Source organism: Solea senegalensis, linkage group LG20, assembly GCF_019176455.1.
Source record: "Solea senegalensis isolate Sse05_10M linkage group LG20, IFAPA_SoseM_1, whole genome shotgun sequence".
Lineage (NCBI taxonomy): Eukaryota > Metazoa > Chordata > Actinopteri > Pleuronectiformes > Soleidae > Solea > Solea senegalensis.
In genome coordinates this window covers 6,569,875-6,640,700 of record NC_058039.1, presented here as the reverse complement: position 1 = coordinate 6,640,700, position 70,826 = coordinate 6,569,875, and the positions used below count along the sequence as shown (strand labels likewise).

The 70,826-nt window shown below is 40.7% G+C and overlaps 5 protein-coding genes across 8 annotated transcripts in view; all 5 read left to right on the top strand.

Moving 5' to 3' along the window:
- The first annotated feature begins 21,944 nt into the window (after nt 1-21,944).
- pard6gb (par-6 family cell polarity regulator gamma b) lies at nt 21,945-51,682 on the top strand. The gene is made up of 3 exons (XM_044051968.1): nt 21,945-22,316; nt 26,294-26,516; nt 50,021-51,682. Exons 1-3 carry the CDS (start codon nt 22,245-22,247, stop codon nt 51,121-51,123), a joined length of 1,398 nt encoding a protein of 465 aa, XP_043907903.1. The 5' UTR covers nt 21,945-22,244; the 3' UTR covers nt 51,124-51,682.
- Nucleotides 51,683-53,672: 1,990 nt separating this feature from the next.
- Nucleotides 53,673-57,687, top strand: bloc1s4 (biogenesis of lysosomal organelles complex-1, subunit 4, cappuccino). The gene is made up of 5 exons (XM_044052047.1): nt 53,673-54,056; nt 55,029-55,100; nt 55,220-55,321; nt 56,325-56,450; nt 56,685-57,687. The coding sequence occupies exons 1-5, from the start codon at nt 53,730-53,732 to the stop codon at nt 56,781-56,783; spliced, it is 726 nt and encodes a 241-aa protein (XP_043907982.1). The 5' UTR covers nt 53,673-53,729; the 3' UTR covers nt 56,784-57,687.
- A 226-nt stretch (nt 57,688-57,913) lies between these two features.
- Nucleotides 57,914-61,624, top strand: LOC122786052 (nuclear transport factor 2-like). The gene is made up of 5 exons (XM_044052065.1): nt 57,914-58,000; nt 59,931-60,050; nt 60,221-60,292; nt 60,393-60,491; nt 61,401-61,624. The coding sequence occupies exons 2-5, from the start codon at nt 59,946-59,948 to the stop codon at nt 61,515-61,517; spliced, it is 393 nt and encodes a 130-aa protein (XP_043908000.1). The 5' UTR covers nt 57,914-58,000; nt 59,931-59,945; the 3' UTR covers nt 61,518-61,624.
- Nucleotides 61,625-61,841: 217 nt separating this feature from the next.
- Nucleotides 61,842-66,164, top strand: rrm2b (ribonucleotide reductase M2 b). The gene is made up of 9 exons (XM_044052757.1): nt 61,842-62,010; nt 62,766-62,930; nt 63,108-63,224; nt 63,414-63,547; nt 64,106-64,200; nt 64,310-64,443; nt 64,756-64,860; nt 65,055-65,168; nt 65,393-66,164. The coding sequence occupies exons 1-9, from the start codon at nt 61,933-61,935 to the stop codon at nt 65,546-65,548; spliced, it is 1,098 nt and encodes a 365-aa protein (XP_043908692.1). The 5' UTR covers nt 61,842-61,932; the 3' UTR covers nt 65,549-66,164.
- A 163-nt stretch (nt 66,165-66,327) lies between these two features.
- mtdha (metadherin a) overlaps nt 66,328-70,826 on the top strand; it is a 6,746-nt gene continuing 2,247 nt past the window's right edge. Inside the window, exons 1-12 of one of the 4 annotated variants that reach the window (XM_044052756.1) lie at nt 66,328-66,780; nt 67,464-67,562; nt 67,790-67,901; nt 68,152-68,322; nt 68,591-68,647; nt 68,782-68,955; nt 69,422-69,493; nt 69,598-69,669; nt 69,753-69,880; nt 70,113-70,223; nt 70,315-70,411; nt 70,554-70,826. The exon at nt 70,554-70,826 is cut by the window's right edge and continues 2,247 nt beyond it. In XM_044052756.1, coding sequence (XP_043908691.1) covers nt 66,397-66,780; nt 67,464-67,562; nt 67,790-67,901; nt 68,152-68,322; nt 68,591-68,647; nt 68,782-68,955; nt 69,422-69,493; nt 69,598-69,669; nt 69,753-69,880; nt 70,113-70,223; nt 70,315-70,411; nt 70,554-70,621 — 1,545 coding nt within the window. In that variant the 5' untranslated portion in view covers nt 66,328-66,396 and the 3' untranslated portion in view covers nt 70,622-70,826. Of the gene's footprint in view, nt 66,781-67,463; nt 67,584-67,789; nt 67,902-68,151; nt 68,323-68,590; nt 68,648-68,781; nt 68,956-69,421; nt 69,494-69,597; nt 69,670-69,752; nt 69,881-70,109; nt 70,224-70,314; nt 70,412-70,553 lie in introns of all 4 variants that reach the window. The other 3 variants (XM_044052755.1, XM_044052753.1, XM_044052752.1) reach the window with 3 other exon arrangements.

Sequence of the window (70,826 nt, the reverse complement as noted above, 5' to 3'; positions counted from 1 at the left end):
AAAAGGGAGAGTGAGACAGAGGAAGGTGTGCATGTGCGCATACTTGTGTTTATATCTTTGTGAGGTCCAAACAACATGAAAACCTATCTTTACGGGGACATTTTGACCTTGCGGGGCCCCCACACATTTAAAGGGCCTTTTCAGGGTTAAAACCCATGGTTTTAAAGTTTGGGTTAGAATTTGGTTTAGTGGTTTATGCTTTTTTAATTGTTTGATTTAAAGTCATTTTATTTTATTGTTATGATTTTTGTATTATTATCATTACTGTGGATGTTTTGTGGTACAGGTTTCGCCCCTGTGTTTGCACACTCTCACACGTTGTTCTTTTCTATTTATTTGGGGGTGGAGTGGCTCAGTGGTTAAGACCCTACCTTGTGTACCAAAGACATCATGGTCGCAAGTTCGATTCCACCCCTGGCTAATTGTACTTGATTCCATTGTAAGTCGCTTTGGATAAAAGCGTCTGCTAAATGACATGTAATGTAATGTAATTTGTCCAGTGGTGCACGTGGAGGTTCATATAAATCAATAAATAAATAAAATTAATATATATATATATACATATATAAAGAATTGGGTTTAGATGAGGGTTAGGGTTAAGGATAGGCACTTAGTTGTGATAGTTGAAGTAAAGATAAGGGGCTAGGGAATGCATTTTGTCAATGATGTGTCCTCACTAAGACATAAAAACAATTGTGTGTGTGTGTGTGTGAGGGTGAAAGTGCTGAGGATGAGTGGGGAGGCATAGCTGCCGGGGTCTCCATGGCAATAATGCTAGTTAGCTAGCTTGTGCTCCGGGGCCCTGGAGAAAAGTGACAATACAAGGGACTTAGCAGCAGCAGCCGCGGCTCAGCAGCCGCACTGCATTAATGAGATTTTTCACACTTATTATACACACACACACACACACACTCCCAGCTATAGTGCCATTGCCGGAGTGGCCCGAGTGGGAGTGCTCATTGTGCGCACACGCAGCCTCTCCTCCGTTTTTCCACAAGCATGTGTGACAACGAAATTAAGAGCGGCCCGTGATTGTTTACGCACGGGCAAACAAATAAACAGATACAAACACATGCACAATATTTACCCTCACAGTCAATTTATCTTTACAAATCCGCCGCTTGTGAACAGCGCACACGTAAACTGCACAATGGAAGTAAATAAACAAACAAAGCCTAAATTATGGGGGATCGACTCCAGGCTGTTATTACACACCATTATGCTGCTGTATGTATTATACGATTGCTTCAAACCCATTGTCTTTTTATTCCTGTAATTCAGAGTTTTCGTTTCCAAATGCGAGAAATGTGTATTAACAAAGCGGTAGTAGCTGTTATGATGGAATAATGTGGACTGTGATATGTATTTTAAAAAAGAGATAACAGAGGAAGATAAATAATCTTTATTTTTTCATAATGGGATGATTTTATTTTCTATAATCTAATAATCCTAATGTTTGAGCTGCTAACAGACACCCGGCAAAACCTGAAATTCAGTGATGATTGGGGTCAGCTAAATACTGAACATTTTATTGTGTGTTATTTTGTGTGTTTTCAATCTCATCTGTTTCCTGATGACCGCCCACATTTTCTTGTGTATTTTTTGCAAGCTGCGTCTTTGTTTTTCGTTGTTACATAAGAGTAATGGTTGTTTAAAGGGGGACGCCCCATTTTGGTGAAATTAGTGCATTATGCCTGTTAACAGAAATACAGTATAGAGCAGTGAAAAAGATGAAAATACAATTGAATAAATATAATGATTATAAACATACAGCTGGAGTCATTCTGGATGACACTATCTTTATCAACAATGACGGCATTAGCGATTTATGTTATGTTATTTATGTTATTTATGTTAGAATGAGCTGCTGTGCGAGCTGCAAGTCTAGAGCAATAGAGTCTATAAGTGACATGTGGCTCTGCCTGACGGAGGGAAAACAATTGTGTGCAAAGGAAATGAGAATCTGCTTGTACAAAGGAAGTGTTCCTCTGCTGCTGCTGCCTGGCTGCTGCCTGGCTGCTGGCTCACAGATTAAAGCAGCTGTCAATTGATCAAATATTTGCATTTTTCTTCCCCTTTCTTAGTATGTGCACACACACACACACACACACACACATCATGCGTATAACTCTATGTTAAAAAATGAGTGCAAGAGCGCAGACATACACTAACACACACACACTCTATAAGCACCATCTATTTTCATCAGTGGATCTCGCCTGACAATGTGAGTGAAGGGTCCTTTTTTTTTGCAATGCTGGCGGCACATGCCCCCTCAAGGGCAGCAAAGTGCAGGGGCCAAAGTGCAAAGGGCACGGCCGTATCACCGTAGTAACATCACTCTCGGGGGTCGGGGGGGATTCCCACCAGCGTGAGGTTACTAAATCCAAGTAGTGACGCATACATTTATTTTAATTTGTGTACTTGCTTTGCCCTCTTATGAGATGAAGACTCAGTGGACCAGAAAGATCCAAATTATCATTTTGTCTGAAGGTCTTGAGAAAGACAGTACATTTCAGGTTCAAAGTAAACCGCTTCCCTCAGTGGATATATTATTTGATTGTCTATTTAAAGTAGTGAAAAATCACCTTGGTTAATGTTTGTGTCAGTGTTGTGCAGAAAGCCACCGTTTAATACTCAGCACTGTCTTTTGCTTTGTCTTTCGCAGAACTTTAACCTTTTGCACATTCTGCACCTGCAACATGGAAGAAGTTAATCTTATTAAATACTAATTCAATTTGTTAAATGTTTGCTTTATTTAATTTTTTATTTGTCTTCCCTTGTCTTTTACTGCGTGACTGCAACGTGATGTTTTATTTGCCCGTCTACCTTGAAAAACTGGTTGAATAAAGGATCATGAAAATCCTCACTGTAGTCTTTAAAACCCACAAAACCTGGTCCTAATAAGGCAGACGCTCATTTCTGAGGAGCTAGTTAAGTTTGGGGTTAATATTACGTTAGGGATTTGGGTGATGAGCTGAGGTTGGGGATAATACTTTGTTTAAGGCTGCGCTACGTGAATGGAAGTCAACGCAGTGTCCTAAGAAGAATAGCTGCACAAACAAGTGTGTGTGTGTTCTTGTATGGGTAAGACCTGGTTTTAGGGTTAAAGTTAGAATTAGGATTAGTGGTTTGTGCATGTGTGCATTTGCCCGTGTGTGTGTGTTCGTGTGAGCGAGTGTACATACATTTTTGTGAGGACCAAAATCCTTTAAAACTTTTAAGGACATCTTGTGAAAGTGAGGACATTTTGACGAGTCCTCACAGTATAAATAAATAAATGTATGGGTTAAGACTAGGTTTTAGGATTATGGTTTGAATTAGGTTTAGGTTATGGTTAGGCTAAGGGTTAGGGTTAGACATTTGGTTGTGATGGTTAAGGTAATTGCATGGAACTAGGGAGTACATTATGTCTATGAGTGTCCTTGCCAAGAATATTGTACAAGTATGTGTGTGTGCGCGTGTGTGTATGTGTGTATGCCAGGAGCGTGGACGTGTTTACAGCCTAAGTATTTGTGTGCTTGCGTATGCATGTCTCACCTCCTCCTCACCCTGCTCCACTGAGAGATGAACAGATGGACACAGTGGGAGGGGGGGAGGTTGGAGGACAGAGTCTAGAGAGGGCCAGAGTAACAAAAGGAAGATGGAAGATGGAAGGACGTCTCTGTCTCTTATGCATGGTAACATGAGACACGAAGCTGTGCCACGGATGTGTCAGACTAACAGGTGAGACAAAGGTGTCTTCGGGGGAGCATTTGGGTGACAGTGGGACAAAGCAGACAGCAACCTGGTTGACAAAGGTGACATTGTGTAGGAAAGCTGACACTGGAAAGGCAAACAGGTGGCACAAATGTGATTTGCTAAAGCACAGTGACGCGACGAGGAGGACGCAAGATGCAAGAAGAAGCAGAACTGACATATTTTTTACTTGCATTTCATTTATGCAGTCATGTGGTTTCCTCCGTGCACAATACAGCAGAACTAAAAATAAAACCAATGATTCTGTTTCCCACAGGGTCAATGCAGTCCTGATCCATATTCAGATTATCGACAAAATCTAATTATTTCTTCCTTGGGCTGCAACCCACATCCCCAGAACGTTTCACCCAAATCCATCTATTTGGTCACAACCAGACAGACAAAACACAAGCCAAAAACAATGGCATGGAGGTAATACAATGTCACATTAGGTGACGTGTACCAAACACCTGTTCAATAAGCTATGACACGGCTAAAGGAAATCAATTCATTTATGTGTTTTTCATGGAAACTTTAGGGGAAAAAACTCAACAGAAGAATTAAAAAAAAGTTGGATTTCACTCTTTTAAATTAAAAATATTCTATAAAGTGATTGCTTGGAGTGAGGCCATTGCCCTCATGAAAAGAATTACATTCACATGTGATTGAGAACCATTTTGACATTTTCTCATATAATTCATGATCCCGGGTTGATTTGAAATGATTAAGTGTGGCTGTATGTGTCTTTGATTAGATTGTGTTTACATCTGGCTCCCCTCCCTCTCTCTGTCTCTCTGCCTGAAAGTGGATCTGATGGGTTTTTTCCCCCTGTAACTGTGTCAGCTCCACTTTGCTCTGCAGTCTCCTCAGTTTAAGCAGAAATTAGATTTACTTCCCTCTGCCAGCATTGGTCTTTCATCAACAAATACAGGGAGCGCGGGATCAGATTTGACAAGTGCGGCATAGGTAATACACCACCTTATCCATCATTCTCACCTTTTTTATGTCTTGCAATGACAAGGCATAAATCGTGGGGAAAGGAGAGTGTGTGTCAGTGAGCTGAAAGACGAGCACAGTGAGCAGAAACATTGACCTGTTCCTTTTGCACTTGCCAGATTTTACAGGTTTGTTTTTTGTGGATCCGTAAATGTTATGACAGTGACACAAGGCTTTTTGCTCTCTGTGTTGAGGGGGAAGTGAAGGAGTGAATCATTTGCGCAATAAACCGTGGAAGAAACAAACATGACTTTAGTTATTTTTTTTAATATCTTATGACATACAAACAGCTCAGAGCAGAATGGGTGTCCTGTGACAGTAAAGACATTGTCAGGAGTGGAAAACTGCTCCTCGGGGTCCTCGCAGGTGTGACGCACACTTCTTTCAGTTTGGTAAATTCATGACATGATAGGAACCTGAGATGAGAAAAGATAAGACAGGATAATCCTTTATTTGTCTCTCCTTATGTACATCCACTCTGGTGTCCCGTACACCAAAATCAAACACAGTCTGCACCATTTGGCCTCCACTCGCTGCATCAGCCTGCATCTTATCTGTTTGTGTCCACGGGGGTACTGTATGAGTGCGGCATTGTTTAGCTCAGTCTCAGATAGCTATCATGTCTGATGCCATTTGCTTGCAGCGCTGCACAGGAGCCAAGATGGATGCATTAGCAGTTCCTTTTCATTGATGAGCGAAATAAAATGTTATGCTTGACAGTCTGTCCCAGAATGGATTCCTTCGCTACCTGCGGGTCTGTCTGAGGGACGCTCATAATCCATCTCATGCCATTCAAGCATGGGACAGCATGGTAGGTTTGCCTCTAGCATTGACTTCCTTTTGTGCCCGTATATGTATGTGCCTGTGCCCATGTGTGTGTGTGTGTGTGTGTGTGCTACAACTGTCTTTGTCTGTGTGGGTAACGTATAATAAAAGACAACAAGATCCTCAGATTAGGCACATCTGTCCTGCTTTACTTCAAAACATGGCACACCACAGAAATTCAAGTTTGTGTTTTTCGTTTGCGATCATTTGCACACTGTCAGAGTGTCTTTGTCTCAGGGTGGATTTGATTTGCCCTTTTGAAGAAAAGTGCACCGCATGGTTTATTTTATGCGACATATGTGACGCCAGAACCCGAACATCATCAAGTGCTGCAACGTCTTTATTCTACTGTCTAAAACAAACGCCGTCCAAAGCTGTAGGACACACTAATAACAACATGATTATGTGGGAGGGGTTTGAGTGACACAACATATTGATTACACTGTAAAATTGTCTCATAATAGAAACAAGATGTGTGGGGAAATGTCTAATTTGGGCCAAAGTGTTGTCGGAAAAAGACTGTGATTAAAGTGTGAGACGGTCAAATTATCAGGCTACTTTTATCCCACTGTGGTGAGTGTGTGTGTTCTTTTATTTGTGTCTCATGTCACCATACGAGTGAGGACATTTTGGCAAAGTGAGGACATTTTGGCTGGTTGGTTAGATTTGGGTTTAGGTTAGGGTTAGGGTTAAGGTTAAGCATTTAGTTGTGATGGTTAAGGTTAGGGTAAGGTGCTTGGGAATGTTTTATGTCTATGAGGGTCAAATATATGCATATGTGTGTGTGTATGTCTTTCATAGGCTGTGTGGACCAAGTGTCAAGCAAGGCTATCTTTGTGAGGACATTTTGACCTTGTGAGGACATTTTGGCCGGTCTACGCAACTTTAACTGGCTTTTTGAAGATTAGACCTGGTTTTAAGGGTGAAGGCCCTGGTAAACTCCCCCCGTCAGGGTCCTGTAGTATCTCATTTTACCATCGGGTGGCGGTACAAGTCTGAATGAAGGGAATAGGACGCATTCCTACCAAGGAAGAAAAGAACATGTTACAGCAGCCTCAGGACACATCTGGTTCGAGCGCTCACAGCTGAAAGGCCTGTCGGGCAGGGGAGTTGGAGGGTCAGCCTGTTCGAGGCTCGGATGACTATTCTTGGCGATTACTTCTTCTGTTGTCGAAAGGTTTTTTCTGCTTGGTGGGCAGGGCTTAATACTCCACCTACCAGTGGGTCGGAAATTCAGTTTGTGCAAGCACTGTCGACACACACCCAAAGCACTCTTTGCGGGAGTTGCGCGTTGATGACGCAAAGTAAATGAGTACAAAGTATGCCAGTGCCTTTAGGGGTTAGAAGCAGGTTTGGTTAAGGGTTAGACATTTAGTTGTGATGGTTAAGGTTAGGGTAAGGAGCTAGGAAATGTCAATGCATTATGAGTTGCCACACAAAGAATGCAAAACCAGCAATCATCAACTCATATATATATATATATATATATACATATATATATAGTTGAATGAAAACCCACCAGCAGAGACATGCCCTAATGTGAAATCAGCATCAACACACAAACCCACTACACGCACAGTGGGGATGATAAATTGTGCTCCACGCTGCTTCTCGAGCAGATATGCATGCAGATTTACACTGATCATCATTTAGCAGTGCCTACTTTCTCATTTTTCTCATTTGTTTGGCTTCTTCCCTGTTTTGGCAGAAGCTCTTTTTCTTTCTGTCTGTCTTTTTTTTTAGTAGCTGCTTATTTTCTTGCTTGGCGTTTGAACCTTGTTGAGCATCGAGGCCTCATCACGGCTGGTGGCTGAGCTTGTTTTGTACGCTGCTTACATGGCTGCACTGAGTTTGTGCATCTGCAAAAAAAAAAAGAAAGAAAGAAAGAAAGCATGTGTTTTTAAAGTGTGGGTGAGACACCACAGTGGTTTGACATATATTCGTCTGTATGAGCGCACACACACATATATATATACACACAGGATGTAAGGTGCAGTCTGAATGAGATGGAGGTGTTCACATGCATTTTACAGGTTGTCTAGAGAAAAAAAAAACTTGTCTAAAGGTGCAGAAGGTTTCTGTAGCTCATTTATAATAACTCACTTCCACAGGCAGGTTTGTTAGACAAATGCAGGTTTTTCACATGATTTGTTTTCACTCATTAAAATCCTTTTTAAACAGATTGACAGGATGTGATTGACAGCTGAATGATGCTGTGTCAAATTCTGAGCAACTTCAAGTCATTTGCTGAAAATAGTAAAATGATTATTGGCACTGGCTTCTCAAATATCAAACAGGATACATTTTTAGGACAGTGTGATGATTTTTAATGACAGAAAATCGGGACACAAAACCACAACTTTCTCTCTAGCCATACACCTTAGCAATGCACTAAAACCATAATATGTAATATACTTAATAAACTCAATGCATGGAGAGAAAGGCCTGAAATCTAAATGCAAAATTGCAAAATGTCTGAATTCTTCCATTTTGTTTTCCTTTTTTGTTCACCATTCCCTTTCTCAGTAGTTTAAACAAATAGCGTTTTACAGCATACATGCTCAGCAATGCTTTATCTGCTCGGGGCAAACTTGTGACTGCTCATCACATGGCTTCCTCTCAAAGCCACACCACTGCAGCTCAGCTTCACCACATCCAGACCAGCCGCCCCAGCTCCTGTTATCGTATAGATTTACCGAGTATGGCCCATAAAAAATCCTATATGACTTTTCAAACTGTTATCATACACCGGTTGAAATAGGAGTCATTTAATGGGACGTATTAAACGGCTAATTGAAGTGTAATGTGCTCAGATTTTATATCCATTGTAAGTGATGGTGACACGTGAGAGCATAAAGCCCACAGACCATTAAATGAGCTCGGCGAATTAATTTTATGCAAGCACATGCATGCGTGTGTGTATGTGTGTGTCCTTGTATTAGTTACTTCTTTAGGACCTTTTTTCTGGCATAAACACTGAGACCAAAACCTGGTCCTAGTGTGGCCGAGCCTGATTTCTGAGGAAATGGTTAAATTTAGTATATTACTTTGTTTCGACTGTCCAAATGAATGAAAGTCAATTCAGAATAATGGCTGCACAAACCTTTCTTTCTGTGCTTGTGTGTGTCTGTATGCACTGCAGAGGGGGGCAGAAGTTCTTGTGTGTTTCTTCTGCGTGCTTTTGTTCATGTGCGTGAGCTTGTGTTTGAAAGCTGAGCCACTCACTCCCCCTCATCAACCTGCTAATCACGGTGATTAGCGACTAATTTCATCATTACAGGTTTCACACCACACGCATTGCTTACCTACTGCACACACACACACACAACCATTCCGAAAGAGAACTTCACACAAACAAACACGCACGCACACAGACACACAAACATGCAGAGGCCTGGCTGTTGCTCACATACACTCCTCAACCTTCACCCCTGCAGTCTGCCATCCATCACTGTGCCACGGGGGAGAGGGATGGAGAAGTGGAGAACAGAGGAGAGAGACAAAGAAAAGAAGTGACCGCGCCTGTCTTTTTACCTTGAGCTGGGCCTCTATAAGCCTCTGCCAGGCACACACACACACACACACACACACACAGGCTCACACAGCTCTCTAACCAAAGTCTTATCCCGCACCTATACCATAACCAGTTAACACCTAACCCTAACCCTTTTAGTCTCCACGAGGACGACCGGTCCTGACAAGGTCTGTGTTTATGCCAGAAGAAAGGTCCTAAAGAAGCAACAAATACAAGTTTACACACACACACAAACACACACGCAGACACAGTGAGCAAGATATGTGAAACCAGAAAGCCACTTCCTTAAGGGGTACCTCAAGTGTGTATGCATGTGACATTATATGAATGCTGTATCAGGTACACGAGTTAAGGTGAAGCTGAGTATGGTGTTTTTTACAATTATTTTCATTACAATAGATAGTTTATAGTTTTATTTTAATTCATGCCTCAACACATGTCCCATCCCGTTTTAAGACGGCATGTCCTTATAGTATTTCACATACAAAACGTGTGGAAGAAAACAATTTGCAAAAAGAACTGTTTTTCCTTTTTTCTCCCTACAGATAACTGGTTAATGTATATGTTGTGTGAACCACCAACTCAGAAAACAAAATAGAACATTGAGTAAACAAAGTTTAGATTAAATATAATAAAAAGAGACATTTTTGTATAACACAGACCCAAAGAAGTTACTGTATCAAAGGAAGGAGCAAGGACGATTGTTCAAAAATATGTCTCTCAGGGGATGTGTTGTAGCTATAGATATAGTTATATATAAATATAGATAACACTATCACTGGTGGTAGTGATGTGGCGTTATTATGTTTATGTTTATTTCGGTCATGTCAGTTAGATCAATCATCATCACACATCATCTTAATGTAGTTCACACAACCGAAAGGGAAAGCGGGAGAAGCATGAGCTTCTCTAGTCCCGCCCCCATTACCACTTTACTTATGACAGTTTGACACTCATCAAGGTTGCGCTGCTGTTAACTGTGGAGCAGAAGATTTCTGTTTTGGTGCGACAGAGTCCATACAGGAAGGCAGCGCAACCTTGATGAGTGTTTCCTTTCATTTACTTGAGCATTTTTTAATAAACTGGCTGAATAATTTGTTTACCTGCACATGAAAGAGTAACTTGGCACAAACAGCCACCACTGTCAAGTCACAGATGAATGGTTTCAAGCACATCCCTGACATTCTTTTACAAATCACTCTCACTCTCAGCGGAAACCTAAATTCCTTCACCTTTTTGTATTCACACATTCAATAAATTGAACTTGATATAAAGCTGAGAGATGCTGAAGATTTCATGCATGTGGGGTTTTTTTTTCTCCTCTTTTATTTTACCAGATTTTCCCATTATGCCTCGGTGCATTGAACAGAAACCCCGCAAACATGTGCTGTGTGTGCACAGGCGACACCGAGCCTTTCCTCTGCTCCGAACGTCAGAAGAACTTCCTCTAGTAAACACGTTCATAAAAGTGGAGTCAGTTACAACAGACGTGAGTAAACTGATCGTCTGCGTGACGCGGAGCATGCTGTTGCATTCTCTTGCTATTTACTTGTCTTTGCAGTACATTTGTCTTCCCTTGGTTTCCTTATGTTCCCATGCAAAGCTGAGCCAACGCACCTAGTTACATTTATTTGAGTGCCGATCGCACATGTGCTTTTCTGTGGCACTTCGTCCAAACCTTCTCTGAAGAAGGATCCAACCAGGCAGGCTGTACCCGGAGCTGAATCCTCCCCATGTGCCAAGAGACTGTCGAAATAATAATCCCACCCCAGGTCAGAGTACATTAACAGACTCTTTTATGAGGTAGCGTACCCCCAGAGCCTTTAAGAAGTAAAACCTTCAGAACAATAGAGATTGTTTCCTGGAGGCTCTGAAGCAAATAAATTCCGCCTGTAGGGACCTTTGAAGGGCACATGGCGTCCGCACACGGCTCCTGTAACTTCTCAGCGGCAGATAAGTGTTAAAGCTCCGAATCCCTGCTGAGTTTCTGCAGCCATGAAATATCCACACATGGAATAAAAATGTGGGTTCAAAGGGAATGTAATAGCTAAATAGTGAGAACGCTACTGTACAAATCAGTGTTGGAACAGGTGTGGAACAAAGACAGAGAGACAAGGGAGCCAAGCTCAGACTACTGAGACGAGGGCTATAGGGCTGTGGTGAACTAATCCTAACCAGACCTGCCTTGTCTGTCTTCAACCAGCGACACCTCATAACACGGAGGAGGGTGTGTGTTTTCAGGAGGAGGAGGAGAAGGAGGAGGTGGGGTCTGGTCTGCATCATGTCCCTTTTTTTCTTTTTTAAAACGAGAAGACATTTTCTGCAGAGTCTGCAGCTGCAGCCTCTCTCCGACACTGGCGGTGTGTGCATGTGTGTGTGTGTGTGTGTGTCTCCTCCCACCATTATGGGCTGTTTTACCAGGTAATCCAGGGGACAGCATTAATGGGTGACAGAGATAGAGTGGAGTGAAGTGTCAACCATCTCTGGAACTCGTGCACGCAGCAGTGTTTCGTAGATAAGCCGCAGCTCCACATGTGGCACTTGATCAAAATGTGAATAGTGTTTTTAATAATGAATGTACTTTTGTTGTACCGCTGGTGTTTCTTTGCTGTAGCAGTGTACAGCTCAATTAACATTTTTCTTTCTTACTTCATTTCTTCTGCTTCGTGCTATGAGCATTAATTGCCCTTGGGGGGGGGAAGAAAACAACACATAACACTCGCGCGTACACAAACACAGCCCCGACAGCAGTTCTCCTTCCTCTTCGCTTGTCTCTCCCACGCTTACTCCTCACTCCTACACAGTCTCCACTCCACAACACGGCATGAACATAGAGTAAACATGTCAGACTTGGCATTTTCACTGTCTCAGGTGAAGAAAAAATTACAGGAAGTTACAGTTCCAATCCAGCTTTAAGAGTTTGGTGGGTTTTTTTTTTTGATATCATTTGTGATATCATTAATGTTTTATGTGCATTTTCCTTTGTGCCTGAAAACGAGGAGGCCACCAGCGTGACAACATTGATCTTCATCATCGCTTTGCCTTGTTTCTGCAGCATCTTCAAAGTGTGCCCCTGAGTGTGAGGGCCGGTAAAACCAAAGACAAAGTCCAGAAATCAACCCCATAGGCTAACAAAGAGGGGAGAAGGAGTGAGGTATAAGTGCTGTTAGAGCTGAGTGAATTGAAGGCAAAAGCAGCTGCTGGTTTATCCGAGTTCTCTGGGGATGCTGCTTTAAGGCTGGGAGGGGTTACTGATCGGTAAGACTTGTTGGAGTGTTGGTGGGTAAAATTTGATATTTAGGGAGAAAAAAAAGCCTCCGAGTGTTTTTCTCCATTGCCCTTTTCAACAAGGCTTGGTTCTTTTTTTTTTATGTCAGAGTTCAATGAAACATGAAGAAAAAATGCTTCCAAAAACCCAGCCTGCAGTGTTGATCACATCCTCTACAATAATCACTCATCTCGCTGCCTTTGTGTGAACTCCCACAACAGCTGCATCATATGTGCAACGGAGTAAAATGTACAGCAAACCAACAGAAATGACAGAGCAATGAAAATGTCAGCCTCACATGTGTCCTCGCCTCGTCTGCTTCTTCTCTTTGAAACAAGAGTGAAGTGACACAGAACCATTCATTTATTTGAAGAGGGAAGCATTCTCTCTTAGTCTGGCTCATCAGCACTTCATTGTAATCCACCAAGGTGCAAGTGCCTGACTTTTAACGGTGAACAGGAGTCAACCCTCTGACTCCACTCTACCTTTTACACCACAAACACAAATATGATTAATTAAGAGACGACAACACTCAACACTTTCAACCCATGTGCCCCGCGGAGTAACTTTGCAAAAAATAGATTTGGACAAGTTCCAATTGCACTGGTGCCATGTACTTTGCTGAGATTGTTACTGTAAAATGCCTCTAAAAAAAGAAAGGAGGAGAAAAAAAAATGAACTCACAAACAAGTCAGGAAATGAGATGATTGTTCAGGGAGTAGTTCGGTTTATTCCCTTCAGATCATGTGGGCTCATAATCGTCAGTGTAAAATACGAGCACTAAATTAAGTTAAACCCCAGCCCATATTCTCTCTCTCTCTCTCACACACACACACACACACAGGCAGCAGAGAGGGAGGGGTAAGACTACGTACCCTGACTTATTCAAGTGTGCACATTCATTCTTCTCCCCTTTTTTTTCCCTCTCTCTCCTCTGCTGCCCCTCTCTTTGTTAGCAGGTGTGTGTGTGTGTGTGTGAGAGAGAGAGAGAGCTGGCACACTCTAACCTTGACACTTGAGCATGATGGGGTGATGAATGAAAATGACCACAATACAGTCGGGTGGACGTGCGGAGGAGCGACTGGAGGAGACAGTGATATGCGGGGCAATTGTGGGGTGGTGTATGTATGTGTGGGCACGCACACAAAAATGTAAACACACATATTATTAGTTTTAAATATTAATTTATTTTTTTTTAATATAAAAGGCAATAGACAAATACGCATGTTTGTGTACCGTGTTGTTTGTGTGTGTGTGTGTGTGTCCAAAGTCAGTGGCAGCATGAAGGGGAATGGGATCTTTGATTTAAATATCCTGCCAGTTAATTTCATGGCCTCAGGGTCTGTGCCCTGTTGGTATTGTTTTCTTTCAATCAAGCCGTCGTGTGGGACGCGCTCACACACTGCAGACTGCTCACATAAACACTCTTTAGTGAAGGGAGGACAGGCCCAGACACTGTGTCGGCTCCTGACTGTCTCTGTGTCTGTGTCTGTGTTGGGAAGTGACAGCAATTTCCATGGGGGCAAACCGTGCGGCACAGGTATGTTTTCAATTAAAAGGCACCTATGCGTGATGAATTTCATTTATGCTGTACGGTTGTTGTTTTTTTACACCATGACTGCCGTTCTTATTCTTGCAATTGCTTGTATTTTCCAGTGAAGCATTTTGAAATGGGGCTTGGATTTAAGAGGGATTATAAAACAAACCTCCTCCTACATAGGACAGGAAATAAAGCTCGAATGTCTGTTTAAACTAAACATTGCAACATATGGTTTCATGTCGGTGTCAGATTTGTCAAATGTAAGGTTAAATTAGGCCACAAATGTTGAAACGATAACTTTCAAAGGGGGACACAGTGTCACTACAGCCAAAAACAAAATAGAAAAGAATGGAGCCCATCAGCCAGCTCTGGCCACAGATGTGAAGTAACATGGTATGGAACCAGTTTCCCTGAATATGGTTTGAATACATGAAAGCGTCAGCTACACTTCAGAGGCTTTTTGTTACGGGGTTAAAACCCGGCTTTCTCGTGACATTCAGCGCCCCCTTGAGTCTGCTCAGCAGTAACAGTCCGATGATGTGGAGGATGGAGAGCGTTGACGTTGTGTGACAATGTCGTTCCTCCTCCGGAATCTAAAGGCCACAAAAAAGTGAGATTAGAAAAGACTGCAGGGGGTAAAAAAAAAAAACACTGAGATACAGAGATAATGTGGAATAGACAAACAGTAAATGTGATGAATGTAAAATAAAATGTATGTCATTTCGTAACAAGGCATAAAACAACTTCACACACGCAGATTTTATATTTGTTGATTTGAAATGTGTTGCGGACATGAACACAATCTTAATGCGTGCACATTTGAATTTAGGATTTTGCTCCAAATGCCTAAAAATATCACATGCACTTGCTTCACCAACACTGACACTTCTATTGTAGGATATTTAAGGTCCAAGAACAATGTGTATTCAGAACACTGGCCCAGTTGCACCCTTGTATGCTGTATATGCAATTAAATGTATTCTATAGTCCCCATACATACTGTATTTCCAGTGATTTACATTGCATCTTTTAAACTGATTCGTGCTACCGATTGTTTTCCGACCATGTCAGTGATGAACAGGATTTTTGTCCCCACTGCCACCCAAGCATTTCCCACAAGCGCTTCTGTCCTCAAACCACATGAATCTCTATTTGCAGTAACCCATGTGATATAGGTAGGGAGCCTCTGCGGTACATACATTATGATTAGACCGCTCCGTGGTCAGGGACAGAGACTAAAGCATCACACCCAAAGGTTACTGGTAGAATGGGTTTACTGCTGAAGACGCGAGTATTCCATTATTCCCACCATCTTTTATATCTCCATGGCAACTACACACATAAACACACACACACACACACACACACACACACGCATGCAGGAGTAGACTCTCAGGAGCATGAAGAGACGTAGGTATAACTCAGCTTTCCTGTGTGCTCACTGTACTTGACGACATAGTGCTGACTTTCACTTCTGGACCATTGTTATTTCCAACCAATTAGGCAGCTGTGGTGCAGAGGCCAGAGGAGACCACTTACTATTATCTTAACCGTTTACCTTGTTATAAACCTGCATGTTATTACAAGCAGTGGAAATGCAGCGGACATTATTGCAGCCGCGGTGGAAAATAACTGGAACAAATGATGGGATGTGTTGGATGAAATAGCCTGGGTGGAAGAAAAAGGTTGTTGTGTACACGGACAGGAAAATGCACACACCCACCGAGTACCTCATCGCAGCAGCCTCTGTGCCTGTTTCTCTCTCATCGACCCGCGCTATTGATAAACCGAATGTTGGAAGGCTGAGTCAATAAACAAGAGGAAAAGCTTTTTGAGGAGAGGGCGACTGAGAGGAAGAGTGTCTCCACATGGAGTCAATCTCTCTGTGCTCTCAAGTGTCGTGTGTGTGATGTACATGCATCCATGTTTATACTGGCACATTTTTGTCTCCTAAGTAAGTTTGCCCATGCAGTGTCTCTTTTCCCTCACAACTCCTGTCCTCCTGTTCTCTGTCTGTGTGTGTGTGTCTCTCCAGACACACAGAGCTGACTCGTTAATGTTTAATGCTCACTCAGGAAGCAGACATGCTCAGCAAGCCTTGCACATACACACACAGGAACACACACACACCTCCTACATCCCCCTCGCGACGCCATCCTCATTACCAGCCTGAGATTTAACCTTTCACCCCTGGACCAGATGGTTGATGTTTTCATACTGGAGTGAGAAGAAATGAAGCGCCGTGCACGGCGTCACAGGAAGAGAAGGTGGACGAGCGCGTTGCAGGATGATGGAGGTGTTTGTCTGTCAACAGAGGATCAGACAGAGCTGTTGCTGAATCAGGTCGTCTGCCGTGCAACGTTCAGTCTTTGCGAAGAGGCCTGAGCTCCCTGGAGGTTTGTGGAATGAATCTTATGGATCAATACTAATTAGGAAATGCCGCTTGATGACGGTGTAATCGTGAAAGTTTTGCCCCAGCCAAAAACCTGTGGCGAGACCCAGACCGAGCTGCAGATCTCTGCCACTTTGCACATCAAAAGAGTCCACAAATCACAGGGCGCAGACAAGAGGCGATGTCCATATGGGATTGAAACTAAAGCGGGCAGCGAAGTGTGAGAGGTGGCATTGTGTGAAAATATGTGTGTCTTTGTGGAAAAAGACGGAGAGAATGAGTGAAAGCAGCAGAGGGTTCACAGGCCTGTATACGTGCCTGAGCACATGTCTGTGTGTGTGTGTGGCTAATGACATGACAATGGCACACTTAGGTGGAGGGTCCATCACGGGTGTGAGCATGGAAAGCCCCCTCCCACGGGAAAAAACAACAAAAACGTTTTCACATTGCAGAGACATTACCCCAAAATCTCAGACGTTCATTTGTTTAATTGTAGTCTGTTGTTTGGCTGTAGCAAGTTTGAAATGTATCATAAAACTAACCGGTAACAAGTGAAGACGGAAATAACTGAAGTGTGATTTGATCATGCTCATGCGAATCAGTTAAGATCCTCATTGCAGCTCAGACGTGAGAGAAAAATCAGTGAGCATTTCTGGGTTACAAGCTACACACTTTACATTCACTTACAGGCATAATTATTACAGATCGGATCAATGGACTTGAATGAATGACATTATAAAATTGTGTTTGACATTCCATTACATAATATGCAAATATTTAGTTGCATGTGCCATACATTCATTAATTTATGTACCCAAATGAGGGAAATAATAGTTCTTGGCATTCTTGACATTAACTATTTATATAATTTAACTGTCTGCCAGCTTCAATAACTGGTATAAGTACTTATTGTATAGCTGGATGTCATCAGCTTAAAATAAAATGATGATGATATATATGTATATATATATATATACATACATTATAACCATATATTTGGTTTAAAAAAGGGGGGCCCAAAATGGAGCCTTGAGGCACACCACATCTTTAAAAAAGTAGCAAAAAAAAAGGGGTTTCTGGGTAGAAATATTCATAGAAAATGATCTAACAAAAGCATAGTGCTGCAGTCTAACTTCACTCTGCTACCGACCAAAAATGAAGCTGTCACTGGCATCAGCTGTAAAGATTATTCATTTTCTCTTTAATCCAATGGCAGCAGATGTGTGGCCAGCACCACTTATCAAGTCGCCCCCGTAACAGAGGTGACAGCCTTCGAGAAAGCTTCTGCCAACAACACTCCATGTGTTCACTTGACTGCATCTCTTCCTGCCTCCTCCACAGACTCTCACCATCCTCTCCTGCCTCTTTTCTTCCTCCTCCTCCTCCTCCTCCTCCCCCCGACTCTCTGTCTAACACGCAGACATGTATACTGTGAGGGCTACACAGCAGGAGAGAGAAAACCAGAGTGATGGAAACAGAAAGAGATTACTTTTCAAGTTTGCAACCAGGTTTACTGCCGCATTTAATTTTGTCTGGTGAGTAGACAAGTCAGAGGGCACGGCTGGAGAGTCTGACGGTGAGTCATGACTCAGTGTGGTCCGGAGGAAAGGCTGCAGCATTGCTTATTTTATAGCACAACCACAGAATGAACGTGAAGGCAATATTTCTGTGTGTGTGTGTGTATTCTCTTTAATCAGGGAGCGAGTGGAGCAGAACAGAGAAGAGGGTTGAATCAGGGGACTTTCTGTTGGTCTGGCTGACTCTAGGCTGGCACTGCTGCCATCTAAATACCCGCCTGTAATCAACTCCTGATGTTTCTCTGTCTCTGCACCGAGAATAAATTGCAACGAGTATCTCTTCATCTCATTGTAATCTGCTCTCACATTACCAAGTAGAGGCCCACCTGAATTCAGACATATGGATCTGGATTCAAACCACACACGGTTCATTGTGAGTATAAAGTGACTGTGCTGTACCCACATCCTCTGAGAGAAAGTGCACGCGTGAATACAATGACTCAGTTACATTCCCTTGTTTTTTTACGTACTCCATCAGTTCTGTCTTTTCCCACTTCTCTGCTCTTTCCTTGTCGTTCACCTTGTCCTTCATTATAACAACGAGGATATTTTTGGCTCTCATTCACCCACTGAACAGGGACATTCATAAAACACGTTAAATCATTTAATCTTTTAAACACCTTCACAAAGTTTCTGCACACTTTTGATGGTGAGATTGTGTTTAATCTTGATGATTTAATTCCTAAGTCTTGTTTTTCCACATCTATTCTCTATCACAGTGCACTGTGAGCTTTATATATATATATATATATATATATATATATATATATATATATATACATATGTGTACTTGTGTTGTCTTCACAGATACATCAGACAAAAATGTGGGTTGCAAGTGAATGTACATGTTTTTTAATTGTCAAGTCAGCACGCACTGTGCCTGACAAAGCCTTCTTCTTAAAACGAATATCCACTACTTTTGTAGGCATGTGCTGACACCTGCTGGTCAAAAGAGGGACTACTCCATTAGGTAAACGACACCCTGCAAAATAACCTCTTACACGTAAACGACTTTGTCATGTTCTCTGTTTGAAAAGCACATGTACAACATGTCTGTGTGTCGATTGAACACATGTTAAGTGTAATGTTTTGGTTGTGGTTTTTTTTAAATGATAAAGATTTACAGTCCTACTGAGTGAATGTTTGCCAACGCTGGGTTCAAACAAGATGTAATTAGGCTCCTGGCCAATTCTGATTATGCTGATTATGCACCACTGAAGTTCCATTTTCTCCTGTATGGAGTTTCATATTTGCAGACGTCTATGATGTGACTTGAAACCACAGCTGATACAGATCTGGGGGGTTTTTTCTCTCCCTCAGTGGCATCTTTGTCCAGATTTCCCTTGGCTCAAAGACAGAAGATTATAAAAGATTTAAATATTAATTAAACCAGGAGTGACAGCCACGTTAAGATCTACATGCTATGTTTTGATCAAATATTTCTAATACAGTGGATGTTTTATTATCTCATTGAGAATCTTCAATACACCCAAAATGAAATTAGGTTTCTTTCTTTCTTTTTTTGCTGATTGGAAAAACCTGCCAACAACTGTGAATTTTATCAAACAGAGTAGCAAGTAAAATATTATACTGATTGAACCTTTTCCTGCGTTTGTACTGGTGCTTTAAAGTGACGTCATATGATATCGAAGATCACTTTACAGCACATAAAATTGTGCAAATATCCAGGCTTTTTAGCAGCACTTCCACAAATAGGTGCAGTACTACAGGAAAGCCTAGGTGGGCGCTATCAGTCTGCAGTTAAAAACAGCATTAATATTTTCAGCATTTTCTTCCCACTATTTCATTAATTAATGACATAATCAATGACATCATATGTTACAGAAAGCCTTTTTTTGATCGATAAAGACTTGAAAAAATTTTTAAAAGAACAACAACTTAGCTTTGGGGAGGCTAAAAAAACACATTTTACATGATTACTCACATTTAAACACGTGTAAAATTGTGTAAAGATAAATAATATAATCACATCCACCCAATACATTATGTCACAAGTAGATGAGATAAACATATAATTAAGGATTAGATGTAATCACTAATTAAATAAAATGATAAATCGTTTAGCTGCCATGACTGTAGCCAAAAATATAAAACCCCAAAACTACTATTATACCAAACCACCAGACGAGTGCACGCATAGCCACAATGGCTGTTTGTGTACCTTGAGAGGTTGTACCTCGTCAACAAATTTCTGTAGCAAGTAAACAAGCAATATTTGCAGCATGTGTGGGGGGGGGAAACACTGCAGACTGCAGCTGTTGTGCGGGCAACTTTAGTGGCCATGGAATGTTGTAAAGCAAGACAGCAGTCGGGGAAATGCATCACACTCTTTCACCAAGCTTCTTACACTAGGTGTTGGTTAAACTTTGAGGTAGTGAGAGAGCCAGCAGAAGAGATGTTGCAACATTAACATCATGTTGTTTTAATGACAACTGGACAGGTGCAATAAGGAATAAGGTATAAGCAGTGTTATAATGTAACAAAATATAAATACTTTGTTGCCATAATTAAGCACACAATTCACATACTTTACTTTGTTATTTATATTTCTTGCAACATTTACTTTTACTCCACTACTCCTCTAACTATCTTTGTTGGTTGTTATGACCACAGAAGAAGAAGAGTTGGTAATGGTCTGTATTTATATAGAGCTTTTCTAGTCTTGATGAGCTGAAGTCATTTTCTGTATTCTGATACTTACTCAAATATCCCTTTAACATACTTTATATAAGACTGCGTATAAGATACATTATACCATGTCTGCTCCATGTCACTGGAGATCCAAAAACGTATTTAATATGACATAATACAAGGCTAGGCTTAATAATTCCCATATATATTGTTGTTTCCATGTGGGGATACAAAAATTTAGTGCATATTAATAATCTGTTGACCTCACTTTATTTCTGCACTTGTATATGGTTATTACAGCTGGGCTCCATTTAATATTTGAAATGTTTAGCTTCACAACCAAGTGTGTAATTACCCATCAGCAAGAATTATAATTTACAAATTAAAATTGACAAATGAAATGTTAGGCCTGTATGCTGTCCGGCTGACACTGGATACATATAAAATGTAAAGTATTAAACCCAACATCAACATGAAGATTAAAATATCATTTGAAAAACCACATATAATTTAAACGTACACATTTTGCAGCAACCCTAACCCCTAACCCTTTAACCTTAATACAAAAATCATAATATTTATAACAGCCCACCTGCAGTACCGTCACGGCCCACTAGGGGTCAGGGCCCACACTTTGGGAATTGTTGTTTTAAATGAATGATTATATAAATCCTATTTTCAAAGCAAACATTGGACAAGATAAGATTTTTATAATCTTAATAGTCGAATTCTTCTATATTGTACGTTCATAAATGTGATGTGAATAAATGTAAATAATTGTAAGACTAATAAAGGATTATCTTATCTTCGTGATTTGAAATTATTTAAATAATTAAATACCGGGACAAATACACCAACTCAATCAAAAATAGAAAAGACAACAATGAACGAAAGTCATGTAAACGTAATATAAGTAATGTATTGTCAATTGGCAACCATGTGATTCACTTCATGTCTGTGGTTCTTGTACTTTGGTAAAGTTTTGCGCCCTCTGGCGCCACCTGGCGCACCGGAGGAGCAGAGAACGTGGTGCTGCCTTCATGTACTATCGGACATAGCAAATCTTGTATTAAAGCGTCCTAACGGCCAAAAGGTAAATTGTGTATAGACGAGGAACATTCTCAGTTTCCCTATATAGATCATCAGAAAATTATTGGGAGACATCGCTGCCTTTCAAACGATTTATGAGTTTATTTTCTGTAAAAACAAAAACAACATGCGTACACATGTAATGCATACTGTTATATTTATTCTCCATTTTGCTTTGATTTTCATTAAAAAGCATATTCTTCTTATGTGTAACTTTAATCGCTATGGAGACTTTTATTGACTTTTATTTTATGAACATGATAACCTCGGGTGGAAAAGGAAACTGGGAATTACGTGCAACACGTGAAGCTGTCAGGAGATCCCATTTTTTTGGGAGGGCTGATGTCACTTCAAAACTTACCTCACTCTCCTAAAGTCAACGCAGCGAGTACTAGCTCGCCTCCCGTTTTCCCGTTAAGTATTCGTTCTTGTTTTACGGATCAAAAATAATAAGAACAAACAACAACAGGAGGTGAATTTTTACTGAAGAGCAACACGAAGTGGTCCGCGAGAAGCAGCGCAGACGGATTTAACAGCAGAACCCCGGCGGGACCTCAGACTCCCTCTCCCTCTTTGCGGGCAAAGGCGGCAGATTTTTTATTTTTAAAACTATAACACAAATAAAAGAAAAAATGAATCGGAGCTTTAATAAGTCGCAACCTTTGCGAAATGTAGATTGTAACGCCGTGGAAGTGAAAAGCAAGGTGAGTGTGGACGTTCGCATATGTGTGTGTGTGGATTTGGGGAGAGAAAATATGAAAAGAGTTCACATTCACATGGCCGGAGCTGGAGTTGGTTAGACAAACTGTCTGCGTGTAACGGTACACATTTTTATCTTTTCTGTGATAAAGTCGTTATCTCGTGCCTGGGACGGGACCTGAACGCAGCACTCTGAGCATGTTTTCTGTAATTTGCACTGATTGTTTTCTTCTTGCTTCCGACAGAATGCAGATTGCACTGATTTGGCTCTCAAAACCCCCAAAACTGGCTTAGCATTCTTTATGTACAGTTTTTCTATAATAGTTTTTTTTTTAAATTTGGTCAAAAGTGTGCGTTTGCAACAACATTTGCATTCACTTCGGATTTTGTGAAGCATAGTTTCAGTGTGTTTAGGTCAGTGTGTAGCAGCTGTTTAAATCAAGTTAACCAGCAAGGTTGTTTTTTTAGAATCATATTACCATATTAAATATCTAATTTGTCAAGAGTTTTTTTTTTTTAATAGTTTCATTTTTTACAGTTCGTGTGTGTGTGTGTGTGTGTGTGTGTAGTCCTGACAATCCAATCCTGACCACAAAATAACAGTGAACTATTCTGAGTCTCAGGGACTTTTCTATAACCAGCATTTTTCTTCAGATTCAATCAAGCACAGTGACAATCCATTGTCTAGTTGCCATTTAAACACACTACACATCCACGTGTCTGCACACACACATGTGTGTTTGCACATATGTTGAATGAAAGTGTTCCTGAGTCACAGGTGACATGGCATATTGAATGTTGCAAGAAGTGACTTCACAAGTTCTTTGTGTTTTGGCTGCCCCAGTTTCAGAGGAGTGGTGGGAGGTTGACCTGGAGTCTTTGTTTGGTGCAGAAATAGTTGGTGATTCCTGAAATGATTTGAATTTAAATGATCATCAGTGTCTTTAGGTGTTGAGGCAGGGTCAGTTTCATATTTGAGCTCGATTGTGGGTGAGAGCTGCGTGGTGAAAACCGCCAGGTTGAGCAGCGTCCTCACCTCATCACTGCTGAGCTGACTCACTGTCCTATAGTAACGTCACATGTTTCCATTTTTGGATCCCACGTAATAACTTAAAACTGACTGTAATATTATGTTGCTCTATCTGAGTAGGTTTTGTTATGAGCAGACTGTTGTGTGCTGAAGGCCGTGTCATACTCGCATAAGTAAGAGAAGATAAGAAGTTTCACTTGACTAAGGGAGAAAATTCAGTCAAGGACATTTAAGTAAGACACAATCCTACTTCAGCTAAGGCAGCTAAGGATCCTGCAGCGTTTAGATACTCAAAGGTGATCTGTAATCTGGATGCATCCTCAACTTTTTAAGTGATCCTGCTCGCAGACCAGCAAACAGTAATAATACAAACATGCCAACACCAGATTACACAGCAGTTATTTCATTACCATTTAATAAAATTATCTTATTCAGTCTTTCTAATTTTGGTTAAGAGATTTCATATAGTTCCATAAAGTTGTGGCAGCCATTTTACTATTTACTGTCTTTAGACCAAATAATAATTGAATCTAGAAAACTGGGGACATAGAGAAGTTAAAACTAGAGGGAAACTGATTTGTTTTAGTTGCATTAGCTTTCACAATCAGTCTTTCATGGCCAATCAACACTCCGGCAACTAGATGTCAAGAGTTTGACATCATGTCCCAGTTAATAGACGTAGTAATGTTAGGCATTCAAACCTGTTATTTGAGTCTGGTGTGGGGTTGTGTGTCTGGTTCTCACTGGTTCACATTTGGTTTTCTTAGTGGAAACTGCTCCAGTGATAAGCTTATCGGGGGTGACACTGTAGGTGTGTGGCTGTCTGTCCTGGAGCCTCAGCCAGGAGCTGGTTTCACTCGTGTTAAGCTCTTATCAGAGACAGGGAGAGTGTGTGGGCCTGTTGGGGGTTGGGTTGGATTTTTTTTTCATCCTTTCACTCCTATTTTCTTTATACAGATTTTCACCAAATTGTATTTATATTTAATAACTTACTCGGTAGATCATTTATAGTTCACTTTCCATAATGAAGCTTAATATGTAATTATTAGTCTTTAAATATGCCAGGAACCTGTGTTTATTTTTCAGGTGACTTATCGCTGTTCTCCAGAGCCTTAAACAGGGACAAAGCCAATACTGGTGAAATACAGAAGTCAGTTATCGTCCATTTCTCTCCACTGTTTCAGGGTTTTGTGTCTCCCGACGTGTTTCGACCTGTTGACATCACTTTCTCCTGATAGGCCAGACGGACAGGTGATGTCACAGTCGTAATGATGTATTCTTAGGTTCGCTTTTAGTTCTGAAGCTCATGATTAATCGTTCCTTGTTGAGACTTGCTTGTACCCGAGGGCCATGTTCTGCTGGTGAAAACAGATTGTTCAGACCGAGCACTGTGCAGGAAAACATCCAGACTCTGCAGTGACGCAACACACTGATAATGCAGATGTGTATTAAGAGCTGATAAGTCAAATAACGAGGATGAGCGCAATGTTAATTACACTTAATTCCTAGCTTGGTTTCCCTTTTTGAGGTGTTACGTGAACCTGTTGAAGACAGACAAACCTGTTTGTCTGCTTCTTGTGTCGAATGTTGAGTGTCACACTTTCAAAAAGCAAGTTTACATACAGTATGTGGCTCCACTGGCTACAGTAACTAAGCTTGGCATCCCCCTTGTTTCCCAACATGCCCCCTCTTAAATTCATGTGTCATCTTCTAATTACAGCGCTGGTTAATGTATCCCCCGCTCTTCCACTCTCCTCCCAGAAAGTATACCACGACTCTCCCCTGTGCTCCTCTGTCAGCAGTTTTCTGCTCCCTCCCTCCCTCCCTCCCTCCCTCTCCCCCCCAAAGATCTCCTGTCCTCTCTTCTCCTCTGCCGTCAGCTCCCCTCCGCTGTGAGCTGATGATTACAGTAACAAGCAGCACCTTTAGTCTACAAATTACCACTGTGATTCCTACACGGCTGCTACAGCTATTGTGCGTTTGTGGGGTTTATTGAACTGTGCTTTTGTGCCTCACTCGTATCGCTCCTCCTCACGTCTGTGCTTGACTATGACTCACAGACACACGGTGACCGTGGCGTGACCCTCAGCTGTGCTATCATTGGTGGTTTGCTGACCTCGCCGGGAAAGCTGTAGCACAATTGTTGTAGTGTGTTGGGCTCTTGTGAGTAAATGAGAGGGAGTCAGATCAGATTCATATATCCTGCTGCTGCTTACTCATCTACCTGTGCTCTCCTTTTGAAAAGTTGCGTCCCACTGGGCAAAGTAACAAGTGATGCAAGTGAGGTTTTTTTTGCATTGACATAATCATGATGTGCATTCAGTTTACCTTAATGTACAGCTGATAACTTGATTAATCCCTAGATGACAGTATTGACACAACTCTTGTGTATTTACCCCAAATATGAAATGAAGGCCGCATTCACACACTTGCAGAATAGGATGAAGAAGAAAATATCTTATTCCGACTTCGGAGTGTTCATTTGTTATTTAATAAGTGCTTGTAAGTGCAGTGGCTGCAGATAAACTGAGTTAAACAGCTACTTTTATCCTCTCAGCAGTTTGTGAGAGGATAAGTGAAACCAGATATAAGCAGTGCATATTCTTGCAACTGACTCATGTGCTGCATTAATATTATTTTGATCTTTTCTGTCAGATATTCTTAAAATCGCTGACCCTGATGTTTTTAAACTTTGTCACAGAAATATTAGGAGAAATAGTTTGTTTATTGCTTACCAACGGCTTCCTTAGAGCACTTTTTATGAAAAGGTAATGGCCAGAATTGTGACGGCGCTCTGCGGATTTCCACCCCTATCATTTTATGTGTGCCAGTCAACTGTTTTAGATCAATGCACGATGTTGTACGTCCCAGTTTCCTCTTCCTGTAACGGCCGTAACCACCATTTCTCTTTTTAAATGTGCCCTTGTCTTCTGATCTTGTTTTCTCCTCCAGTACGGGGCAGAGTTCCGCCGTTTCTCCCTTGATCGCGTCAAGCCCGGCAAGTTTGAGGAGTTCTACAAACTCATTCTGCACATTCACCGTATTGCAAATATGGAGGTGATGATTGGCTACGCGGATGTCCACGGCGACCTGCTGCCAATTAACAACGATGACAACTTTTGCAAGGCCGTGTCGACAGCTCATCCCCTGCTCAGGCTCTTCATACAGAGACAAGGTCAGTTATTTTGAGGTTTTAAGATGGCGTCACTTCCTTTGTGAGTGTTTGGCCAGTGATGTGGGTCTCTCAGGGTCTAAACTAGTGGAGTTTTCCACAGTGCTAAAACCAATTAGTTTTAATTAACATCGGATGGATACTTGTTTTCAAACATCCTGCAACTGACAAACCTATAAAACAATCATCTATTGTATTAGCTGCATCATGGGCTGCAGTTATTGTGCTGACTCAAATCAAGTTTCCCCTCTGAATATTTCTTCTTCCAATTATCGGTCGGTCTTCCCACTCTGGGAACTTGAGGCTTTTTTTTTGTTTACTTAATGTGAGGTTTTCAGTGTGTCTCTGTATGTGTGTGTGTGTTGTATTTCCTGCCCCCTTATTGGCTGAATCAGTCTCAGTCTCAGTCTCTCCATGTCTTATGCAGCGGAAGGGCTCGCAGGCAGATGAACACAGATTCTCCCGCATACACACATGCACGCACATACACACAAGTCAGTGCCTCTGCAGCACCATAGAAATCAGGTCATTGAGCAAACCCTGTATCCCGGCATACCAGACATTACAGAGAGACAAAAGATCTGTATGAAAAGAGAGAGACTCCTTACCGAGCGCCCTCCACTTCTCCGCATGTGTTTGTATGCGCGTGCGTGCGAGCGTGTATTTGTTCAAAGACAACATCGAAGTATGCTGAATGGTAACCAAGTGCTATTGCCCTTCTGTCTCCCCCGTCTCTCCCTCATTGATCCCGGCTCAACTCAACTCTGGAGTGGGTCTTGACTGTCTGCCAGCCTGCCAGGGAGCATACCAATGAATCTATCACCATTCACTTCTATTCATACCCCCAATCCTTTATGGAATGTCCCTGGCTTGGTTGTGTAATGAACACGTACACTCCAGGGTATTGTTTAAGTTGTCTTCCAATGGTACAGATACAAGAGCTTGTCATGGTGCGGGAAATTATCTTGCTGCAGATTTCTTGTTTGCGCTGAAGGAAACCATTGTATGTCACATAATTTAGGATTTTAGTATTACATCTTCCAACTCAGCATATGTCCTTTTCTTAAGAGATTGTACCTTTAAAAATGAATGACTACCCATAGCAGCTTCACTTGAGTTGGAAAAACCTTGTACCTTTAATTACTTGTTGTAGCTTTCAGTCTTTACCCAATCGAAAAGATAGTAAAATGTAAAAAAATCTTGCGTGAGCCACTGAGAGTGACTTTTTATCAGTGTAATTAATACATAATGGCCTAAACAAACGGCACACTAATTAAACTGCTGCTTGAAATCATGTCTTATGTAGGTCATTGTTTTATGCAAGGCAGCCTGCAAACTGCTTTGAAACACTACAGGAAACCACTGAGTTTTAGCAGTTGTTAGCAGTTCTTTACTCATCTCTCTGTCCTTTCCTGCTAGACATCACTAACTCGCATAAGACGCCCCTGTTTGGCGAGATTTAGGTGTTCAACGGGCACGTTTGTCTGGATGTGTCACGCTCTCATTATATCTTGTTCTCACTTTCTTCTGTGCTACCTTCCACGCTAGAAATCCTTTAAAACACCAGGGGTAATAAGGTGTAACTCGTTGAGTGACAGATTTGGTTCGGTCTTAAGATGAGGATTTATCTCGCGCTGTTGTGCTGTAAACACAGCGCTGACATGGTGATGTGCTTCAGGGGAATGTCCCGTGTTGTGAGTGATGCTGCAGCAGTATGAGCATCTTGAGCCTCACTGCAGACTATTGTTGACTGCGAGACAAAGAGGTGTGTGTATGTGTGTGTGTGTGACAGCGGGGGTACCTCATATCTCAGGAGATCGCTCCCTCCCTACACAGTGTGGTACATGTACGAGAAAGTGTCTGATAATGACTGGTCAGTACCAGTCTATTGGCACAGGTCATCATCAGTGAGTGAGCAGACCACCCCCGATGAAAGAAAAGGCTTCACACACATATAAAGACACTATGACTCACCCCTCAGTCATAGCAGGGATGTTCATTGGAACGTTAACTGCCTTTCATATGGCCATGAGTGCAACAAGAAGAAAGTGAATTGGACTGTTCCCCTGACTACACAACTTCTGCCTCTTTTTTTAAAGGCAAAAGATAACACTTCATTTGGACACACAAGCTGTCACAATGTGTTAAACGTGTCAGAACAAAATGTTCAGACCTTCGTGGGTACATTGTACAGGAAAGGCCTGTGTAATGGCTCCCAGTAGAGATGAAACGCAAAGAGAGACAAAAAGGGAAGGAGGAAAAAAAAAGGACGAGTATAAGTGGGATCACGTTTTTGAGGAAGAGAGGAAAGAAAATGGACCGACATGCCCAGTGGTGTATCAAAGGTGTCTCCGTCGGCTAAAAACCTTACATCTTTCTAATTAATTTCTCAGCAAATCAAACCTTCATCTTAAACTGACAAGAAGACTCTCTGTGAATGTGTGTGTGTGAGCACTTTTGCCCAGTCCAACAACAATAGGTATCATTGCACATGTTTCTCTTTTATCTACCTGACACCCACCTTCAGGGTTTACATAGCCATTGTTGGTCAGATCACTTGAGCACGTGCAGCAGTTGTGTGGTAATGCAGTGATAATCCCACTGACAATACCTGAGGTTTACACCCTGTGGGCAAAGATGGCATCCTCTTTAATGATGACCTGAGCACTCTTCAGTCAGAGTAAGTGTAATAACAATGGTATGTTGTTTTTATATTCAGAAGCTTTAGAAATCAGTTGATTTGCGGCGTTTGTTCTGTTTTTATGCTGTTGCTTCTATTGCTTTTATTGTATTTGAGCGCATGTTTATGCACACCACGAGTCCAAGACATATTTTCTTTTTGGAGAATATTGATTGATATTCAAAGTCAGAGCTACTCCAAAGTGAAAGGAGGGCAGTATTTTCATGCCTGCCTCTGTAATAACTCTAAACGTATTTGTTTTTCTTTTGTCTTCTCTTTGTTTTATTTCTACCATGGTAGGGAAAAAGGACTGAAGTAAAAGTTAAGTTGATCCACCATAGTTTTGTCACTAATTTGAGCTATGACTGTAGCTCCACTACAGTGTTCAACTGGACTACTGTCCTCATGAAAGCACTAGTGGAGAATCCATTTATTTTATTGTTTAGCCGTGGGTGCAAATGTGCAGAGCACCCAGTGCCAGCTTGTGTCCAACTTTGATCCAAATGAAGATATCCATGCTCAAAATCCCAGTTGCATTATCCGGGTGTGTTAGTCAGACTGTGTACATTCATCGTCGGTCAGACTTTCATGTTTACACGTGTTTTTAAAGTCCTATTCCCAAGTGGCTCATTGGTTTCCTGGTTAACTCATATTTCAAAATAAATTTAAAAAAATGGTCCTTTCCATGGTAATAACAATGTATACTTTCAGGGGATTGTGCAGTATAAGTATTTCATATTTCATTTCTGCCAAATGGATCATTAAGAACTGGCCTAATGTTAACATGTCTGTATTAGTAAGACCAAACCTATGATGAGACGTGTGAATTTGTAGAGAGTGGGGGAGGGGTCGTCGTTTCACAGAGGGAAGTTTTGTTACTACAACATTTCTCATGCTTCCACACTTGCGCGCACACACACACACACACAGAGTGGGGTGGGGGAGGGGTGGCTGAGCAAGTGATGGCAGGAGACTGACCTCATCTAAAAATTTGTGGCGAAAGAAGAGTTTGGGGCTAAAGCAGCTCAGAATGCTGAGGCGCTGGACTCCTGGTCTGGTCGATGCTGGATCTTAGCTTGGGGTCAGTCTTAGACATTGTTGGGAGTACATTTGGCTTCATTTGTTTCAGACGTTCAGACAGAATGTGCTCAGAGAATGGACATTATCACAGGTTTATGACAGGTTTATCTAAGAAAAATAACGTGAGCCTTAACTGCTCAGTCTTGTGCAAAGCTATGCAAATCCCCAACAATGGTCCATGTAAGTAGTAAAAACGTTAGAGAGAATATATGTTATCTTTTCAAGTGAATCCATTATTTTAATTGTCACTATGAATGGAGGTGGTTAAGATACTAAAAGGCCTTTTGAGCTGGCAAACCTTGTCATAAGATAACAAGCTTTGTTACTTCTCACACTACAGCAATGGTCTTGGTGAAGCCCTGTGTATAACGCTATGTCTTATATTTAATTAACGCATTACCTATAATTACATTAATGGTTAATTAATGAGTCTTTCTCATCCAAGTAAAACACTGAGCGGTTTTTGGAGCTCAGTTTTGAGGGGGGCTGGGGGGTTTGTAGTCAGTGCCAGTGGCCTGCACACACACTAAACTTTCAACAAAAAAGGAGAGACCCTCGTTTGGTGAAGGGTTAAAAGTTTAAGTAAATAGAGCAGATGGGGTGGGCCAAGGTCGAGTCTGTGCAGCTCAATATCTAACATGCTGAGTGTCAGGGGCGTTATAGCTCCGGCAGCCCCAATGCTCTCCACACCTGTAAAAACTAAAAGGCCAGTTATCAACAGCAGCCAAACTAAAGAGAGAGGTGGCTCTACAGAATAAAACCGAAAAAGAAAACGTAACTGCAGCTGAGCCAGTTAAAGCTAAAAAGTGCAGACGTCCAGGCCGGTGCTGTTTCTCAACAACTTGGCCTGCACAGTTGCTTGGAGATCAAAGAACCGCTGGCGTTATTCCATGACTATGGCTGCGTTGACTGTCTGCACTCAGCTTCTCTCCACACTCTCCACAGCGCCTTTAGCTTTTTTTCTTTTTGCATCAGTTGAATTGTAAATGTGTTGTAAACAGAACAAAGCTTGGCAGGCCGTGAATAAAGAAATGTCATTTACACTCGAAACTATTAAGTACCTAACAGTAAAATGAATGCAGCATGGTGGAATTGTTTGAGTTTAGTTTCAGCGTATTAGTCATCACCTTTTTAAACCATATCTGTGCTCAGATGCACAGACTTGACATTTCTTCTAAGGATAAATGCTCAAGATTTAAATAGTTTCCTAATTCTTACTCTGCAATTGGAGTTTCCATCACAAGCAAATGAGCATTAAGAATAACAGCATTTTCAGAAGAGGGTGTATTTCTCTTCAATGTTTAATGGTCTGTGAGGTGTGTATAGAGATGTCAGAGGATATGGCAAAGGGTTGACCTTACCCAGACATGACCTGACCTAACCTTTCTATCTATGGAGTCACTCTGGCTCAGCTCTGCTCAACCGTCAGCCCCACTTAGTCCACTTTATCCATTTTTCTTGCATGGAATCTGGTTCTTAATGGCTCAGTCTGTTGTTTATTGTCAAAAATAGAAACAGACAGACAGTTGTAAAGGAGATAATATAGGGCCAAATTAAGAAATGCCACATGTGAAATAGAAACTCTACTGGCGTCACTATGGTCTAATTCCTGAAACGGTTACAGTCCAAATGTTGGAACAGAGAGGGCGTTTTTTTTGTTTTGTCTGGGTTTCTGGTTATACTAAGCATTTTCTGCATTTACCAAATTTTTCTTAAAATCTTATTTCCTCTCATAAGGGAAGACATGTCATTTCCTTAGTTCTCATGTTCCTCTGTGCTCTCAATGCTGCTCTCAATATTGCTGTCTTTCTCATAATTTTCAAATGCTGTAATATTTTATGTGATATTTGAAAGCATAAACTCACACAGTTGTAATATATGTCAATAAAAAATTGTAATTGGATTTCCCTTTTCCCAAATTGCTCAGCCCTAGTCCATAAGAGGAAAAGCTAGTATTAGCCAGCCAAACAATACATTCCCTTCTGTTGTAGTGAAGTTAAGGTGCAGTTTTTTTGTGATCTCTGCTTCAGTTTGCCTCTCCAGCTTGTTGTGAAGACTCTGGTCACGTGTTGCAAGGTGATGGGTATGATACACGCAGTGAAGCATTCCACGCTGTCTGGACCAAAATGATTTGTTGCGTTTGTTGCTGTGCTGTAAAAGCAGTTGTGCCAATCCACTCTGATTTATTCCCTTCCCCGTCTCTGTGATGTTCTATTGGTCATTTGAACAAATCCTGTCAACACAGCTGGCAATTCACACCAATACACTCAGGCTTTATGAGAAAAGAGGAGGTGTGTGTGTGTGTGTGTGAGAGAGAGAGTGCTTTAGTCCACATGGCCTGTTCTCTGGATGGGATTGTGCTACAGATGTGCCAACATGTCAGCGCTCAGTCATGGTAGCTGGAGGTTAAAGCTGTGCTCCTGTACCTTTTTGATCCATGTAAAAAAAAAGAAAAACAGCCTCTTGAATAATTAGCATTGGCTCTTTATCCCAGCCAAATCACTCTAAGCTGATTTAGTCCTCGGACACCGGATTAAACTGGATTGTTTGATTGGTGTAGATCAATGTGAATGTATCGATGCCGAGGTGCAGCTGTTGCTCACTTGTGATTCGGATGCTGCTTTGTAGATTCATGACAAAAGCGTCCCAGCCACATGATCGGCTCTGTTTTGATCATGTTACTATGCTACTGCCTCACTGTAGCCTGTGTCTCTCTTCAGTCATTAGTAATGATTTGTGAGTGCTGTCTGTGGCTTCCACTACCTTTTGTGCTCCTTTGAGAGCAGCCTCAGGCTGTGCAACATGGACCTTGTTTAGTAAAAAGATTCACTATGGTACAGGACTACATGCTGCCTACTGCTCCTTGAAGGAGACAGCAGCTGTGTATTTTTCTTTTAAAGCCCATCTCTGTTTTCCCCCTCTCGTGTCCTTTTGTTTTCTTTGTTACATCTCCACTCTTCCGTGCTTTCACTTTTCCCCTGAGCCGTGTTGAAAGTGCAGGATTCCTGTCAGACTAACTTCAGCAAAATCTTGAAACCCCGTCCATTTTATCGTTTCGATCTGCCTTCAAGAATACTGTTTTAGGTGTAGCTGCATGACTTTTTCACATCGGAGCTCATGCATTGCTCACTTGTCGGGGTGATGGAGAGAAAACCACGGCAGACAGTGGGGAGTCAGTCTGACAGTAAGAAAGACAGACAGGCATGGGAAGGGAAGAATGGTGGGAGGAGTGGGCAGGTTGAGTCCACCTCCATCCAGTGGTCTGGCTGTTTTTCTCCTTTTGCAATCTGAGTCAGCTGAAATCAGGAACAGGGGAAGCCCGAACAAGCTGAGGTGCCACAAGCAAATGTCATGACCATCATGAGACAAAAAGCCCTTTTATTGGAGCCTTCTTTTCTCAGCTTTAGACATAAACTTTGATGACACATCTCGAGGGCAGCAGCATGAGAAATTTCAGACAAGTTCAGGGCCAGTCAGTGTAAGAAATCTGCCCCCGTTTCTAGTGGAGAAAAAAGGGTCTCCGTGCCATAAAGCCCTTTTTTTAGGTGCTGTGTGTGGGCTTCTCCATAAAACCTGCGTGTGGCCTTTTCTCTGCATGTCTTCAGACAATGCCAGCCAGAGTTAAAGTGTGATGGAGATGCCAGGAGCAGAACAGAGGAGCGGCAGCCATGTCCGACGGGGAGCTGCCCTCTGACTGTGAAGACACGACAAAACCAGCTTGGATGATGCCGTAAATCATGTCAGCTGGCACAAAAGGAGGCTAACGTCAATGTGCAACTAGATACAGACATACACACACAACGTCTGATCCACTGCATCCTTTTCATACTGTGTGTTTGGGAGCAGGAATCTTCTATTTTAACCATAACACAGCATATTGTTAAAGAGGATGCGAAGAAAATTCCTTTTAGACTATGATTGTAGTGCATTTCAGACCAACACATACTGGGTCCTCTCTCGTCTTGCCGCCTTGCAGGGGAGGTGCCTTTTGTTTTAATTAAACATGCGAGGGCGGTTTTGTTTGGTGAAACTTCATTGGTGTTTGTGTTTCCTAAGTCCCTGCTTTCATTTTGGTTTACGACCCCACTTTGAACTGACTATCCGCTCCCCCGCAATGAAGTTTCCAGACAATGTGGGACAGGAGTTGTCTGTGTCGGGGCCACTCCTTCGATATGTTTTGTCACTTTTGATGAGTTTCGTACTCCGGCTTCACAATTCATTGCAAATAATTGGGTCATTGTTTGTTAATGGATACTAAAAATATTGAGTCATAATACTTTTGTGTGGCATTAACAGTTGAGATGCAAACATTTTCACAAATCATCACAATCTGTCAAAGTGATCCCGATCATATTGTGTAGCTCTTTTTCATCCTTTTTACTGTGGTTTTCTGTGAGCAGAAAATATCATTGTTCTGGGTTTGTAGAAAATCAATGATCAAAACTGGTCAGATGTTTGACATGCAAATTCCCCTGTTGTTGCTTTTCAGTTCTTCATATTTGTAAAAAATGAACATACACATCTGCTCTCAATTCAGAAACGCCTCAGCGTCTGGACAAAGTGTCTGTTGTGACTGCTCTCATTCTCAAAAATCCAGTGGCTCAGTTGAAGTTGACCTCACACTTTATCTCAATAAGCCCAGAGACCTAGTCCTCGGAAATTGTATGCTGGATGTGATGAATATAGCCGGTCCTTTGGGGACAAACAAACAACTTCCTAAAGTCACCACAGGAGCAGCACAGCCACTTCTCCGCAGTATGAACCTTCAAAGAGACAAACAAGATTAAAATGTACTTCAAGGCCTCATTTCTCTTTGTTCATTTACAGACTGAAAGTGGATCGAGATCCTATGACATGTGTGACCTAGATTTGTGTGTGTGTGTGTATTTTGGTCTTTGTTTATGCGTTTGTTTATGCTGTCATAAAAATAAGAATACAGGGCTTGTTAGGCTCCTGTTTTAACTTTGTTGGACAGCAGTCTGGATAAACACAGCTGTTTATCTACACAACAGAATTCCACGTTATTGTAGAACATTTCCAGAACAATAGAGAAGATATTCCCATAGAAAATGAACTTAAAACAATAATATTACAGAATGTTTTCGACTTTACTATACTTTTTATATATATATATATGTTAACCAGATTTAGTTTGAAAATGCATTAAATCTGCTCCATATACATCTGTCATCCACATTACTCTGGTGTTATGTAGTCAAAATGGCTGATTTCTCTGTTTTAGTCTGTGCAGACAGTGAGAGCTTTGAAATTACGCAGTTGCCCACATTTATTCCCTGATCGGTTCTCATGAACCACAGTTGTGAGCCAGAAATATTTAACATTTACATTCAGTTTTACCTCCTCTTCAGTGTTATAACAGAAATCCTCGCTCTTATTTTTTGCCATTGTCTTTTCTCATATTAGTGAACTCTCTGAAATGTGTCTGAAACATCTGGACGCAGATGAAAGAAATGTGCTTTTCCAATGAAAATGTAATACTATAAATGTAGCATTAGCATGAAGCCGTCATGCTTTTTGCACACATTACACAAACCGAGGTGCTTGTCGTTGGATGTCTGTATAAATTCTCATTCATCGTTTCCTTGAAGACGTTTCACCTCTCATCCAAGAGGCTTCTTCACTTCTGATGTTGTTGTTGTTACCTGTTTCCTGTTGTTTTTGCGCTTTATGCTGAGTTAATCTGTGACTGTAGCTTTACACTGACTATGGAGAAATCCAAAGCTGGTAATAATTTGATCATTTTACCAGAATGTTAGTAGATGTGTTTCCAAAGTTTAAACTTTTCCTTTTAAAATCAGTTTATTTTGTCAGTTGCTCAGAGTCAAAGAGCAACAGAGAAAAGGCAGCGATGCCAGTTTTACTCTTTGTGGTCATGTGGTCACCCTTTAGGCAATCTGGCCTTCAGATTTGTCGTGTCACAGTGGATATTTACTCTGTCCATCTCCGTGTAAATCTGCTCATGTTTTCCTTCAGTCTGTGCTTGGACAATACTGAAAATGGTTGAATAAGAGAATGCAGTGGAAAATTCCCAGGCCCAGTTTAGAACCGAGCCATGAGCAAAGTGAGGGAAGAGGGTGCACATTTGGGGTTAGAGGGAGCAGGGAGTATAGACGCTGGGTGGGTGTTGGTGGGTTTCTGAGGGAGGAGTTGCTGGTTTTGTGCAGAGATGGATCACTGTGAGACTGCTCACTGCAGTTCCTGTTTAATTACAGCTGTAGTGAATGACAAGGCCAGGCATGCTAGCCCGTGCATCTGTGAACACACTAATTCACATATGCTAATGTTATGAACACAGGTTTTTGTCCCACTGAGGAAGTCCAAGTTTACCTCACTTCATCCAGGTTTGATTAGAAAGAGTCACTGATGTACACATCAGATCAGAATCCTCACCTTCCTCTCTTTTTTTAAAGGAATTTAAAATCAATGTCACTCAGTCATTTAGTAGATATTACTTTTAAAATACTGCGTATCATTTCTAAATATTAATTTGAACTACACAGTGCTGAGACAGCTGCTTCTTCTCGCCTCAGAAACACCATGAGCAAGTTGAGCCATAAGACCTAGCTCGCACAACATCAACCTTGCCGCTGCAAAGGGTTATTTTTGGAGTCCATAATTACAAAGGAGGGACTGACTTTGCCTCTCGAAAGCTCATCTGCAGCAAACACACTCACCACTGGCCCGGCTTTGGGTCTACTGTAGTCCTGCTCATAATCACTGCTCATAAAAGTCTCATCTCCTCTTTCTAATCAAAGTAAATCACATAACTTCCCACTTTGCTTTGAAATGACGGGAGTCTCTTGTGCACTGTGCTGCCCCCGGTGCACATGGCAGTCTCATGTGCTGGGAATCTGTACATTGCAAACATTCACAAACACAAACACACACCATCTGCCTCCAGAAACCAGTCAAATGTGTTTGGCCCCATGTGAAGTCATTTATTTTTCCCCATTTGAAGTTTACTCTCCCTGAGGCATGTACCATCCACAGCTAAAACCACTTAACTTAAAAGTCTGAGGAAACATATACAGACTGTGTTCAAGTGTCCTCTTCAATGTTTGTATGTATGGATAATGTAAGGAACATGTTTTTTTTTTCTCTCTCAGTTTTTATTTAGTGCAAGACATAAGTAATTTGTACACGGTGAACAGACAATCATTCTTTCAACATTACAAAAAGGCATATTTATGTTGTATATGACTCAGCCAGTTTAGTATATGTTGGAGTAGTTTATATGTACTAGGGTTTTTTTTTGCTGAGAGGGAGTTGACTGTTTCTGTAGTGTTGTTTACTTTTTTGATTTCCCCCTGTGGCTTAGCCACACTGACAAAATCTGAGGCCACTTTGGTGTTTGTTTTTTCTTTTAGGGGGGATAAAAAGAGGGATTTCATTTTAGAGTTATTTCTATGTTTTCTGACGGCAGCCGGCGCTGAAAATGACAGAATTCAGCTGATGCCTTTTAAAACTCTAGATTATGGTGATGGAGAGGATTATACAACTCTCTGTGTGTGTGTGTGCACGCATGCTCCACAAATTAAAAGAACAATTACAGCTCGCTCAAAGTACAGCCTTATGTAGGTCACGAGTCTAAAACAATGAGACAAGCGGTCATGCCCCACACCAGTCTGGCAGTTCTTAAGCCATAACATGATCTTCACTGCTTCGATTGGCTATAAATGAAGACAGAGGTTTTTTTATGATTGGCTATCACATTATATTGTATTCAACATTAAAGTAAATGACAAAGAGCGTCTGAATGACACGTCTTGTCCATGGCGAAATTGATTACTCTGGGAAGATCCAATTTGGCCATAAGGTACTTGATTTTAATGCTGTACTATATAGTCTGTCTTTAATGATCAGTTCAATGAGTCAGAACAACACAAGCTCCATTTTGTTTCATACTTTTGATTAATATGTGCAGACCTCATGATCAGCTAACTGTTGATGTTTAAGGAGATTAGGAAAGATAGTTTCAGGGTAAGTAGGAGTGCATCTCTTAACTGAAGCCTCGTGTACCATAAATGAAGTGAGATGATTGTCAAGTGAGTAATTCTGACCCCCGCATCGTGATGATGAATGAAGATTCGAACATCAACCTTAATAAACTTTGATAAATTGCATTTTTACCCAAAGCTCTCCTAAAATACAGGCTCACCAGCTCCTGAGCTGACTCACACATGTCTGGAATGGACAGACATTGTGAGAAGATGCAGCCCCTTCTCCCACACACCATCCTCTCCTCCTCCTCCTCCCCCCGAGTTGGTGCTTGATTTAGGCCAACTCAGCAGTAGAGGATGGGAGAGGAAGGAAAACAATGGAGGAGGGGAGGAATGAGCCCTGACTCTTGTGCTGATATGAACTGTGTCCCAGAGACCCGCTGTAACAATGGTCACTGACAGCTCATGGGGGAGAGAGAGATACAGAAACCTGATGAGGTAAACTACAAATGGAGGCAGTGGAGCAAAGCAAGAGCAGGAAGAACCATGGATATGTGTCACCACACACAGGAAGTGTTTTGTTATGCTGTGTGGTTGTGTAAGACAGGGTGTTGGTGTTTTCAGGTGCAGGGGAGGATGGTAATGAGGCCTGCCCTGACTTGCAAAGGACTTGCCCTATCACAAACTGGGAAAGGTGGGGGCCCTCACCTGGAGGCCGAAAACGGCATTTTCAGTGACCCTTGTTCTTGACAGAGAAGAGGTCAATGAGAGAGCCTGTGCTAATGACAATGTCCAACACATAGCTGTCCAAAACTCATGGACTTAAAGGGATTAAGAATGGTAGCATTACTCTTCTGTCTCTAAGTGGACCAGTGTGACTAGAGCCTTTTTACACAAATATTAGTATAACCTGAGAGTTTTACGTGGGTGAACCTGTTCAATTGAGTTTTTCATGAATTGTGATGTCACTAACACGCCAGAAATGAAATGAGTAGGTGGAAGCTCAGTGACATTGTTACGGTGGTGACTCTTGTGTGTTTTACTTTGGTCCCTCTTTCAGTGAATTGTTCAACTAATCTGATTGATGACATAAAAAAATATTAAGTGCTGTCCCAAGTTGTAAAGAGTAAAGTTTGTGCACAAACACTCATAGGCTAATAGCTATAGCAAGCTAGAAAATGGGTCTGAAAATGATGCAGGAATTTGTCGCTGCCAGAAATAAAGCAGTAGAAATTAGCATGTTCACCCACTTTTTTGAGTTCCAACTAATGCCAAAGCTAACAAAAATCTGCCTGCATTTCAGAGTAATTTGACCTGGGAGTGAATGCCGATTTAACATAATCCCACTAGTTAAAAAAACATTGAAACCTGTGTTAAAATGGCAATGTGTGAGCACATTTTTGTGTTTCTTACTTTCTGAAAATCCTGACGTGTTGTTTCAGGGTTAGGTTCGGGAGTATGGGCCTGTAGTTGTGATGTTTGAGGTATAAGGGGCTAGGAGAATGCATTCTGTCACCGTGTGTGTGTGTGTGTGTGTGTGTGTGTGTGTGTGTGTGTGTGTGTGTGTGTGAGACTGTGACTGTCTGCTTGGACAAGGATGAATAAAACGTGATCTCATCTGCCTTTGAAGATAACGTTTTTTCTGGCCTCTTATAAGTCAAGTAGTAGCGTGAAGGATTATTTTTCTTGCTTGTGGTGTGAATGAGCCGACCGTCCCCAGTGGCAGCTTCATAACAAAGGATCCCTTTTCCTGTGGGTTGATGTAAGACCCTCTCAGCAAGACATATTCTATGAAAACGGACAGTCTCGCCCTTTCCCCATTCTCTTGCTGTCTGCTCTTCAGGCCGCTTGTTTACTACTAAACAAATTGAAACTGGCTCACGGGGAGCGTTATGAGTTGCTTATATTGTCACTTGTTTACAGAGGGAAATGTGGCTATTTTTAAGTCTGTGTCTCTCTGCTCACTTGTCTCCTTTTCTACATGGGTTTTCTGAAGTTTAAGGAGGACGAGGATGAAGTTAAGAAAAGTCAAGTAGAAGTCAGCAAAGTTGTGTTGCATAATATAATGTAATCTAATATATAATACCAGCAAATGTTTGAGCTGTTTTTAATAAAATTCCTCTGTCCTGTTTGCATATATTTAAGCAACCTGAATAAATTCAACACAACTCCAACCTTGGATTGGCTTATTCATTTTTGTAAGGCAATAAAATAAGCAACATGCTCTGGAGCTCATTAAACAAGATTTTGTGTTTTTGAAGAGTCTTGTTGTGGTGGTTCTGCAGGAGAAGAGGATTCATGCAAATCTTTAAGTCTGAACTTCTCACACTGGCACTCTTTATCACTAGTATTGACTCCCTCGAACAGAAGGCCAGACAGGTGGTAGGACTCCAGTCCAAGTCAGCTGCTGTGACCTGTGTCGCCACTACAGTGACGGAATGTATTTCCTCTTACCTTCTCTTTGCCAACATGCCTGAAAGTGTGTTCTTTGTCATATGACTGAGAGACATGTGTGTGTTTTGGAATGTTGAGTCACTCTCTGGCTTTATTGTTTGGTTTGAAATTAACAACCCGACTCGTCTCTTCAGGAAAGATTAACTTGTGACATTTTATTTATATCTTTGCATTGGTACGAAGCAGAGACGAGCTCGTGTACCTGTGGGCCAGATGGAGTGGAGGCTTAGTGGAACTTAAATCAACAGCATGTGTTTGCCCATTTGGATTCAAGCATATGACCGACAAAGAGGCAGCGGCATTAAAACCAGAAGCAGTAGTTTGGGGAGGAGGAAGCAGGAAAAATTGTAAACCCCCACCACCACCACCACTTTTTTCTCTTGAAAGAGGGGAGGGTACCTGATGGAGTGTAGATTGTTCCTTTTGAGGAATGCAAGACCTGTCTCCTCCATCGCTCTTCTCTTCCTCCTTCTTTGATGTTTTACCCTCCTCTGTCTACGTCAGCGCACACACAAATGCAGGTTAATCTCCTTACGTATGCACATGCTCAGTCCTACTCCCTTCTTTAAATACCTTTCTCCTGTTCTTAACCTCTGTTACCCTAATGATTTGACCTGACATTTGTGTTTGTGTGAATAAAGGTGCTGTGTGAGGTCCTGTGAGAGTTAGGCAAGTAGTGTTTACAATTGGGGTTAGTTTACAGACAATAAGTCCATGTAAAAGTGCCTTATGGCCGTGTGTGTGTGTGTGTGTGTGTGTGTTGTGGGGGTGGTGATACCTGTAGCGAATCTTAAACCTGTGACTCTCTCTCTCCACCACACAGACCATGTCAGAACAGAGCAGCAGACGAGGCAGCTCCATTTAACTTGTCCCAGATGTGCAGTTCAGCCCCTGCAGTGTGCTGCAGTAACTAGTAGTGAAATGAGTGGAGGCAGTGTGTGTGTGCTAAGTGAAACATATACTGTATGTATACTACAGCTTTGTTGCATTCTCTTAGAAGATGGTTTCACTTGACTCTCTTATTTACTGAATGTTTTGTGCCTTTATGTCTTTTGAGTCTGTGTCACTGTGGCAAAATGAAGGAGTTTTGCATACAAGGGTTCATCTGTCTGTCTTGTCTGTTTTGGACAGATTTTGTAACTGTAACTGCAATAGCACGAGAACTTTGCAAGATGCAGTCACAAATCTGCTCAGGTTTGGAAATAAGATACTTCCTCACTTAAGTACCAACTACTTGCATGTAGTAATAATCAGAAGAAAGTAATAGAGTCATGATATCAATGTGATCTTTTTAAAAAAAAGTAAAATACCTTCTTAAAATACCTTCTTCAAAGTACTAATATATTGGAAATGTAATTAAGCAACTCATGAACTGATCATACATGTTCGGTTAATATAATGTACCTCACTGTATACATATAAAGTAGCTTTACAAATTTAAATACGGAGGTATTTAGTTCCTTTTTAAGCATTGTCTTTATGATCACTCTCTCTTTTGTGTTCACCTAAAATAACAGAGCATGCACAAGATCACGAGACTGTTCCAGTAAGTTCCTACCCAGACTTTCAGAGAAGCCTTCGATTTTTAAAGACGTACGTTTATCGAGCTTCTCCAAATTTCCACCCGGGCCCTGCCTCAACCATCCCTGCAAGAATGTGAAATATGTTTGCATGTTTAAAAAAAGTCCATCTTTGTTCTGTCTGGATTCTTTTTTTCCATGTTAGTACTAGCTGGATGTCTTGGCAGCAGTCAAGCCCCGAGCATAGATAGACTTCCCAGGCGTCTCCCAACACGGAAGAGAGGAGACGTCCAAGAATACTCATTTACTAATTGTTTTGGTTTATCCTATGCATTTCTACATGTCTGTCCCACTGGAAGGGGCTCCATGCATTTTGTTTTGTGGCAAAGGTTAAAATTTGACAAGGCAACTAAACAGAAGTGCATTTTTTGTATTTTGCTACAGTTCCATTTTATTGGAAGGATATGGAGACATTTGCTGTTCAGTTTTATTTTGTTGGATTGTGTTTGGATTTGATGTATGAAACCACTGGAGAGTCGTGAGGAACAACTATTTGTGAGCCCACGCTCGAGGAGATAAAAAAGCTCTCTGCATTTCATTTAATCATGTCCTTTCTAATGCAAACAGGTCAAAAAATACAAACGTACAAAGGGGAATAATGTATCAGTGTTTTTATATATATGTGTATGTGTATATATATTTTTATATATATATGTGTATATGTATGTATGTATGTATATGTATGTGTATATATATGTATGTATATATGTATGTATATATACATGTGTATATATATACGTATATATATATATATATATATATATATATATATATATATATGTGTATATATATATGTATATACATATATATGTGTATATATATATGTTTATATATATATATATACATATATATATATATATATATGTATATACAGTGCATACACTTTAATCTGCAGCATTGAAATGGGCTGGTCATTCTCTCCTCCATAGCTCTGTTCTGTCATGTGCTGTTTCACCCCGTTCTACTTGACGCCATATTCCTGGTGGTTTTGAAAGTGAGGGGCTTCCAGCTGTGGGTGCGTGTGTATGTGTGTGTCTGTGGGGCCCAGGAATGAAGCCCACTGCCACAGCATCCAGTGACCTAATGCAAAAGGCAGCAGGGGCCATCTCTATTAACTGTGTGTGTGTGTGTGTGCTTCGTCTCTTTCTCTCCCCAGTCTATGGTCTCTCCTGTCACTTAGCGCTTTGTCACGCTTGGCCGAGGATCATGATGGAAGCTTGGGGGGGTTTGGGGTGCAGGAATGTCACTTGCGTAGATGGACTGTAGCAGAATAGACACAACATCAAGCCTGAGGTTGTTGAGTTTGAGCACAGTCATGAACTGATGTTTTTAACATCATTCATGTTGAAAAAAAAACTACTTCCACTACAGTAACTTTTAAAGCATAAAGAAGGTGGCTTTTTTCAGCTTTAGTGATGATTTTCATAATCCATGTAGGCTTTTATACAGTTTATGGTAAAGTTGTACTTTATTTACTGAACAGCACTTTCCATTAAATAGGTGAAACTTCTGCAGTAAAATATCTAAAAACAAGACTGTAATGTAATATGTGTTATACAGTTTGTTGAATGGTGTATTTCAATAGGAATCTGTATTTTTATTCGAGGTAACTGACCTTTTTACTTCAGTCACTTTTTAATGAAATCTCTCTCCCCACCCCCACGACACACTACAGTAAGGACGGAAATATTCAATACTACGTTAGCTCTTGTGTTGTTTTTGAATTTTTGCCATTTGCTGCAGATTCTGCTGTGGAAGCTCTCCCCATAGGACTATACAACTTCCGTAGTCCTATGTACTGGGATTTTTTTGTCATTCTCTTATTGTTCTGATTGAGAGACCCCTAGTGGCAGAAATTACCCAGGCGACTGTTCATAAATCAAGATGTTAATTCTAGCATTTAGCATTTAATTAGAATTTCATATGTGCTTAATATATCTCTCCACATGGTCCGGGGTCGCCACAGTAGTCACTGCCTCTGTGAAGCCGTTTGAAAGGAGATTGTGTTTTGCAAAGTTGCTCGGCCAAGCTGCTGGTGCTCGGGGTCATATCACCGAGTAAAAATATCATCACCAGGCGGGTCACACCCTCGAGGGGCCACCTCTAAAGCCATTAGCAGGGTGTTGATGTTGTCACCTCCACACCAAGTCTCACACGATTGTAATAAAAAGTATTTTCACTCTTAAAAAAACAAGTTAATAAACTTGTGATCAAGAAAATAGCTTTTGAATTCAAGAATATTACAAATGGTGTCGTCGTCAAATAGATTGTGCCTGTTATGAGGATTTAGTAAGGAAAATACACAAAACATAATTTATAATAAAAAGGAAGCACAAAATGAATATTATGCTGTAGTTACATTTGTGACCACTAATACTAAAAGTATCCTAAAGTAAAATAAAAATGAATTATATTCGATTATTAGATTTTCATTCATTTACACATGTGCAGTCATGTGCCCACAAATCACTCATAAATGAAGGTCGTATAGCTTCTTCATGATATTTCCACTGCCAACGCAGGTACCCAGTGAGCCCACTTTCACAGAGTCCCGTGTGAAATATCTCACTCGAAGTCCGCCCCAAAACACTTTTTCAAACATCATTAGTGTGAAGGTCTGTGTTGTTGTCGTGGGATCGCTCACCAGTCATATCAGTCGTGTTGTGACATTTTCCCTTCTGTAAAACACACCCGCACTAACAGTGTGTAACAGTGCTCTCTTTCACAAACACACACACACACACACACACATGCGCGTACAATACAAAGCCCCGGTTGATAAATACTATTTGCATATTGCAACACTGCATCACACGTGAAATGAAGCGTAGAAAAGTTTTGGACTACTTTGTCTGAATGGATGTTTGTTTCTGTTTTGGTTCATTTCCATCGTCTTTTGACTCTTGTGTTTACAGTCGTGTCAAATCAGTAGTGAGTGTAAGAAGACCTGCCAGGAACAAGTGTGTGTGTGTGTGTGTGAGCCTTAATGGCTCATCATAAAACCCTTTAGATTCCTGTCTTTTTATGGGAGATGGAAAGTAGTAGCACTTTATAGGGCCCTTCTTTTCACAGCGTTGGTTTTAACTAGAGGTGGGCTGTAGTGGAACAAAGACTCTTTTTTTTTCACTTTTGCCCACACTTTGTAAGCTTGAAAACAGGTTGGGACAATCAAGAGCTACCAGGGGCAACAAAGATACCAGTTTTATCCTCCAGGATGGACTAGTATCACACAAAAAGTCTGCAGAATACATTTCCTGCCTAATTCAAATATGTCAGGTCTATTCAACATTATTCTGGTGATGGATCACATTACTTAAATAGTATGCCTGCAAATTTAATCCAACCTTTACAAATACACTCCTTTAATCTCATACACACACACAGTAAGAAAGAGTGTCCACAACCCATGTTTTTCACCTCTGACCCTCCTAGAGCCATGTTAGCCAGTAGTTAGCCTGTACTCCTGAATGAAACCTCTTCCCTTTACGTCACCAATACCAGAAAGAATTTCGATTGACTAGACTGGATACACGGCAGTTTTAAAATCTCACCGTCACTTTCTGACCTTCCTTCTTTATCCACAGAGCTGTGTCAGAGCTCTCATGTTACCCTCGCTGATAGTCTTAACCGCAGATGTTTAATGTTCTTTAAGTGAATGAATGTTTTTCCGTCTCTGTCAGCATTTAGCATCATTATTAGCTGGATTTTTATCCCCCCCCGACCTTAAGTTGAGAACAAACTGAAGTTGAGGATAAATGCAAACAGCTGGTGGGTGCATGCACACTATGCATGCACCCACTATGCTCCTCGATTGCGTATCATCCAAAATGGGTTTTTTTTTTTAATATTCTTTATATGATCAGTAAATTACAATTCATGGTTAAATATCATCATGGAAATACTGTAACACACGTAATGGAAGCATGTTTTTCTAATAGGATTTGGTTGCAAGGTGCTGTTGAGCCGGCAGATGCCTGGTATTGACTCGCCACGGTTTGATCAACGGGTTCACGTTGGCTTACCCATCATGCTTCAGTCTAGCCGGGATTAGGGAATGTCAGGAGTTGTTAAGATAAACTTTGTGTGATCGGCCGGAACATGCTCACTTAGCCCAGCTCGGTCTGCACCACAATCTGTGTGTGTGTGTATATGCAAGTTAAGGAAGTTCTGCCACTGTAATTATTTATCTTAACTGAAGTAATTAATAACCTTTTTTATTGGAAATTTTAAGTAATTCTCTTGCATTTTAATAGGATTTGTTTGTCACATGTTATTACAGGAGTGTGTGCAATGTTAACACTGAAATTGTACACCCTCTCAGTAACGGAGAACAAAATGTGTGTAACTCTGTAATGGAAAACCCCTTTTTTTCAGACCGATGAATGCTTTGGTCCAGATTATAAGAAATGCCAGCCCTGCAGACAGACATAGACAGGCAGGGATTTTGCTACTGTAGTCTGGTTCTCTGCCTCAACAATTTCATTTATTTGGCATTCGCAAAAAAGTGCAATTCCATGACGCTCCAGTGGTTTTACTCAGTAGGACAATGCACGGTAGCTCCAGGTCTGTTTGTCAAAGACGGGAAACTGATTCTCACATTTGGAGGAAGTGAATTCTTAGCATTTTTGACTGAATCCCAGTCAAAACTCAACTATCAAAAAGAAAAAAATCAAAGGTTATGCATGTTGTGTTTCAACTTTCTTGAAACATAAAATGTGTTCTCTGAATGTGAGTGTGTCAATTTGCACTGAACCTGCAACTGTTCATCAAAATGTGCTCATGCTTACACTTCAAGCAGTGTAATTACGTAGATAAGTCTTAAAATGACTTATCAGTGCGGCAAACCTCTGTCCTTATATGGCATTAGATATATATTAGATAGTGTTATCTCTTGGTTACTTTTCCTTTTATAGTTTTAGAAAGATGGACATAGGGAAGGGAGACGTACAGTATGTATTTGTCATTGTTAATTACATTTCTGCAAACCACCAAGGAAATATTCATACATAATGTTTTTTAAAATGCTGCTTCATTGAAAGAAAGTTACTAAAGCTCGGATTTCCTTCAGTCTCCAGCAATTATTCTGTAGGATATATCACACTCACACCATGTCCTTGGATATGTAGGGCTATTTAAATAAATTGCACTATAATGGGCTTCTTATGGGGTTTAGCGAAACAGCTGCGTGACAGTACACGGAGGAAGCGTAATTATAGTTGTACACGTAGGATTTGACTGAAAGATCATCTGTCCCACTAAAAACGCTGGTGATGTGGTGGAGTGTGCGGTGTGCCGTTGGTTTCAGATTGAGGTGAGGGTGTGGAGAGCAGAGGGCGTTACACCATGGACCTGTAATGAGACTTTGCTGCAATCCCCTCCAATATGGTTCCCATCAGCGAAACTTGCACTTGTGGCTGAAATTCCAGTGCTGAAGCAAATGCCTTGTCTGGATTCAATCAAATCAGCTTCTGCCGTAACGTGCGCAGAAAACTGTGAGGGCAAAGGAGGAAAAAGATCAGTGATACTCGGATGTCTTCAGGTGTTAGCTGTAGGCAGGCTGGATTTCAGTCGAAGAGGTTTCGCCTCTCATCCAAATGGCTTCTTGTGTTTCTGCTAACCCCACCCAAAAGGAAATTTAGTACATACTGAAAACACCATGTACCCCAAAAACCTCAAGACCATTTCCACTTCTTCTCCAAAGCTGTAATTAAACAGGCTCCTGCTTGGTCAACATTTTGCTCAGAACAAGCGAGAGGAAGGTGGCGAAGGAGGATGACATTAAAGAATCAGCACTGCAGAGCGAGCTGCATGGCAGACATGTGATGTTGGAGGGCCAGCTGGCTCTGCTCAGAGACTCCATATTTGGTTCAGTGTGCTCCAAGAGGCTTCTTCTCAACTGAAGAAGCCTTTTGGATGAGAGGTGAAACATCTTCAACTTAACTTAAGCAAATCCAGCTGCCTACAGCAAACCCCTGAAGACGACTATGACCCGAATGACTGGGAACCTTCCCAGACGTAATAGTTGAAATAAAAAATGAAAAACTGATTTTTATAGCAGCAAAATCTGATAAGAGGCATTTTCCAGGCCATTTTTTATCAGCTATTAAGTACTGTTGGCAGAGCACTGTGGCTTCTGTCCTTATTTCAGGCTGTGCTGACATTAATGCACTATTTCAGTATTTTCTCAGTGCTAGTTCCCCATGTGCCCCATTGTCTGCGTTACTGTTGACCCCACCCAAAAAGCGGCGTCTTTTTCACCATGCACGCGAAGACATTAAGCACATACCAAAAACACCATGTCCCCCAAAACCTCAGTACAAATTCCACTTCCTCTCCAAAGCTGTAATTAAACAGGCTCCTTCTCGGTCAACATTTTCTTCTGACCGAGGGAGACGACAGTGGTGGTGGAGAAGGACATATTAATGAATCAGCACTGCGTAGCACGCTGCATGGCAAACATCCGCACCCCTCCAAGGTCAGAGGGTGCTCAAAGACTCCATATTTGTTTAAGTGTGCTCTGAAGATGGGATCAAAAATGACATTATGCTCATCTATGGTCACTCATGATCATTTTATAAAGCAGGTGTCCACACAGTAGGGCAAAGATGACTCATCGTTGTTGCCATGGCAGTGCAGGAGCTGATGCTCCCGCCTGGGGACCCTCACTTCCTGTCACATTAGGCTTTGCTGTGTCCAGATTTCCTGTCTGCCTGACGAGGAAAGATTAGAGCACTATGGAGTTATTTTTTTAATCAAGCAGTGCACACATCTGACCAAATTTCTTTTATTGTTCAGTGTGACACCTTAGAAGATTCCTCTCATTCCTTTCTGTTTTGCCTCCACCCACCTTTCTTCATTTTATCCAAGCTGTTTTGCAGCTGGAATGTTGTTCTGAGGAAGTTGCTGTTTCACTATGAGGATGATCTCGTCTTGCATGAAGGTCTTCATTGTTTCACTCGTTGTTCTAAATCTCTGGTTGCAAACGTCATGCTTGTACTGAGATTAGTGCACTGATCTTCCCTCGCATCTCATTCTTTCCACACTGTTTTGTCTTGTCTTCCTTTGAGTTCACTTTCTGGTTAAGCCACTGGAGAAACACTTTAATTGTAGCAGGACTGCTACAGTTCAGAGTCTGTATGTACTGAGTGAGGATAGTACATGTATGTGCCTGTGTGTCTAAGGGCATAAATATACATAGAATCTATAGCTGCAGCTTAGTGGAAGAAGGGTGGGTCACCTCTATTAGCAAAGGCAGGGAAAGTATGCACACTCAGCATTTTAACTAAACATGCACGCACACACACACAGCTTCTCAGCAGTAGCAGTATGTGAATATAATTGACATGTTCACGTCATTTTTCATCCTTAGGTTTGACTTGTCATTCTTCCTCATTAGGACAAACCAGCAGGTGTTTAAAGCTTCACTTTAAAAACGGTTACGTGTGGAATGAAATCTCTGCACATGATTAGCAGTTCTCTCACGGAAAAGAAATATTTTCAAGTACATTTGTGCATGATTTGAGCAAAGCTCTACGAGTTAGTGCATCAGGTGCTTTGATTTAAATTTGAGTGTGTGTGTGTGTGCGTGTGCGGCTTTTGTAGTTGTCGTATGGAATCTTTTATGTTGCTGCTACTCTCAGACTTTTTAATGCCATCTCTGAGTTGCATATGAAATCAAATAGCTCGCTTACAGCAATGACGCCCAAATACTCACTGTTTTCTGTTTTTCTGTCTTTTATTTTTGTCTTGCAGAAGAGGTCGACTATGCTAACTTTGGCACCAACACAATAACTCGCAAGAAGAAGGCGGTGGTCGCTCTGCGCAACAACGACATCAACCGCAAGCGGCCACACATCCGCATCGGCATGCCCCAGGACTTCCGGCCCGTCTCTTCAATCATCGATGTGGACATCCTGCCTGAGTCTCACCGCCGCGTCCGACTGTATCGCCACGGCTCAGACAAACCATTGGGTTTTTACATCCGAGATGGAACCAGCGTGCGGGTGACGCCACACGGGCTGGAGAAAGTCCCCGGCATCTTCATATCCCGGCTGGTGCCTGGAGGGTTGGCGGAAAGCACTGGTCTGCTGGCAGTTAATGATGAGGTGCTGGAGGTGAATGGCATTGAAGTGACTGGAAAGTCCTTGGATCAGGTGACGGATATGATGATCGCCAACAGCCACAACCTGATCGTGACGGTCAAGCCTGTGAACCAGCGCAATAATGTGGTCCGAAGCAGCAGGATATCGGGCAGCTCAGGACAATCGTCCGATAGCGGCGGGTCGACTGGTTATCCAAGTCTGTCGGTGGCCTCAGTGGGAGTGATGTCCTCGGGAGCACATGGCTACCAAGATGACCTGGAGAGTGATGAGGACGCAGACATTGTCATCGAGAGCAGCATCAAGCGGCCGTCTCAAAGATCAAGTGCTTCCCTGGCGTCCACTGTGTCTCGCACACAACAGCAGACGCCAACAACAGTGACGGGCCTCGCAGCACCTCCCAGCCCTCCCAGCCCTCCCACTCGTCCTTCGTCGGTCGTCTCCACTGCCTCCTTTCGCTCTCAGCCGAGCCTCAACGGAGGAACCCACCACATTCACCACCACCACCACCAACAACAACACAGCAGCCTCAGCTACCAGCTCCACAGAGACCTGAACCTCCAGCACAGCCTGCACCAACAGTCCCAGCACAGTCTCCACCACGTACAGCCCCCGCATCACAGTAGCAACCCAGCCCTCCGTCACAGCAATGGCAGCCTGCACAAAATCCTCAGCTCCCTGAAAACGGACCCACGGCACAGTCTCGCGCTGCCCAGGGGAGGGGTGGAGGAGGATGGCACCGTCATCACACTATAATACTCAGACCCACACACTCAGAGACTCCAACATCCCAAACTGCTCAGAGACTTTAACTGGAACACCAGGCTGGATACATATGAGCAGTGGGTGTTTTTTTGTCAGATATTAATTCAGTAACTTGTATTTGTTTTGTTTTTATGAGATCATTGATAAAAGGAAGTTTCAAGCCAGGAATCAAGGAACATGTATATATTCTGTCTCTTTAAGATTGTTTTGTCTTACATGGAAAAAAATGTGTATGTATGTATGTATGTATGTATGTAATAAGCATCAGAACAAATAACAGTTTTTAGGCGAGTCCACTGTATCCTAGAGTTCTGAATGTGCCCACAGCACGGCGTCTCCTGTTAGTGACCACTTTTACAAAAACCTTTTCATTCTTATTACTGGGACCAACTTTGGGTTGCTTTTGGATGTTTTTAAAGAGTAAATTTATATTTCTTATATTCTGATAAATGCTGTGTAGAGAATGAGTTTGTTTTTTTAATAGGTCTTTTATGCATTGATGATTTTCGATCAAATTCTTGTATCTGTTCCAATAAATTATTCTCTCTGACACTTTTGCAAACTAGTAATGTTTTGTCTGGCATCATTTAAAAGCCAGTGATCCCAGATTTGCACAGTTATGTGTGGTTTAACGGTTCTGATCTCAGTCGCTTCTTAGTAATCGCAACTGTTTAAGTAGCTAAAACTATGCAAAATTGTAATGATGTAGATATTGGAGCTCAAGTCTAGAGGACTATGTGGAGTTGGATGTGTTTTTAATAGTAATTATTTATTCAGTATTTTTAACAGAAGATTGTCATTAATGCATCAAGACTTTAAATTGAATGATTAGAAACACATTGAGAGAAGAAAGTTTGTGTGACTTTAATTTGTCATAAATCAAATCTTAATTCAAATCCCCACTTTCATAACTCGGTCACAGTGTGAGTGCGTAAATTTGCTGAAATGTAATTGGTTTCAAATTTTTATGGCAAAGAAACATGCAGTGGGTGCAGCTTCATTTAAAATTGATTTGCACAACTCACCATGGCTTGGTTTGAGGAGTGAAAACTATCTGGAACAGCACATACCTTAGGATTCAACACCCTCAGAACCACTTTCACTTTTTAGTCTCAACTGCTGACAGTCAGCAGAATGAATAATCACAGCAGAGCATGACATCTCACTTCTTCACCAACAGAGGCATCTGGGAACGGGGAATTGACAAACTACAAAACATCTTAATCCGTTTCATCTTAAATGGCAGTGCAGTCACCTCATGACTAAATAGGCTGTTACCTTCTTAACATACTATGTTTAAGCAAAGGGTAGTTATTCAAAGGTGATGAACAGATGGGACTAATTGAGTGTGCTGTTAGTGTTGCTTATCCTCACTTTAACCTCACTCACAACATGCAAATCAGAAGCTTAATGCAACAGCAATAATCAGGTTGAGTGGAAGTGGGTAAGACGCAAAGGTCAAGTTTCAACACTAAGTGATTTGCTCCAGATGTTACAGAGTGAAGACAAAATGTCCGAAAGTTGTTTTTCTAATTTCAGACCCAATCAGTCTTTACCACCCTCTGACTGTTTGATACAGACAATCCGTCTGCCCTGCATGTGCACAAGGAATGCAGCTTTGTCTCGGGTCAGACGCCCACCAGCAGCAGCAAACCCCTTTCACTTCCCTGCTAATGAATGCTGGTGTGCTGTGTTTATTTGGCATGCAACGCTGCTCAAACATCCAGCTGGTCTGGCTCCGGTTTTGGCTTTGATTGTAGTTTGTACACTGGGAGACCCCAAACCCTGAGAGTCACACCGTTTGTCTTTACTATCAGTGATTTAGCACTGACTACCAATCACATGGATTAAAGAGAATGCTGAATCCTGGAATCCATCTTTACATCCCATTCTGTTGGAAAGTGTGTGCGTTCAAGGGTATAAGTTATTGTATTATTATTGTTCTTAAGTTAAAGGTATCAGGCCGCCATGTAGTGACTCTGGCTGCCATCTGCTGGTCAAGATTAAAAGGACATACTGTGCAGCACAGGAAATCAACAACAGGTTTCTGAAATATTCACATTTGCATATTTTGATGAATGACCGGACAATCACATCAGTGGGAAAGCGTAAAAGTACATTCAAAAAGATAATCCAAACTTGTTTTTGCCTCTTTTTTTTAGATTATTAGTTTGATGTCACTTAACAGCTGTTTCTGAAATTTGTATCAAATCCACTCAAGACATGGTTTTATATCTGGTAATTATTGGTGATCCTATTGTTTGTGATTTCGGTTTTATTTTTCTGAAATTGACTTATTCACTGTATTTGGGAAAGAAGAGACATATAAGTAGTATATAAGACAATAATATGGTTGGTTGTATATTCAAATAAATAAATGATTATTATAATTTGTGTTGGTGGTCGTGGTGGTGCTGGTGTTAGTAGTAGTATATATGGTGAACTAAAATTGAGTTTAAAATAGAATATGATTGAATGATTGTGTATGCTGCACTGCTTTGACCCTTACGAGCCACCGTCGGCCGCACAGCCTACACGTGATCTGTGGGGTCAGTTGATCGGGCAAAACACGGCAGTAGCTCAAGCAGAGAGGAAACATGGAGCATCAGCAGGTTGATAGAGTGGGCCTCCTGTCTCCGCTGGAGGAGTCCAGTGCTGAGATCAGCAGAGACAGCGGCATCGTCTCCCAAAGTGCGAGCAGTTTGTCCATGGTGAGCGAAATCCTCAGCAGCGGCACCGTGTCGCAGAGCCCCAGCTTCGGGGCGAACGCAGCTAACATAGTTATCTCCCAAAGCCCGAGCCTTGACGAGGCAGCAGAGCCCGGGACGACGAGCCAACAACAGTCGGAGGAGCAGGACGACGAGCTCCTGCGACACACGGCGCTCAGCTACTCGTCCTACATCAGGTCAACAGCCGGAGAAGAGGTATGTACTGCGGACTTTTCCAACTACCGAGGCACTGTACACACTGACTAGCTACGTTAACATTAGCCTTTTGTGACACTACACAGATTATTAAGGGTTCAAGTTGTAAGTCATGTCATTGTAATACATGGTTAACTTGTTAATGTGCTAATTGTTTAGTGATAAGCTGTAAGCTAAATGTGAAGAATAGGCTGTGGGTTGCCAGCTTGTGAAAAATCCTCCTCTAGCGCGAAGTTTGTTTGTCTGTCCTCTTTCTGGGAAGGGGTTTTGGGATATTTGGGATATCCAGTTATATAATCACATTTTTATCACAGGATAAGAAGCACTCGGGGACCACAAACAATGTCTTACTGTTATTGTGTCATTATCAGAGTTATTTTAAGCTATAGCAAGAGGGGTTGTATATGAGATTTGAAAATAAAGGAGCTACCATTGAAACTAGGAATGTTTTTTCGAAAATAAGTAATATTGCATATGCTTCATAATTTTGATCTGGATTTCAACCAGACTACATACTAACACATGTGGTAATATTACACAATATTTTTCAAAGCAGGGTTATTTAAATAGAATGAAAATCCCAAACTCCCCTATCTCACTTCCATTTTAATTGTTAGGTGTAATTTTTTTTGTTTGTTTGTTTTTTTAATTTTACTTAAGATTGTTGACTGACCAGCTCACTGTCACTTATGAGCTGAGATTAACTGGATATGCATGACACTGGACAGTGTATTGAGTGTGTTTGCTGGCTCTGTAGGAAGACAAAGCCCCCTGTGTTTTGGCCTTGTGGTCCTTGCTGAAACAATTTAAGTGCTTTTTTTCAATTCCAGTTTAAATTGTTGTGGGGAATTGAATTTGAAGTCCTCTGGATGGCTCATTGCAATTGTTGTGTAGTGTGTGTTGGTTTATTTCTAAATGGTTTACAGATGTGTATTGTTTCAAACCTTTTCTTTCAATGATTTCTCTTTTTAGATCATGTGCCTGGAGAAGAGCCTGGAAGAAATGCTGACGAGAGTAGATGAATTTGTTGGAATGCTGGATATGGTAAGATACTGTAGGTCGGGCTGTGAAACAATATGCTTATGTGTTATTAAAAAGGTTATTATGAGTGCACCCTATCTCATACTTATTTGTCCCGTGCATCCTTTGGTGTTTTTCCCTAGATCCGTAACGATACCTCCCAGATAGTGAACGAAAACCTACCTCAAATCCAGCAGAAGTCTGATGAAATGAGACAAATATACAGGAAAATTGATAAGTTAGAGGTGAGTGTCACCATCTTCTGTACAAACTAGTTTGTTTAGAACTTTTCAAAGTCATACTGAAGGGGTTGTGAAGGTAATGTAACATGAAATGTAGCATGATTTGGTTTTGAAATATTTCAAGCACACAGAGAAATCAGTGAGCAAAACATAATAACATAAGCTTTTGAGATACAAACTACATGGTGATATTTGTCATCAAATCATGTCATGTTTCTTTCTTCTGTTTACTGTACATTTTTTACTTAGCATTTGAAAATTTAGTCTGTGTGTTTTAAGCAGCAAGAAGACAAAGGTTCACGATAGGGATGTCCCGATCCGATGTTGATATCGAATATCGGATTATATCGGACTGGCTCTAAAATCTCAGATATAAGCACTCTGTGAAATTAATCATAGACTGTACAAAATTAACATGTTAAAATGTTTGTAGGTTAAAATGTATGTAAACTATTGGTTGATAATAAATGGGTCAGTTTTTCTCATGCCTACTGTAGCTGACTATTGTTCTCTGTTTAAGTAATATCCCTTGATCAAGCCTATTCTAACATTCCACACTACAATAAAGTATGTATGATTTGTGTTGATATCGTATCGGATTGATATCGGTACCGGCCAATGCTCAAGGCTGCAATATTGGTATCGTATTGGACGTGGAAAAAGTTGTATTGGGACATCCCTAGTTCACAAACCAGTCGGAGCAAGGGCCTTTCTGTATGGAGTTTGCATGTTCTCCCCATGTGTGTGTGGGTTTTCTCTGGGTTCTCCGGTTTCTTCCCACATTCCCAAGACATGCAGATTTGGAGATTAGGCAAATTGAACACAATTCACCGTAGGTGTGAGTTTGATGGTTGTATGTCCAGGGTGTTCCGTGCCTTTCACCATGTCATGTTAGCTGAGATTGGCACCAGCACGCACTGCAACCCTCGTGCAGGATAAAGCAGTAGAAGATGGATGGATTTTGATTGTATCGGCTTTTTGACATGATATTCTGATGTGCCTACAGTCCTTCGTGAAGATGGTGGGCGCTAATGTCAATGCCATGGAGGAGCAAGTCATGCAGGCAGAGGGAGAACTCGGAACACTACCGAGTGCTTTCAAAAAGATCCTTCGCATCCCAGGCTTCTTACATGTAAGAGCTCTTTCATGTACTTTTGAATTTGTAGTGTCACACTGACAGTTTGCTTTAATAGTATCAATGAATATACTTCTGCTTGTGTAAGAGGTGACATAAAGTGTGTAACTGTCTTTCCTACCACTGTGCCTAATGAGTTATTAACACATTTATAATTATTCTAGTTGCAGTAGTTTCTAATCGAACTACTCCAGGGTCAAGGGGGCTAAAATTGTGTGTGTTTATTGACAGAAACCAGCCAGCCCGAGAAGATCAACACCACATCAGCGTCAAGATATCCCCAGTGTGTTCCGGACAGATGATTATTTCATATCACAGCCAGAGCAATGACACACCTCAACACTGGACACAAAACTTGGTTCTAACCACAGAGGCCTGTGTGGGTGAAAGTATAGAGACAACTTTTACTGCCATCCATTGCGAGAGGATCTGTTGATGCAGTGGCCTCAACAAAGCAATAGTAGCCTATCTGAACAAGTCACTGGAAGCGAGAGAGTGTGAAGACACTGCACTTTTGAGTGTTGTTTCCCTGGCAGCAACAAGCACTGAACTGAGCAAAAGTAGTTTGAAATGTGCCTCAATGGGTCTTATACCCTGTCGGTCCTTATTTCACTAATTGTGAAGAGAACAATGTGTGTTGTTAAGTGTGACAAGAGGACAGAGTCATCCCACTGTAAAGAAGGTACAATAGGAAATGCTGTTAAGATCTTAAGATATAATACATGAAGGATGAACCCAGCCTTTTTATAAATTACATTCCTATTACCAGTATTTGTAAAAAATTGACATGCTCTAATGAATCAAGCCCTATTTTTTAGCATCTTATCGCTTTCCCCCAAGCAATATTTACTTTCACCTGTATTTGTCTTCCACTTTAAGATATTCACCCTATTGCTAACCTGATACTACTAACCTTTGATGACAGCTGTCCTGCTGATACAAAGCTACATTTTTAAATGGCACCTTTCCTCAAAAAAGAAAAAGCACACTATTGATGCTGTATGTTAGATTTACAAGCCAGACCATCTGATTTCTCAAAGTTTGGGCCAGTTGAGATGGAGTGAGTTTTATACCAAAAACTGGAGGAAAGCTGGATCTCATCCTTCAAAGAAAACCACACCTTTAGAGATGTGATATAGCCCTTTCACTTTCAACAAATAATATTGGGCAGAGCAGTGATAAATCATTTGATTCATAATTTTGCCAAAACTTTGAAATAAATGTTTCATTTTAACCTTGTGTTTGATTTATGTTTTTATTTTAATCATGTAATGTATAGGCTATTTTGCAATCCCTGCAGACTAAATAGAAGTCCCTGGTGTTCATGGAAGACGCTGACGTTGTTTGGGTTCCGGCTTTGGGGGCTAGCTCCTGCTAGGCTAAACTGAGGGCACCATAATAGTCAACGCACCGTGTGGCCTCATTGGTCAGTTTGCAGGTGGCGTCATGTATACGTCTTAATTTGGAGGAAGCGGGAACTGGGTGTTCTTCCTCTAACGGGATCGACTACCATATCCTCCACGCTGGTTGTCCCACAGATTGTAAAAGTAAGTTAACGAAATTAAGTTCTCTTTTTGTAGTACATTGCTTTCAAAGATAAAACATTTCCTTGACACGGTAACTCGGTTATATTGAGGCACATGAAATGAGGCGGTCCCAAAGTGAAGCCATTTTGCGTGCTCACGGATAAGTAAGAGAGCACAAAGTTAGTGTGCTAGTGAAGTTGTGGCGGCGGTGGTGTGTTTACACATGACCAGACTAGTCTAGTTGCCACTTTTTGACTGATCTGGATCTCCCGTTTACATCATAATAGGTTGCCATACATCGGGTTAAGTACGGTAAACCGTGTTGATATCGCGTTGCTTGGGTGGTGTGTAGCGATGGACTCAATCCTGATATATTCACACATGGATTCGTAGACTCGTATGTGCGTCCATTTTGTGGATTTGATGACTAATTTTCGGTCTGTATTTCTCTTACACTGAGACAATTACCCACAGTTCATAGCGCGTACGTGACAAACCAATCGGCAGCCTACACTGTGGCGTCACGATGTTGACGTTACAAGACAACACATTCACATTATTACAGGGTAATCGGATAATGTATTAATTTACTACACATTTAATAAGCAGCCATTTGTATTAAAAAAAGAATTATAGTCTTGACATAAATCTTTATCCAGTCTCCAAGTCAATAGAAAGGAAATACTAGGCTACGTTTTTGTGTCGTCAAGATACATAGGCTATTTCAATAATGACAACACATTTACATCCTGTCACATGTTTGAAATATAAGAAGTATAAGATTGTATGTACCCCATTTCTGTTACTGTCTCGTCACCAAATATTTACACAGTAATTTATACATTGTTCTCAGTACAACACAAGAATATGTCTGGCTTTAAACGCTACCATTTCTGTCACTGTCCTGGATTAACCTGCTGTTCCTCATCCTGATATTTATTTAAATGTTGGATTGTTTATAGTCTTTGAACTGATCAATAACTGATTAATGTTTTTACATCTGCTTTAATTCATCTGTTAGACTGTTCCATAATTTAACCCGCGAAATTGAAACACATACCTTTTAAAGTTGCCCTTGCATTTAGATTCACTCTTAAATTATATCCCCCTTGTCTCTCTGAAAACAATGTCTTTTATTTTAAGTCAGTTATTTCTTGCTTTGAATATTATTTGCGCTGTTTTTAACTGAATCAGATCAGAATCAGATTTTATAGCTTGTATTTTTATGAAGCGTTGATTTGTGTTTGTCTCTATAACATGATTTATTAATCTGATGGCCCTTTTCTGCATTATATATATGTTGGTTGAATATTGCTTTTGTACACGTTTCCCCACACCCCTATACAGTATGTCAAATATGATAGGATTGAAGTAATGAACAATATCATGTATATAGTACTTTCTGATTGAGAATATACCTTGTTTTCCCCAGGACAGCAATAATAACTCAGTATGGAGCATAAAGTGCTGTCCCATTAATGTTTATAACATTTTGAGCTCTTGAAGCCTTTCACACACAGGCACATAGCAGCTGTAGCTTTAACCAGCAATATTTTTTGTTTGTAGGTTTTGTTAGAGAAAGCAGTCCCGTTCACCAGGACTGCTCACTTTCCCCACAGTGTTAATATAACAAATCAAGATCTGTGTCACACCAAATAAAATCATTTCTTACCAACATCCCTAGAAAGTTTCATCAAAATCCATCCAAGTTGACGGTGTATCAGAAATTGAAATTCAGACAGACTGAAGTCTTAGTTCTCACTGATTGAATTTATTTTTGTGGATTCCAAATCCACAAAAATAAATTCAATCAGTGTGAACTAAGACTTCAGTCTGTCTGAGCTTTTCCCCTATCATTGGTAATAATACTTGTGCTGTGTGTGTGACTCTGTATAAGTTGCTTGCCTTTCTACCTGCGAGCCAATAACAAGACATGACTTTGTTCTTTCAGGTCTAAGCTTCTCCCATGGCTTGTGAGAAAGAAATGTGGCAGACCCTTGGAGAGGAATTTGTCAAGGTCTATTACAGCCAGTTTGACAACACTGACCGGAAGGGCCTCGGTGAACTTTATGTACGTTTGCTTGCTGTCCATAGAATTATTGTCTGTTTTTGTTAGATTTGAAGTGTACTACAACATCACCACCATATTCCATCCAGCTAAACCTTCACTAAAGTTTCTGGTGTTTCTCATAATTCAGGATTTTAGTTCAAATGTGTGCATCTCCCTGTGTTTTTTATTAGTCTCCTGATGCTTTTTTGACTTGGGAAGGAACAACTTATAGAGGGAAAGAAGCAATTGGAGGCAAACTAGCAGTAAGTATTTTTTTTGTAGTTTTAACACGAACACAAATTTTTTTTTTCACTTTCTTGAACTAATCAAGATTCCTATTTTTATTCTTTCTCCAATCCACAGAGCCTGCCTTTTCAGTTTATTAAGCACATTATCACCAAACAAGACTGTCAACCTACAATAGATAGTTGTGTCCTAATTATGGTGTTTGGACAGTTAAAGGTAAGCTTTATTTGTGTACAAATGTGTTAAATTAATCAGCTGAGGGGGAGGGTTTATTAATCATTTGTTTATCTGGCATTGCAATTTAAAATATCTAATAATCTAATGCTTCTTGCATTAAGGTCCAGAGAACACAATAGCAGAACCAACGACGATACAGCATGTGTTTCTGCCACAGTGATACTCGGAGCAGATTCACTGCTTTCTAGTTGACAACAACATAACAGACCAAACCACTTTGTGGTTCTGCTAATGTAGGCTTTATATTGTTTATTCTGCACAAAGTCTTACAGTTTCCCCCAACCCTGTTTTCGAGACAGAATAGTGGTGAAGATTTGAGTTGGCAAGAGCTAAGTATGGACGTTTGGATTCGTTTTGTTTTTTTTCCTAATCCAGTTCCTCTGTGGTGGACTAATCAAACTACATCTTATCTCTGAATCAATACACCTGGCATTAAATCGTGTTTCGTATTCTGCATTTACATTTTTATTTTTGCTGTTTTTATTTTCCAGTGTTATTACCTTGTTAGTGACAGTTATTAGTTAGACTGCCACAATAATTTGAACAAATCTTCTCAACTTTTAAACTACTAGTACAAAAGACAACCATAAGTAATCAGTGTCTGAATATCATCCAAAAGTTTACACAATATGATACAAAATGTAATTACAGTTTAGTGCAATAGAACTACTGTGGAAATAAGTGTTGTTGAATGTATTACGATGACAATACATGTGTAACGACAGAGTAGAGCATTATTTCTTATAAATTGGATTTTAATAAATAATACCAATTCCTCTCAGTGTTGGTGTTTTATTGTTAATATGGCATATAATGTAAAATTATTTTGAATAGTTTAAAATTCATTTCTGCTTCTTCTTTTTTTCCCCATCATGTGCTCACAAACAGGCAGATGATGATCCACCAATGGCCTTCCATCAAGTGTTTATGCTGAAGTGCGTGAACAATGGATGGGCCTGTACAAACGACGTGTTCCGCTTGGGGGTGCATAACATTGCAGTGTAACGTCGATATGTGGCCCTGAAACTATGCCAAGATCAAAACATAAGCAAAATTCCTCCACAATGCCGATGTGTCAGTAGATTCATGTCTAATAAAAACATTTATTAGTATTTGTTAATGTTTCTCCTTCATTTCAACTAATTCCCAGTTGTTTTTATTCTATTATTTTTCCGAATTTTTTGTGACAAACCTTTTTTATTATTATTTATTTTCCATACCATTCATAATGAGGAACACATACAGTAATAGTTACTGGAAATAAAAGAAGAGAAAGGGGGGGAAGAAAGAGGGATTTATTTGTATACAATGTTACAAGGAAGCACTAGAGGCGCTGCTCTGTGTGCGACGGTTTAAATGGTCCGATCAGTAACAAAGCTTCATGTACACATGAGCCGAGAGGAAAGAAACAGCTCTACGAATGACACCGACGGTGAAAAGACCTCAGCAAGTGGATGTGATGAATATTAGTCGTCAGACTGATGACCTTAAACAAACGGTAAAACTGCTTCAATATAAATGGACACTTAATCCGATTCAAATGGTACAACGTCAAATTAAATATACGAACAAAAATGTTAGCTTGTCTCGTTTTCAAGGGCTAACACCGGGAATGCTGTGGATAATTAAAGTTATCGAAGTCTACTGCTTTTTTAAATTTATTTATTTTTTTAGGTTCATGGTTGACGTGAAAGTCAAATTAGTTTTTGCTCATGTCAGCTAACTACGACGGTGTGCGGTATTACATTACATACATAGGTGCGCTAAAAATGAATTAAAGTGTTAAAAACTGTTGACGCGAAGAGCCGTGATTGGTTTTTTTTACGACGTGAAGACATTAAAAATGAAACCTATGTTGGTTATAAAGTGATAAATGTCCTTTGTTGTGGTTGTTACGTGACAATAACGCGCAAGCCCAGTGGTCAATTTGTTTTTTAAAGGTGCAGTACGAAAAAAGGTTCAACCTTTAAAGTCATAAATCAGAAATAAACAAACGGAAAAATGCACCTATGACATTGAAAACCTCGTATATGGATATCTTGAAATGCTAAGCATATAGGTATGTTGATATATTCATTTGAATGCTACTTGTGCTGCAGTATATTCAGGATATATCATATCTTATTTGACCTAGACTAATATTAATATATACAGTTTATATATGTAATTACTTCCTGTCAAGAAGAAGAAGAACAAAACCTGTATGTGGATTTAAAACATGTTTATGTGATTACTGGGCTCTGACTTTTATAGAATGTCTTCAAAGATGAAAATCCAGACTGCCAAAGAGGTTTAGAGACAGAGGATGAACCTTTGCTCCAAGAAAACCCCAGGCGGTTTGTCATCTTCCCCATCCAGTACCATGACATCTGGAAGATGTACAAGCAGGCACAAGCCTCCTTCTGGACAGTAGAGGAGGTAGGTATTGCTAATTTGACTTTTCACTAATGTCTTCAAGGAGAGAATGAAAACTATTAATAAAATAAAATTGTTTGATGTATCCCAGTTAATGGTCCATCAAATCCTGTCATTATTGGAAAAAACCAGGTTAGTCTTGGAGACAAACCACTTATCTCCTCATGTTGTGTCTTTCAGGTTGATCTATCCAAAGACCTGGCACATTGGGATGGTTTGAAACCCGAAGAAAAACACTTTATCTCGCATATTCTCGCCTTCTTTGCTGCAAGTGATGGTATCGTCAATGAGAACCTGGTAACAAATGTTCTGGATGCTGTATCTTAAGAGAGCAGAGGAGGAGATTCTTAAGCATCATGTGAACATGATTGTTAGTTTCATATGCCATCAACAAATAAAGTCAGATTTATTTAAAAATGTGCAATGTAATGATATGACATAATGATATTTGTGTATATGATATAATATTTGTGTTGTATTCAACAGGTGCAGAGGTTCAGCCAGGAGGTGCAGGTCCCAGAAGCCCGCTCTTTCTACAGTTTCCAGATCCTAATAGAGACTGTTCATTCAGAGATGTACAGCATGCTCATCAACACTTACATTAGAGACCTGAAAGAGAGGTCAGTTGTGTATAGGTTTAATCGTTTCATATGAGGTGGTGCAGTGTTTCTGAGTCACTACATTTTAATTAAGAATGCAGCAACATAAGTTCTGATTTGGTAAACAGTCCCACTTTTTATGAAGCTTGTATGAATATTATTGACAGTCCGGTACATCGTAAACATGATGCTTCTTAGCCTTGGTTAATAAAAAACAGATAAACTGTAAGACGTGCACCTGTTTATCACAGGATATGTTTACAGCACTGTGGTGATTTTCCGTTGCATTCCCAGCTGCAGCATCTTTGATGTACTAACAGACATTCATTTACAGTTAGAAGCTACTTGCATTGCCAATTACAAACACATGAATTATATATCTGCTCTACAACAAGAATCTTTTGTGTTAATTTTAACCTCTACCTGCAGAGGTTCTGCAGTATTTTATATACTGTATATATAAAAAAAATAAATCAAGTTACATAAATTGTATTTTAAAAAGCTGTAATTGGCAACAGTAATCAAGTAGGTTTTTAATTAAAAATGCCAACTGTTTCTAATCAATTTTATATGTCTTAGGGACTATTTGTTTAACGCCATTCAGACCATGCCTTGTGTGAAACGAAAAGCAGACTGGGCCTTACAGTGGATCAATGACAGCAAATCCACATTTGGTAAGTAAGGCATGACATTAAAATCATTGTATTAGGCATATAATATAATGTGCATGCTATTATGGGGGTTTAATTGTCTTTTTGACTAATTTGCACTTGTTGTCCTCAGCTGAGCGAATTGTGGCGTTTGCTGCTGTTGAGGGAATCTTCTTCTCTGGTTCATTCGCTGCCATTTATTGGCTCAAGAAGAGAGGCCTCATGCCTGGGCTCACCTATTCCAATGAGTTGATTAGCAGGGATGAGGTGAGAGGATAAAAAGATAATTAGTCTCATCTTGTCTATCTGTGTGGCCAGGTTAAAAAATAAATAAATAATGTAATAATATATGTGTGTCAGGCTACACAATTGTTTGTATACTTTCACAATGGCATTACAAATGACATTTTGCAGCACGCTATACATGGAAGCCTTATTAATTCAGAATGAACACATCTTATTTTCTAATTTTTGACACAACTTTCCCTTTGTTGTATTGAAAATGTGGTCACAGTTTGGAAATGTAAACAGATGATCTTCTTTGTTTCTTCCTGACGTGCGTGTTGATGTGTCTTTCAGGGTCTGCACTGTAACTTTGCTTGCCTGCTGTACAGCTACCTTGTGAAAAAGCCATCTAACGACAGAGTGAAGGACATCATCACCAAAGCTGTTAGCATTGAGCAGGTCAGCTAACCGTAGTTGGAGGGTATATACAACCACACTGGGAATTGTATTATACTGTACCGTGTATCTATGCCTCTCTTTCTACCCTTTGTGTAGAAGTTAATTCAATTGATGATTTATGATGATAAAAGTACACAACCTTCATCGGATAGTGTACAGTATAGTTAAACAAATAATTATATCCTGTTTGGCAGGAGTTTTTGACCGAGGCCATACCAGTGGATCTCATTGGAATCAACAATAATCTGATGAAACAATACATTGAATTTGTGGCTGACCGTCTTCTTGCTGACTTGGGACTCGCTAAGGTAATTATGTTTCTGTTTTCATGAAATCAAAACCAAGAAGTAACTTCTCTTTATTTTTTTATGATGCGCTATGATGTCACATTCTTTGACTAAGTATCTCACCCCAATCATAAATGAACATATTCCTTTGGTAATGACTTAAACTACTTTTAACAAAATCAAGTTGTTTTGATTAATTATTTGTAATAGTGTCAAGTAACTGTGATTTCCTTGTCTCTTTCAAGGTTTACCAAGTGGAGAATCCATTCGACTTCATGGAGTCCATTTCGCTAGAAGGGAAAACCAACTTCTTTGAGAAACGAGTAGCTGAGTACCAGAGGTTTGGAGTTATGTCATCAAGCATGGCAGACTGTGAATTCACACTGGATGCAGACTTCTGAAGCTGGGACTGCCCTCTGTTACACACCTGATACCTCTGACATATTTATTTATTTGTTTTATGCACTAGCTGGCACACAACAGCTGCAACTAACTGTTCTTTTCACTGTCCATTAATCTGTTGATTATTCTGTTGGTCATTTGGTCCCTAAAATGCAGAAAGTGATTGGTGTCTTCAAAACTTAAAATGGTAACATCCGGAATTTATTTATTTTCTCTCTCACTAACCAAAAATATTCCGTTTAACGACATAGAGGAGCAAATAATCCAGAGCCAATCCTTTAAAGTGATATTAGAGAAGTTTTTATTTTATAAAACTTATTATTAGAATAGTTGAACATTTATTTAGTATAATTTAGTATATAGTAAATAAGTGAATTGCTGCAGCCCTAGCTGACAGTACAGAACAAGCATATATAATACAAGCCCAGATTTATTCAAATATGAGTAGAATTGACGATATTTCCTACCACGTTATGTTGGAAGAGGGTACCTATGTAGATTATATTTTATCAGGTCTGCAGGTCTGTGTTCTGGTTTCTGTGGTGAAAGGTTTTAACAGTTTTTGTCATTTTTAATGTACAATAACAATGTTTTGCAAAAAAAAACGTCTTTGATTTGTTTGTTTTAAAGGTGTTGTTTTTTGTACATAACTTGTGTCAATGTTGCCAAACATGTCTATGAAAGAACAGCCATATTAAGTCATTTTTATTATTATTTTAATGTACAGATAATTTTAGTTGTACTGATAATTCTTCAACAACCACATTAGATTAGCCACTCCTCCGTTAGCATACGGCTGCAGGAAATGATAGCTAACAGTTAGCTGGTGTTTAAGCAATTAGGAAAGATGGCTGGGGACTGGCAAGGTGTCGCGCTAGAAAAAGCCGAAATGCTCTCCGGTCGTCTGAAGGAACTCCTGACATCGGGACAGGATTATGTTCAGGCTCAGTTTGGGGTTGATTTGGGTTTGAAGCCCGAGCTTTACCCGACGTGGCTTATCCTGTCCTCGGCCGCGGCGGGTCTACTGCTGCTGCTAGCTCTGTCCTGGGCCGCCGTCTGTGGCGGCGTTAACGTGGGGAAAAAGCGAGGATGCCCGATGACCCAGGGCAGCGGTGAGCCCGTCAAGGCCAGTTTAGCGAAAACTGCGAAACCAGAAGAACAGAAGAAGAGAAACAGAAAGAAAACGGCTGAAAAGGCTCCACATGCAGCGGTGACGAGCTGTCGAATTACGGTTGGTCCAAATGAAAACAAGTGCTTCTGTTCCACTTCTGTCTCACATTGTTAGACTAGTTCATACATTAATCCCACTGACATGTTAGCACAAAGAACCCCCAGGTTGAACGTTAGGTAGCTGGTTAACTTGTCTATCTGATAATAATAACTCTCATTGAGGGAAGAACGTTTACATATTAGCCTAATTGTGAACAATGAAATTACCTATATACAAACAAAAATAAATATAGAAACAAATGTCTTGATTTTGACAAGGATGCTAACTAGCTCACGTCTTATCCACTATTGTATAGTGTAGTATAGTATTCTACAGTAGGCCTTCCGTGTAGTATTATATAGCATAAATATTATATTGAAATTACATTGTATGAAATATAATATTGTTTAGAATAAACACGACTCCTTCAGCATATTATTGTTTACTACAGTAAGCTTTTTACTCAACATAGTACTGTTTTGCATCGTTTAGTAGGCTTTTATGATAGCACTGTAGTAGGTATTTAGTGCAGTATATTCTAGTACATTATTTTTTTCCCTGCGTTTAGTCAGGAGCAAAGGACTTGTTTCACAGTTGAGTCTTCCTGCAAACAGAGATAGTGTAAGCGTTCATCTTCTTGTGAACAGCTAGCATTATTACTGTATTATCACAACCGTATCTGACTTCTTATCTTTCTCCCCCAGAAGAGTCAGTCTAATGGACAGCCATTGACTATAGTTCAAGAGGAAGCCAAAGTGACTGGGATGGTTCCCAAGGTGTCTCCACACATCAAAACTGAGAAGGTGCAATTGACAAAATTAAAGGTTTGTTAGTGGAAAGAGTGGACATGTTTTTACCTCTTTTCTGTCTCCTGCAGTAACATAAAAATGTATAGCAAAGCAGTTCTACTATTGATGAAATATTGCTTAAAATGATTGAAACATTCTTGCTAGTATGGCATGATTGCCATTAAGTTGTTTTTTTTGTATGTGTACCACCAGTTAATTTCTTCTTTGTTTGTGTTCCATAGGTCCATGAGGTACAGGCTCCTGTGCAGGTGAAAAAGAACAAGAAAAAAACCAAGGCAGATGTGAAACCAGTCAAGCTAGTGTCCACAAGTGACGCAAAGGAACCTGATGATGGTAAGATTCAATTGTTGTAGGGGAAAATTTCACAACTTCTCATTTTTAAACTGACTTCTTAGTTATTACATGTTTTCAGTAGTTCCTTCCTTCACCTCTCTGATTTTGTTGAGTGTTTTTCTGTAGTAACCAACTCCGTATTAAATAATCAACCAAAATGCATTTCACGACACAACCAAAATGTACAGGATTTCTTGTTACCTTGCACAAGCAAAGACACCTAACCATTTGTTGTTTTTGTGTCCACCAGGTGCATGGGAGACTAAAGTTAGTAACCGAGAGAAGAAGCAGCAGCGCAGGAAGGACAAGGGCCCTGAGGACTCTGGTAGCTCAGGAGGTGTGGAGGCCCCCAAAGACCACGTGATGGCAGCTGCAGCAGCCACAGCACCTGTCAACACCAAGAAGAACAGAGGAAGCCAGGGTATTTGTCTAGAAAACAACTGAATATGTTTAGATGTTACAAATAGAGAGTGAGCGTAATATCCAAGACTCAAGAGGCAAAAAAGGCTTGGGCCTGTCATAAACGGTCCTGAAACACCCTATTAATTGACCTCTTTTAGACAAACTATACATTTCTAACATGGACATAGCTTGTTTGAGCTTATTCATTGTGTGTGCTCAGAACAGATCAGAGCTCTCTCAATTTAACATTTTTCTCAAGCATAATTATTTTCCACACTTTATTTCAGAGTCACTACCATCAAAAACTACAGGAAAGGTGGATGGAGCCAGTGGGGCTGCTAAAGGTATTCTACTTTTTCCTCACTTCCTTCTTTATTTTCGTTATTGAAGATAGGTCAAAAGTCTTGAAGTTATTTTTAAAGAAGTAATAGTCATCAGTTGCTGGTTGACTGAAGTGCAGTCATTTCTCTTTCCTCAGCATCATCCAAATGGAGAGAGGAGCATTCAGTAAATGGTGTAGGATGGACCGACATTTCTGTTAAACATCCGGGTCAGATGGCATCTATGGACAGAGCCAAGTGGAGGAACATGGCCACAGCTCCACAGTTCAGGGGCCCAGCTGAGACTCAGTGCTGGTCTCAGGAGACACAAGGTACCACATGGGTAAACCTTTACAACATAGTAACAGCTGCAGATTTGGCAACACAGTATTTTATTCTTCTGACTTAACTTCAATTTATCAGTTAAGTTTTTTTAGCACCTTAAATTATTAACTAACAACAATAAACAAGAAAAGAGAAAATTAGGATTAGGAATTAGGAAATGGGATTCTTCCTGAGTGACTAATTTAAAAACCCTGTTCCATTGAGCCACCTGCTGGACTAAAGTGGTATTACTGTGTTAGCAGGCGGTGAAACCATTTAAAGTCTCAAGTTTCACCCACTTGTTTAACAGGGATATCCTCATATGCTGTACAGATTTTCAACTTTATGACATGTCATTTATTGACAGGTAAAACAGTCAAACTGAGAGGGATTTTGAATTGTATTGAGTGTATTTTTTCCACGTCGATGTGATGTTTCATTCATTTCATTTGTTCTATGTTTCTGTTTCCACAGCATGGAGTGAAATCGATGGTCGGGTAAACACTGAGCGTGTGTCCTTCTCCATGCAGAGACTTAACACCTCAGGTTATTATTATTATTGTAATTAATCTGTAAAACCTCATTAGTATTTTATACTACATTTGCAGGTGGTTTTATACTTCTACTTTTCTTCCTTCTTTCTCTCTCAGACCCAATATCATCTTCAATTGAGCTGCAGTGGGCAGGCAACCTAGATGTTGATGATGAATGGTCTCCCTTTAGTGAGTGCTCTTACTGACGTCTTATCAATAATATTATTTCAATAATAGAATTACAACAAAAATATAATTGTGAAATGCTTCAGATGGATCAGCAGCAGCGGACCCAACCTCTGACTGGAATGCCCCAGCAGAGCACTGGGGAAACTATGAAGAGCCTTTTCTGTTGGTGAAACCTGCCCCTCTCCCGAAGGAGCAGCCTGTCCACAACAAGGTCTTGCTTTATCTTTGTCACCTCCATGTCACTTTATACCTGTATAATCCTTATCAACTTTCCTGAATCAGTACTGTCAAAGCTTGATTACATGTAAAGTAATTTTATATTCTCAGTGTTAATCCCCAAAGCGTCCCCTCTTTTTTGCTTGATTAATCTGCCATAGCCCTTCCGCTTAGTGGAGCTTAGTTTTCAGCTGAAACAATTTGAAATTCTGTTTTTGTAATAGCAGGTATCAGAGAATGAGAAGGATGCAGAGGATCCCTCCGGAGGTGCAGCCAAATCCAAGAAGAAGAGGAGAAAGAAGAAGAAAACAGAAGAGGAAGCTGCATCTGAGGCTCAGGCAAGAAAACAGAACCTCAAGTTGTGAGAAAAATGCTGTGCTGTGCTGTGGACACTTACCCCTGTTTGGCTATGTCATTTTTATGCTGTAGGTGGTGAGCACAGCACCAGTATTCACAGTGGCCAAACCTCAAGAGCCTCCTGTGAAGGCTTCCAAAAAGCAGAATCCCAGCACATCCTCCTCTCAACGTAGGTTTTTCAATCTGGTTTTAGTCACAGAATGAGACACGAGGAAGTTGTGTTAAGTAGAATTTTTTTTATATATATATATAATACTGTATCATAACTACTAACTTTGATGTCAATTTGTATTTTGTTGGTCTCCATGCAGAGGTGTCTGGGAAGAGTGTGGAGCCTCCAAAACCTTCCCAGAAGAAAAAGATCAGGAAAGAAACATGAAGTCACACCACAGGTCCAAACTAAGCATATGCAAACAATTGTTAAATATGTCACATGCAATAATTACTTGGTACAGAGTTTCTTTCTCAGCTACATTAACAATTTATCAGTTACAAAAAACAATCAAGCAGTGGATAACATCACCTGCTTGGCTCAATATAGTGATGAAAATTGGTCCTGTGGACTTGAGTAATTTGCACTACTT

What these genes read in the sequence shown, in the direction of transcription:
- pard6gb (XM_044051968.1), top strand. Translation starts at nt 22,245, where the DNA reads ATGAATCGGAGCTTTAATAAGTCGCAACCTTTGCGAAATGTAGATTGT. An exon ending in CCGTGGAAGTGAAAAGCAAG is followed by an intron (nt 22,317 to 26,293) that starts GTGAGTGTGGAC and finishes TTTCTCCTCCAG; the next exon opens with TACGGGGCAGAGTTCCGCCG. An exon ending in GCTCTTCATACAGAGACAAG is followed by an intron (nt 26,517 to 50,020) that starts GTCAGTTATTTT and finishes TTTGTCTTGCAG; the next exon opens with AAGAGGTCGACTATGCTAAC.
- bloc1s4 (XM_044052047.1), top strand. Translation starts at nt 53,730, where the DNA reads ATGGAGCATCAGCAGGTTGATAGAGTGGGCCTCCTGTCTCCGCTGGAG. An exon ending in GGAAAATTGATAAGTTAGAG is followed by an intron (nt 55,322 to 56,324) that starts GTGAGTGTCACC and finishes ATGTGCCTACAG; the next exon opens with TCCTTCGTGAAGATGGTGGG. An exon ending in GCATCCCAGGCTTCTTACAT is followed by an intron (nt 56,451 to 56,684) that starts GTAAGAGCTCTT and finishes GTTTATTGACAG; the next exon opens with AAACCAGCCAGCCCGAGAAG.
- LOC122786052 (XM_044052065.1), top strand. Translation starts at nt 59,946, where the DNA reads ATGGCTTGTGAGAAAGAAATGTGGCAGACCCTTGGAGAGGAATTTGTC. An exon ending in AGGGCCTCGGTGAACTTTAT is followed by an intron (nt 60,051 to 60,220) that starts GTACGTTTGCTT and finishes GTTTTTTATTAG; the next exon opens with TCTCCTGATGCTTTTTTGAC. An exon ending in CAATTGGAGGCAAACTAGCA is followed by an intron (nt 60,293 to 60,392) that starts GTAAGTATTTTT and finishes TCCAATCCACAG; the next exon opens with AGCCTGCCTTTTCAGTTTAT.
- rrm2b (XM_044052757.1), top strand. Translation starts at nt 61,933, where the DNA reads ATGACACCGACGGTGAAAAGACCTCAGCAAGTGGATGTGATGAATATT. An exon ending in CTGATGACCTTAAACAAACG is followed by an intron (nt 62,011 to 62,765) that starts GTAAAACTGCTT and finishes TGACTTTTATAG; the next exon opens with AATGTCTTCAAAGATGAAAA. An exon ending in TGACAGCAAATCCACATTTG is followed by an intron (nt 64,201 to 64,309) that starts GTAAGTAAGGCA and finishes TGTTGTCCTCAG; the next exon opens with CTGAGCGAATTGTGGCGTTT.